General features: G+C 46.2%; 1 protein-coding gene across 2 annotated transcripts; it reads right to left on the bottom strand.

The window, feature by feature from the left end:
- Window positions 1–14347: 14347 nt before the first annotated feature.
- LOC138096568 (liver carboxylesterase-like) lies at window positions 14348–41763 on the bottom strand. 2 transcript variants are annotated; one of them, XM_068992819.1, is made up of 14 exons: window positions 41679–41763; window positions 39024–39231; window positions 35293–35437; window positions 32838–32971; window positions 31339–31492; window positions 29547–29651; window positions 27451–27555; window positions 25084–25122; window positions 22408–22548; window positions 20549–20629; window positions 20125–20272; window positions 15980–16111; window positions 14924–14996; window positions 14348–14659 (listed from the first exon to the last, which is right to left on the bottom strand). In XM_068992819.1, exons 1-14 carry the CDS (start codon window positions 41728–41730, stop codon window positions 14476–14478), a joined length of 1701 nt encoding a protein of 566 aa, XP_068848920.1. In that variant the 5' UTR covers window positions 41731–41763; the 3' UTR covers window positions 14348–14475. The 2 variants fall into 2 exon arrangements, with proteins under 2 accessions (XP_068848920.1, XP_068848921.1); XM_068992820.1 differs by having other exon boundaries at window positions 39024–39228; window positions 41679–41761.
- Between the last annotated feature and the right edge of the window lie 19674 nt (window positions 41764–61437).

The following is a 61437-nucleotide window of genomic DNA, read 5'->3' as shown; positions in this document are numbered from 1 at the left end:
GTTAGTATTCAATTCAACTGCAGAAAACAAATAAACCCAAACACAGTAACAGCTCCAATACCCGAACAAGGTAAGATATTTTTCTGTCACTTAAGAGAAGTCTGAAGAGAGGCCATCCAGACAATGTGGTGGCTCCCAAGTCATCAAGGACCCAGGCTCCTTCTACACTGTTGCTCCACCATCCTTAACATCCCTCCTCACTGGCCAAGGTGGTTGCTTAAGATCCAGCTATTGCATTCAGGTTCCAGCTAGCATAAACAAGGGCAGGACTCTGAAGAAGCTCCTCATTCCTTCAAGGATATATTCTTACAGTTTTATATCCACTTCCACTTACCAGTCATTGGACAAAACTTGGTTACATGGCCACCGCTGGCTGCAAAATAAGCTGGGAAATGTAATCTTAGCGGGACGTTCACCTCCCAGACAATTGTGGGTTCTTATTACAAAGAGGGAGGGGGTGCATAGTGAGGGCAAACCCATTGTCTACCCATCATATCTTGGGTTCTTAAGTTCTGGATTCCTTGTCCAGGTATGTGTGTGTGTGCATGCGGGCGTACGTGCACACATGTGTTAGGAGGAAGGGAGCCAACAGGGGAAAATACCCAACAGTGCACCATTAAGAGCTCAAATTTTAGTGCAAAGCAGAATCACATGAGAAGCTTACTAAACACATAGTCAGTAGGCAGATTCTTCGTCAGAAAACTAGCACTAATCAAAATAGGACAAAATAACAAACTGGTCTTCAACACAAATTAAGATGTCCGATCATCAAAAGATACCACTAAGAAAATGAAAAGGCAAGCCTTTGACTAAGAGGAAAACTTCCTAATATTTATCTGTGACAAGGGACATATGACCAAAACTGTGTGCTGGTCTCAGCCTATCGATAACCAATATTTTGGTTGGACCAGTCCATGTGGTTCTTATGATTGAAGACACCCTTTGGCTACAACCATCAGGAAATTTTGAAAAAAAAAAAAAAATTGAGGTTTAAGACTGTTAAGATCTGGAAATGACACATCACATCTGCGGCCACACAGCAAGGTCAAGGGGAGAGAGAGACTGCATGGGCCTGGGGTTCCTCTTTTATTGGGGTTGAGGATGGGGTGGGGATGTATGTTTTCCTGAACTCACTCCTTATTGATGAATTTAAAGCATAAAAGTGGGAATTTTAAAACATAGGAAGAGAAAAAAAAAGGGTAGCTCCAAAGGTCAGTTGTTGGCATCAACCAAGATCTCTAAAAATAAAGGAACCTTGGTGGGGGAGGCAGCCTGGCTCTTTATCTTGCTGTGTGGCTGGTAATGTGCTGACTCTAAATTGTTGTTTTTGAAGTGGATGCTTCTTTGGAATAGATGCCTCAGTGATCAAAGTGTGTCAGGCACTTGCACTATAAAAAAGAAAATACTGTCGGAGCTTATACTATAAGAATATATAAAAGAATATCTGAAAATTAATAATTATTAATAATGACTTAAAAGATAACCAATTTTTCTAAATGGTCAAAAGACTTAATAGGCACTTCATGAAAAGAGCATAGAAAATGCCAATAAACATGAAAAAATAATTAATATTCTTAGTCCAGGGAAAAGTAAATTCTGGTCACAATGATCCACCACTTCTTACCCACTAAAATGACTACAATTTAAAAGCCTGATAATACCAAGTGTTGACAGAAATGTGAAGCAACTGAAACTCTCATATTCTGCTGGATGGAGTCTTAAAGGTTACAACCATTCTATAAAAGTGTGGCAGCTTCTAATAAAGGCCCAGAAATTCCACTGCGAGGTGTCTACCCAAGAGAAATGAAAGCATACTGTCCACAAAAAGACTTACCTACAAACGCTTATAGCCACTCTCTTCATAATGGCCCCAAACTGGAAACAACCTGAATGTCCAGCAAAGAAGGGATAAGCTAACTGTGGGGCATGCATACAATGGAATGCTCTCAGATATAAAGGAATAGACTATTGATATATGCAATAATATGGTTGAATTTCAAAAACACTGGGCTGGGTAAAAGAAGCCAGAACAAGTATTAACTATAGGATTCTGTTTACATGAAGTTCATGAATAGATGAAACTAATATGGGGCAGAAATCAAACGGTGGTTGTGGGGGGCTGAGACGTGGGTGGGTGAGATGTATTGATTGGAAGGAGGGCTGGGGAATTCTTAGGGTGATGGACATGTTCTATGTCATGTCTGGTGTGTGAGTTACATGGGAATGTTCATTTGTCAAAACCCATCAGACTATGAATTTAACATTTGCACATCTTACTGAATGTAAATGTAATTTAATCTCAAAAACTGTGTGTACAAGTTGGTGGTGTGAATGTATGTGTGTGCGTGTGAATTGTCAGCCCTCATCTCAGAGATTTGGATTCATGGGATCTAGGAAACTGACGTTTTTCAGCTTAGGAACTGGCATTTTAATCACCCCCCTCCTCAGGGTGTCCTGATGCAGGTGGACAGGCCTGATGTGGTTTCTGGAACCGGGGAGGGAGCCATGAAGGCCATGTGGCTCAGATGCGAGTGGCTCCCTGAGTTTTGGAGGACCCCAAGGTGGAGGGTGGAGGAGGGGAGAGGGTCCTGGGTCCACAGTACACAATCCCCTGCAGGGGGACCTCAGATGGGGAGGTGCAAAAATGCTCGTGACCCTGGTACGCAGTGGCTGGGCCCTGGGGGAGCAGGCAGGGCCCCATCACAAAGGCCTGTGGTCAGTGGTGAGGACAACTAGGAGAATGTCCTTGTGGCCTGCTTGGAGCAGCTAGAGATGATGGCCAGTGGAAGAACAACCCAGGGCTAGTGTTACGGAACCAAACTCGGATCTGCTTACCTGCGTGCAATTAGGCCCATCTACTGACACCAGGTTGTGGTGAAGGAACTTGCAGTGTTTATTGCAGGGCACCAAGCAAAGGGTTCAGGGCCGCTAATGCTCGGAAGGCCCAAACTCCCCATGCCTTTCAGGGAAAGGTTTATAAAGACAGGGAGAGGGAGAGGGTTGCTGGCGTGTGGACACTCTTCTGATTGGCTGGTGGTGAGGTAATTGGGAGTCAACATCACCAACCTTCTGGTTCCAGCTGGTCTGGAATCTATGTGCTTGTGGGCAGCACACAGTTAACTTCTCCCACCTGGTGGGGGTTCAGTCGCTGCAAAGCATTGGAAAGGATTTGGCTCAGAATAGTGTCTACTGCCCTTGAGGAGGAACTGAAGATCGTGGACGTTAAGGCTAAACTATCACTTTTGTCTTGCTTGAATGTTTCCCTTTGTTCCTGCATTTTCTCACTTCTCTGATTAAATTTATTCTTTGCAACTTGGGGGAGGCCGAGGAGGCTAAAGTTTTTCTACAACCAAGAGGCAGGTAGAGGACATAGGGAAGGGAGGTCTGTCTCAGAAAAGCCCATTAGGATCCTCATTGGTGACAATTCCCTCTCTTTTTTTGTTCCTCAATCCTGAGAAAGAACAGGTGTGGAATGAGAAAGGAAATAAAGTTTTGGATACAGAGGTTAATCGTAAACTCAGTGGAGAAGCTCAGTTTTAGGGTGGGGGGGAATTCTGTTTCACTAGGGATCAAAGTAATAGTTATCGTTCATTGAGTGCGAAGAGGTTTACATGTATTGATATCTATTCATTTCGTTTCCCCCATATTATAAGTGAAAAAACTGAGATGCCAGGGGAGCCAGGATTTGAACCCCGACAGCCTGGTTCCAGGGCTTACATCCTCACCCTCCATGCTGACTTCCCCTTCCACTGACCCCCACCCCTTGTATCCCTGCTTTCCTGGGCATCAGACAAATTGCTGTAGCCAGAGGTAGAATATGCAGCCTTGAAAGGAGATTGAAGAAAAAGAAATGAAACTGAGGTTGGACTTCTCAAAGGCTTGGTAAGTGGGAAGCCACAGCCCCTTGCAGGGCCAGGAACTCTCGCTCATGAGTAACAAGGCAGGTGTGAAACGCTGGGGAGTGGAGGGGGGCGCTGTGGCACAATCACTTTGCAGGGGGCAGCCGTTACTGAGATGGTCCCCTTGGGGACATGCAGCAACACTGATTTTTAAAGATTCTGATCCTTCTGGTTCACATTCCAGTCAAGTGAAACGTGGGCGGGTGGGATGCAACCCTGGGGCTGCTGATTGCAATGTCTGTTCTTCTCTGCTTCCTGGGTGCCCTGTGGCAGGATGGATGGCAGGCCAGTGGCCTTCAGAAGGTTGGCCTCAGCCTTCTCAGGGTGAGGATATTTAACTCCGTTAGAGCCCACCCTCCCCTGTGTCCTGAGCCTGAACGTTCTGAGGTGGCCAGGGGAGTCCCGCACTGCCCTTGTGTCGGCGTGCACCCTTCCTTCCGGACAGTCAAGAGCTTTATCCCAGAATCTAACCACCCTTCCTCAGGGGCTCCTTTGCCCCATGCCAGTTTTCCCAAAGGCCCTCACGTCTGCCAGAGCTGCCTCTCGCCTTATCCCCCCACGACCCACTCCCTCCCACTCCGTTTACTGGCTGATACACATTTTTGGTTTCATAAATTCCATTTGAGCCATCATGCTGCCCAGTCTCTTATCTCACTCCCTATCTAGCTTCAGCCTGAGCTTGGGCATCTTGTGGGCTTTGCAGCCAGATATGAAAGGAGGAGAGATTTATTTCCTGCCTCCTGCCTCTCCTACCCCACATCTGCCAGTTTAGTTTACAAGCTCTTTTTCGGTGTAAACAACAGACATTCGTTTCCTCACGATCCTGGAGGCCACAAGGTCCAAATCAACGTGTCAGCAGGATTGATCCCGCCTGCCTGCAGCCTCTCTCCTTGGTTTGTGATGGTGGGATTCTAGCTGCATCCTCACAGTCTTCCTTCTGTGTGTGTCTGTGTCCTGACCTTGTCTTGTGAGGTCAGCAGTCACACTGGACGCAGGCCCACCTTCATGACCTCGTGGGAACTTCATTCTCTCTAAAGACAGCCTCCAAATACAATCACATTCTGAGGTGCTGGGGGTTAGATTTGCTTTACTGTCACACATGCTTCTTATTTTTATTAAAAATGTTTTAATATAAATTTTAAAGTTCACACTCCATTTACAGTTATTTTAAAATATTGGCTATAATCCATGTATTGTACAATGTATTTTTAAAATATAATAATGTCTTATTTAATGCAACATATCCTATTATTTCAACAGGTAACAAATGTTAAAATAATTTTTAATGAGATCTTATTTTTTCATACCAAACTCTGAAACCCTATGTGTATTTTATTTATTTATTTTTAAATTTTATTTTAGTTGGAGGATAATTGCTTTACAATGTTGTGTTGGTTTCTGCTATACAACAATGTGTTTCAGCCATAAGCATGCACATATTCCGTCCCTCTTAAGCCTCCCTCCCCCCCACCCCCACATGCTTGTTATAAAACCTCTCTCACCAGTAGGTGATGGCTGGGTCTCACGATGCGCAATGTGGGCGTGTTGCCCTTCCAGACCCCCTTACAGGCTGTGACCATTCTTTGCCTGACACTGGGGCCTCTGCCTTTCCCTAAGATGCTTGGCAGGTTGCATCTCACTCCTGGGCAGACCTGAGGGAAACAAAACCCTTGCTCATAGCAGGACAGTTCAGTGGTATAAGTTCTGCCCCAGAGCACCCTAGTGGGAGAGGTCGAGGATGGAGGGTCCCTGACAATTATCTGTGCTCAGCCCCCTCCTTTCCTGTTCTCACCCTCCTTCCCTCCTTCTCACCTTCAAAAAGTCACCTGCATGAAATTCTTGTCTCCAGCTCTGAATCAGAGAAACCTGAGGGCAGAAGAGGGCCAGTGGTGGGCTGAGAAGAGAGCAGGGCAATGCCCAAGACGGCATGGCAAGGAACCCCTGTACTCCCAGTGCTGAGTTCAAGATGCCAAAGTCCCATTATTACAGCGAGAAAATAAAGTCTTAGCTTTCCAACAAGAGACGCCAGCTTGATAAATTACAGCTCACTCTTACAATGCATGCTGCTGCTGCTGCTGCTAAGTCGCTTCAGTCGTGTCCGACTCTGGGCGACCCCAGAGATGGCAGCCCACCAGGCTCCCCCATCCCTGGGATTCTCCAGGCAAGAACACTGGAGTGGGTTGCCATTTCCTTCTCCAATGCATGAAGGTGAAAAGTGAAAGTGAAGTCGCTCAGTCGTGTCCTACTCCTAGCGACCCCATGGACTGCAGCCTACCAGGCTCCTCTGTCTATGGGATTTTCCAGGCAAGACTACTGGAGTGGGGTGCCATTGCCTTCCCCAGATTCCACCATTATTAGCAGTGCTGTATAGAGCATGGCAAAACGTTGACATTTGTTGAAGCTAAGGGATGGATATTTCATCTTACTATCTTCTTTACTTTTATATGTTTGAAATTTTTCATAATAAAATGCATATAAAAAGATGGATAAAGAAAATGCTGTTGTACTTGGAAATTATTCACTATGTTGTCAAGTGAAAAAAAAAACTGGCTGCAACTACTAATCCAACTATTTAAAATAATATATCTATATGTGCATTTTAAAAATATTAAGAAATTAACCATTAAGAAAATAATATTTTAAAAAGAAATTGAAATGTACCTGCCCAACGACCCAGCAATTCCAATTCTGGGTAGAGAAACACATGTGAGAAAGGAGATGGGAAAACAGCTGAAGTATCTATTATAGGAAAATGGCTTTTACAGTGGTACTATAATCATTCTTTGAAAATTTGGCAGCAGACAAAAAGAATATTACTAGAACACTTAAGTTCAGGTACCCTTCTAAATACTTAGGCATGCTAACATAATTCTCACCCTGTAAAGTAAGTATTGTTGTTAAGCCATTTTATAGATAACAGAAAAATTAAGAAACTTGCCCAAAGTTCACTGGGCCAATGGTGGTTCTGGGATTGGAACCCAGGGAGCGGTCAGCCTGACTGCACAGCCCATGCTCCAAGCCATTATGCTATTCCACCATTCAAGGATGAAATGGTCCTAGAAATATCAACACATTTATCAGACCTAACATTCATTTGAAGTCGCCCACGTGGCAGGCCCTGTTCTTAACAGTTGGCGTGTATTGTCTCATTTTGTCCTCATGACAACTCTTTTAGGAAGGGAGATGAGATACTAACTACTAAAAGCTCCTTTTTCTAAAGGAGACAATCAAAGAACGGAGAGGCTAAGTAATCTTCCCAAGGTTACACAGCTAAGAAGTGGCAGAGACAGGATTCAAACCTATGGAATCAGGTTCCAGAGCCTAAGCTCTCAACCCTTTTGCCCTAAGTCAATAAATCACGACAGGATAAATAAAAGTTCAAACAAATGAAAAAAACCAACAAAATAATGTATTTTCTAGAGGTACATGTGTGAGCACATAAAATAAGGACTCAAATGTGAAATAGAAAGATGCACCCACAGAACTGAATTTACAATATAAAATATATAGATAAAGAATTGGAAAACAAAACAAAACCCAGGTCTCTGCATCTCCACATACACAGAAAATGGTCTGGAATGATACTTACTACCCTGATGAGTGGCCATCTGGGAGGCAAGGGCTGGAGCCAGCTCCAGGAGTGGGGCTGGCTGTCTAAGGGGACTTGAGACCTATCTATAATCTTTTAATTTTTGGCAAGAAGACTATATTCATGTATTATTTGTAATTAAAAATTTAATAATGCCCCCAATAGTCTACACTAAAACGGCAGCAAGCACTGTCTCTGTGTGGTGAGGGTTTTTTTTAGTTCTTTCCTATAATTTATAAATTTTCTACCAAGAAAATATGTGACTTTAGCCATCAAGGTGGGGAGGGAAGTAGTAGTGAAGTCGCTCAGTCGTGTCTGACTCTGTGCGACCCCGTGGACTGTAGCCCAGCAGGCTCCTCCCTCCATGGGATTCTCCAGGCAAGAGTACTGGAGTGGGTTGCCATTTCCTTCTCCAGGGGATATTCCTGACCCAGGGATCGAACCCAGGTCTCCCGCATTGTAGGCAGATGCTTTACCGTCTGAGCCACCAGGGAAGTCCGGAGGAAGGAAGGGAGGGAGCAAAAAGAAACAATTGTAATATTACTGCCCCCAAATGATGCCCCAACTCCTCCTGGATCATCTCTGGTTCATTCTCCTAGGCCCACTGCAGTGGCCTGGTCCCCAGCCCCTTCCCACGGAATGGCTCACTCCCCACGCAGTGCTCTCTGAGCCCCACGGGGGCACAGAATACGTTGTTCTGTTCTGGTTGGCTCTGGGGGCTGGGCAGTGAACTTCTCCAGGGTAGGCCCTCCTGCTGGCCTCTGACCTCCCTGCTGGCTCCTCCACTCCAAGCGCTGGCCCACAGGCGTCAATAAGTGTTGGTGGAACTCACAGTGTTCAGAATCCATCACAAAAGGAGTGGAGAGGATCCTTCAGGCCCACCTTTCTCTCCCACCTGGGACCCCCTGTAAATCGCAAGGGTCTTCTGACCATCCACTCACATACCCTCAAGATGCATTGCCAAGTCCAGCTTTCTTTTCACTCCAAGGGATCTTCCTGACCCAGGGATCGAACCCGCATACCTTATGTCGCCTGCATTGGCAGGCAGATTCTTTACCACTAGCTCCACCTGGGAAGTCTTAAGAGTGGTTTCCTTCATAAACGCCCCTGTTTCAGAGAGAGAGACCTTTAATTCACAAGTTTGCTTGTCTGGCTTATTTCTTATGTGCACACTCTGCCCATTAATGTCTGGAGAAAGCGAGGATTTTTCCATAATAAAGTCCCTGCCCTCGTGGAGTGTGCCTTCTGTTAGGGGAGGCTAGATAATGACAGGTGCTCAGGAAAAAAATAAAGCTGGAAAGGGGAAGGGGTAGGTTTCTGAGGGGGAGGGGGCTGAGATTTTAAAGAAAAGACGGCGGGAGTCCACTGACAGCATCACAGGCACAGATGACCAGAGATGACAAGGGTCCAAGGCAGAACATTTCTGATGGCCCTGAGGTACAGGACTTGGCAAATGGAGCAAGTGGGAGGGAGTCATGTAGGGCCTCATGAGCCAACATAAGGACTTTGGTTTCTACTCCCAGAGAAGTGCTGAGCCATTGGAGGGTTTGGAACAGAGGATGACATGTTCTACCAGGATGAGTCTGGTTGCTGTGTTAAGAACAGACCAAAATCCCAGCTGAATTCTCCTGAAGCCTCTTGAAACACCATTGTTATTGTTATTAAATATTATTCATATTAATAACAGTTGTGGAACATCTGTTGTGGCTTCTGGCCAAGACTGAGCTCTGAACAACCATTTTATCTGGGCCCAGAGGGACAGGGAAGTGGCAGAAGACCGGAAACTGTGTCTTGGGAGTACTCACCATCCTCAAGGTCAGCCAGCATCCTGTCACCATAGCGACAGTGTCGACACTTTCTGACGCTGAGGTCCCTGGGCCTCCTTGCTACTAACAGTCCCTGAAAGGTCCTGCCTTGGGCCTGCTGTATTGCTGTTTCTAATGTCAGAAAATTTGGAAAACAGTGCTTTAATACAAGATGTTCCCAGTATGGGGCATCCTAAATACGTCATTATAGGGGACTGGAATGCAAAAGTAGGAAGTCAAGAAACACCTGGAGTAACAGGCAAATTTGGCCTTGTAGTACAAAATGAGGCAGGGCAAAGGCTAATAGAGTTTTGCCAAGAGAATTCACTGGTCACACCAAACACCCTCTTCCAACAACACAAGAGAAGACTCTACACATGGACATCATCAGATGGTCAACAGCGAAATCAGATTGATTATATTCTTTGCAGCCAAAGATGGAGAAACTCTATACAGTCAACAAAAAACAAGACTGGGAGCTGACTGTGGCTCAGATCATGAACTCCTTATTGCCAAATTCAGACTTAAATTGAAGAAAGTAGAGAAAACCACTAGATCATTCAGGTATGACCTAAATCAAATCCCTTATGATTATACAGTGAAAGTGAGAAATAGATTTAATGGACTAGATCTGATAGACAGAGTGCCTGATGAACTATGGACTGAGGTTTGTGACATTGTACAGGAGACAGGGATCAAGACCATCCCTATGGAAAAGAAATGCAAAAAAGCAAAATGGCTGTCTGAGGAGGCCTTACAAATAGCTGTGAAAAGAAGAGAAGCAAAAAGCAAAGGAGAAAAGGAAAGATATAAGCATCTGAGCGCAGAGTTCCAAAGAATAGCAAGGAGAGATAAGAAAGCCTTCTTCAGCGATCAATGCAAAGAAATAGAGGAAAACAACAGAATGGGGAAGACTAGAGGTCTCTTCAAGAAAATCAGAGATACCAAGGGAACATTTCATGCAAAGATGGGCTCGATAAAGGACAGAAATGGTATGGACCTAACAGAAGCAGAAGATATTAAGAACAGGTGGCAAGAATACACAGAAGAACTGTACAAAAAAGATCTTCCTGACCAAGATAATCATGATGGTGTGATCGCTCACCTAGAGCCAGGCATTCTGGAATGTGAAGTCAAGTGGGCCTTAGAAAGCATCACTACAAACAAAGCTAGTGGAGGTGATGGAATTCCAGTTGAGCTATTTCAAATCCTGAAAGATGATGCTGTGAAAGTGCTGCACTCAATATGCCAGCAAATTTGGAAAACTCAGCAGTGGCCACAGGACTGGAAAAGGTCAGTTTTCATGCCAATCCCAAAGAAAGGCAATGCCAAAGAGTGCTCAAACTACCACACAATTGCACTCTTCTCACATGCTAGTAAAGTAATGCTCAAAATTCTCCAAGCCAGGCTTCAGCAATATGTGAACTGTGAACTTCCAGATGTTCAAGCTGGTTTTAGAAAAGGCAGAGGAACCAGAGATCAAATTGCCAACTTCCGCTGGATCATTGAAAAAGCAAGAGAGTTCCAGAAAAACATCTATTTCTGCTTTATTGACTATGCCAAAGCCTTTGACTGTGTGGATCACAATAAACTGTGGAAAATTCTTCAAGAGATGGGAATACCAGACCACCTGACCTGCCTCTTGAGAAACCTATATGCAGGTCAGGAAGCAACAGTTAGAACTGGACATGGAACAACAGACTGGTTCCAAATAGGAAAAGGAGTACGTCAAGGCTGTATATTGTCACCCTGCTTATTTAACCTTTATGCAGAGTACATCATGAGAAACGCTGGGCTGGAAGAAGCACAAGCTGGAATCAAGATTGCTGGGAGAAATATCAATAACCTCAGATAGGCAGATGACACCACCCTTATGGCAGAAGTGAAGAGGAACTAAAAAGCCTCTTGATGAAAGTGAAAGTGGAGAGTGAAAAAGTTGGCTTAAAGCTCAACATTCAGAAAACAAAGATCATAGCATCTGGTCCCATCACTTCATGGGAAATAGATGGGGAAACAGTGGAAACAGTGTCAGACTTTATTTTTCTGGGCTCCAAAATCACTGCAGATGGTGACTGCAGCCATAAAATTAAAAGATGCTTACTCCTTGGAAGAAAAGTTGTGACCAACCTAGATAGCATATTGAAAAGCAGAGACATTACTTTGCCAACAAAGGTCCGTCTAGTCAAGGCTATGGTTTTTCCAGTGGTCATGTATGGATGTGAGAGTTGGACTGTGAAGAAAGCTGAGTGCTGAAGAATTGATGCTTTTGAACTGTGGTGTTGGAGAAGACTCTTGAGAGTCCCTTGGACTGCAAGGAGATCCAACCAGTCCATTCTGAAGGAGATCAGCCCTGGGATTTCTTTGGAAGGACTGATGCTAAAGCTGAAACTCCAGTACTTTGGCCACCTCATGTGAAGAGTTGACTCATTGGAAAAGACTCTGATGCTGGGAGGGATTGGGGGCAGGAGGAGAAGGGGACAACAGAGGATGAGATGGCTGGATGGCATCACTGACTCGATGGACGTGAGTCTAAGTGAACTCCGGGGGTTGGTGATGGACAGGGAGGCCTGGTGTGCTGCGATTCATGGGGTTGCAAAGAGTCAGACACGACTGAGTGACTGAACTGAATTGAACTGAACTGAAATACGTATAATTATCTCCAATTGTACTACAAAATTCTTGAAAACATCTTCACAGGGTGAATTCAGCCATGCTTGACTATAAATTTACAAATGCATTTCAAATAGGGTTTTTAGAAGCAGGGAAGCTGGGGGCAAAGTCAAGGTCCTAAAAATTCAAACTAAGACCCTAGGGGAAAAAAGGGGGTGGGGAGGGGAGGTCACTACATATACCAGCTCATGCTAACTCCAAACTGTTTACTCAAGGGCTTGTCAGCTGTAAACTTAGAACCACGTTCTAGGATCTGAGCAAAGCAAGTCTGATGGTCTCAACTTTTTGACGCGCTGGTTGGTTGACTCAGTTCAGTCGCTCAATCGTGTCCGACTCTTTGCGACCCCATGAATTGCAGCATGTCAGGCCTCCCTGTTCATCACCAACTCCCGGAGTTCACTCAGACTCACGTCCATCAAGTCGGTGATGCCATCTAGCCATCTCATCCTCTGTCATCCCCTTCTCCTCCTGCCCCCAATCCCTCTCAGCATCAGAGTCTTTTCCAATGAGTCAACTCTTCGCATGAGGTGGCCAAAGTATTGGAGTTTCAGCTTTAGCATCAGTCCTTCCAAAGAAATCCCAGGGCTGATCTCCTTCAGAATGGACTGGTTGGATCTCCTTGCAGTCCAAGGGACTCTCAAGAGTCTTCTCCAACACCACAGTTCAAAAGCATCAATTCTTTGGCGCTCAGCCTTCTTCACAGTCCAACTCTCACATCCATACATGACCACTGGAAAAACCATAGCCTTGACTAGACGGACCTTTGTTGGCAAAGTAATGTCTCTGCTTTTGAATATTCTATCTAGGTTGGTCATAACTTTCCTTCCAAGGAGTAAGCATCTTTTAATTTCATGGCTGTAATCACTATCTGCAGTGATTTTGGAGCCCCCCAAAATAAAGCCTGACAGTGTTTCCACTGTTTCCCCATCTATTTTCCATGAAGTGATGGGACCAGATCCCATGATGTTCGTTTTCTGAATGTTGAGCTTTAAGCCAACTTTTTCACTCTCCTCTTTCACTTTCATCAAGAGTTTCCAATTAGTTAAGACTAAATTGGAATTTCCCATAGCTTGCAATGAATTACCACTAGGTGGCAGCAGACACCCAGTAAAAGTCCAGTCCTTTTTGACTTATAAAGTCCTCACTTGCAAACTCAAAAGACGAGTTCTATGACATTGGAAAGGCGAGTACTTAAAATTCTGGATAACTATAGCTAAATTATGCTACTGATTTAAAAAAAATGTATCCAGCTTTCAACCTAATATTTTCCTTTCCCTCAGCTTCAGTAGGTCTTCCCCAGGGCCCATAGGAGATGGGTTTGCTGCCTTTTCCCAGCGGTTAAGAGATTTCATTTCTTAGGAGAAGTGTCTGAGCAGGGCTTCTAGCCTGCCCTCCTAGGACAGGCTTTCTCTGATCTTACCACCTGTTACCAGTATTTCTCAAAGCTCTCTGATAGAGGTCCAGGGAGAAGGGCCTGCAATGAGCAAACACCTCTGTGGGTCCTTGGTTTCTGAGGATTGTATACTCCCATACTCGCTCACAATTGGCCTTTAACGCTTGATTTTCACTTTAAGTCACTCTACTCACACACACAGTGACTCCATTTTCCACCTGTCAGCAGACAGTCCGCCAGTGTTCATGTCCCATCTCTCCTCCACAGTGCCCATCTTCCTTCAGACTTCAGGGTAATTGCCCTGCAACCTCTTTGAATGAATCAGAAAAAGTCATGAAACTGGGAATAATCCAGATTTTTCTTGCAGAAAGGGTGGCCGTAATTTCTTAGAGATTTCTACATCCCAGGAGAAGCCAGAAGTCACCCCAGGGAAACTGAAAGAGACCGTTTTCAGGTGACACTTCAGGGACTCACTCCAAAGTGGTCACTGCTTGGCCCTGATGTGGTCCAGGTCGCAGAGAGGGTTCATATGAGTTGTTGGAAGAGATGGCCCCAGGGAGGGGCCTGGAAGGATAACACGTAAGTTGAAGAAAGCAGTGTAGACCTGTGGGAGGGCCAGTAAGGGCCAGGCAGCCATGCCACATGTCGCCATGCCCAGTCCCCCTCTTTCCCACTCCAGGACATCCTCAGTCTGTGTCGCCTCCATCTCTACAGGCAGCTCCGCAAGGAGGAGGGGGACACGGCACTCTGGTCTCCCACATCCTCTCACTGGAGTTGTGGATGTCCCAGAGGCATGGAGCAATGCAGCGGCCCCCTCAGCACCTCCCAGGGCCCAGCCCGCTCCACTCTGCACGTCCAGAGGTCAAGCCAGAATGGCCAGAGCACCTTCCTGCCAATGGTGCCCACTGTCTTCATCCTTCTCTCACTGAGGAGGATGACTTTATTTCAGCGCAAGACAAAGACATTGACTTGGTCTCCAAAAGAACATTTATTTCCAAATTGAGGCCACAGAAACAGAAACTCCCCCTCCCGGACCTCTGCCACTCCCACTGGATAATTCCTCAGCCTCCACAATAAGACACCTCTTTGGCACACAAACACTTCTAGAGAAACCCCCGTTTACAGCTCAACATGTTTTGATTGTGGGACCTTCTTTGCTGCCTCCTGGGACAGAAGCTCGTTCCAGAAAGCCACTTTCTCACTTTTCAGCTTCTCAGCTGCCCGAGTGTTGACACCAATCTGAAGGTACCCTTCTTTCTGGTCATACGCTGGCCAGTGGGGAAGCCCCTTCCCATTGGGGTTCCTAGAACAAAATCAAACAGAAATTCCCCAAAGCTGCTGTATGGTCTTAGACCTCTTAGATTATCAGGGACCCCCTGGCTTCATTTCTGCCAAAGGCTCATATGCCTCCAGAGATAGGAGGCTGACCATGTCCTGGGCAACCAATCTATCATGGGGAGCTCTCATCTCAGAGGTCACAGGGCAGGGCGTTTGACCATCACATGTTGGAAGCTCCCCCCACCCAACAGACAAGCCCAACCCCGCTCCATGTCTGCCAGCAGCTCACCCATTCCGAGCAAAGTTGGCCCAGAATTTCATCATCATCTTGCTGAGATTGATCTCTTCTTCTGAGGCACCATCTGTGGGGAGGAGACAAAGCCAGTGCTGCTCAAAGAGTGGTTCATGGGCAGTAGCAGCACTTGAGAAATTGTTAACAGATTCAGAAATGGGGGTCTTACTCCAGACCTACTGAGTCTAAGCCTGCATTCTAAGAAGATCTTGGGAAACACAAGTGGACTTCAAACTTGACAGTTACCGACTGAGGCTGGGCTCAGTGAAGGGCTGCAGTCGATCCATAAGCTGACTGCCTTGTCTTCTGCACCCACCCGACTGCCCTTCCGCCTTCAGTGTTTCAGGGACACACCCCAGGGTTGCTGCTAGAGTAACCCCACTCCCAGGATGCTCTCCTTTGGGTCTTTTCTCGGTGTTCTTGATCCACACACATTTTCACAGAATCTGGAAAATAACCAAGCTGCAAGATCCCGCAAAAGCCACCCAACCAGGAAATGCCCAGAGGCATTGGGTGTAACGAACATTTCTGCGATGTGTCAGACACAATTTGTCTGTAATTGCTAATGGTTAAGGCATTGAAGACATCTGTGACTTTTTTTTTTTAATATTACACACCTAGATATATTATGATATTAAAAAATATGAGTTTTAGACAGATAGATGATTGGATAGGCAGACACACGTTAGTCCTGATTCCAGGTTAATAACAACTCTAACTTCACCCTCACGCACATTCTGATGTGTTCTTGTGAGGGCAGAGTGAGTGGTGGCCTTCTAGCCCTGAGCAGGGCCCTGCGGGTGACCCAGCTCCCGTCTTGCTGATGCCCAGGTCTGGATTCTTCGAGCGACCATGGGTTAGGGCACAAGGATGCGCATTCTCCATCAGGTTCATTAGAGCAAGAGAATGGTTGGGACCTTTGTCCTTCCATCCTGTTATGGTGAATTCAGGAAAGTAAGACCTGCAGAGAAGGAGGAACCTGCCCAAGGTCACCAAATAAACTTGAACCCGGATCTCCTAACTCCAAGTTTATAGTCACCAAAGGGCCATCACCTTGCAAAACTGGAATCCCGAAGACAGAGAAGACTTCATCCCCGTGGTCCCCTATCACTGTCTTGGGTTTCACCTCTGGTGAGAAGCTTGGGCGATACTGAAACTCGTACATGTAGGTCGGGACTCCAGCATCTGGGAAACAAGGATTCATACACGGTTCATTTCAGCAGACGCACACTTGATGGTATCAAGGTCTCCACGGGGCTGTGAGCAATCAGGAAATTGGGGGCATGCCTAGTCCTGAGTGAACAACAACAGTATTAATAGCAGCTGCCCATTGTGAGAACCAACTGTGTGCCAACCTTGTGTGTTCCTACAGGAAGCCCCTGGTTATGAGCACATGAAAAATTTTGGAAAAATTTCATCACTTGCTTAAGGGTGCATAGTTGGGAGAGGTGGAAAAAGATTTGAGCTGGGTATTTATTGAATGAGTAAGTGAAGAGTGAATGAATGAATGTTCAAATCTTGAGTAGCTCCATTCTAAATAAATATAGGGGCACTGGGTCAGTTCATATCAGCCCCTTTTGATCACCCATGCACAAGGACGTCCATACACACACACTTTATTGCATTTCATCGCTAACAGGCTAGTCTTCATCTCCTTTGAGAATACCTGCAGCCTGACAGCTGTCTTCCATTATGTCTATTTTTGAACCTTTCCACTGATTTTCACGTGTATTCCAAGAAGAGTGAAGTAAATTCAATGTGTGAGCCTGAGAGTGCAGATTTAAATACAAACCTATGCAGAGAGGGGAAAGTTTGCTCCCGCGTCTCAGGAAACCTCAGTCTGGCATTTCCTATCCTTTGTGTCCGTCCTCTTATGTGCCTTGCTTCCTGCCTGGCCCAGGAAGTGTGCAGTGGCGGAAGGGAGAAGGGGCTGAGGAAAGGGACAGACCCTCTCTCCTGGCCTCTCTCCTTCCCTCTCCTCTCCTCTCTCTCCACCCCCTCTTGAAGCCCCAAGAAGATGTCAGTTTTCCTGCTGATGCTTCAGGAGAGATGTCCAACTTGCTCCTTCAGGGCTAACTCGTGGGTCCCCTACCTGGGGACTTCTGTGCTTTGCATTGATAGTTATGCCACAGCCAGTGACTCTAATGCGGAAGGGTCAGGCCCCAGGGCAGACTGGTGGGGAGATATCACAGCATTGCCTCCCTTCCTTGGATATACTATCACATTTGGAAAATGCCAAAAAAAAAAAAAGGAAAATGAACAAAACGATCACTTATAATCGCACTGCTCAGAGAAACCTCCGTTAATATTTCAGAACTTATTCCATTTCTGCATATGAAACTATGACACTATTGATAATTATGTGTTATCACATATGACCATAATGATTGCTTCACATCATTAAAATTTCCCCACAAAGTAGTTTAACAATATATGCCATCCCAACAGGAGGATGTAAAACAATTTAATTGCCTCCCTCATCTCCCATCTTTGCACTTTGGTTTAGCAAGAGGTGGTTTTTGGAAGAAGCAATCCTCTGTGGTCCCACAGGCCACTTATTAAACAGTTGCTTCAAGGCTGGGGGCTTCCCTGGTGGTTCAGATGGTAAAGTATCTGTGTGCAATGCTGAAGACCCGGGTTCAATCCCTGGGTGGGAAGATCCCCTGGAGAAGGAAATGGCACCCCACTCCAGTACTCTCGCCTGGAAAACCCCATGGACAGAGGAGCCTGGTAGGCTACAGTCCATGGGGTCGCAAGAGTCGGATACGAGGGTCACTTCACATTACCTTACTTCAGGGTCAAGCAGAGAATGCCGTAAGAAGGGGCTTTAACCTTGGCTCTGCCATTTTAAAGTTTTAGAAAGAACTCATGATCCAACCATAGGGGAAAGAACTTTCATGAATGGGAGAAATTATTTTTGGGAGCATGTTGCCCAAAAGATATATTTGTTTATTTTTTTCTTTTTAAAATTTCTGCCTTAAACTTCTGAGATTTATTAAATTCCTACAACCACAACCCAAGTCTTCAAAAGAATAAGTAGGGCACAGGTTTGAATAATAACATTTAGGAACAATAAGAAAAGCAGAGGGAAGGAAAGAGCTAGCAATAAAAAATACACAAATTTAAACAGTGTGAGGTTCTTTTTTCTTTATTTGGTAAGGAGGGGCTTATGAAATTGGCAGCATTATTTTTATTTTTTAATCTGAGTATCTTAATGAAGGAATTAAGAAATATTCATTCTTATATACTGGAAGGAATTTCACAGTATGTATCAAGAACTTTAAAATGGTCCTACAAGCTAGCCTAGTAATTAAACCTTTAGTAACCAAATCTAAAAAAAAAAAATCATCAGAGATTTGGTTAAAGATATATGCACATAAGGCTGAGCATAATGTTTTACAGCATCAAAGTACGGTCAGCCTGCCTCAATATCCAATAGGACAGGAATACTAAAGTAAATTTTAATGTATTATTCCATGAGATAATGGATGCTTTTTATGAGTTTTCATTGACATTGAGGAAATGCTTACCATATAGGATTCCATGAAAAAAAAACACAATATAAAATTAATATTTAAATTATATGTAAGACATGGGAAGATTAATGAAGAAAATACGTCAAAAATTTATAGCAGATATTTCTATGAACTTTGAAGGCTTCCAAGGTCAGAGCTAGCTTTGACTAGAAATTTGACTATGTGTTTCCGTATTTTCAAAATATTCTACAACTGTAAGATGTTAATTTTTATATTCAGAATAAGTTCTCTTCTGTATAAAAAAAGACTTAAGACAAGTACAAAAAGTTTAAAAAAGGAAAGCATAATGTTGATAAAGCCTGGGAATTCCAAGCAAAAATTACTCTGATGCGGGTCTGACACGTCCTGACACATCCAAGATGACTGGGTCAACAGACAATGAAGCAGAGGAAACCACATGTATGGAGAGACAAGACCACGTCTGTGAAAGAACAGTTCTGACCCCAGGCCGCCCCTGGCTGAAGAGCTTTATCCAGACCCTAGGGAGGAGGAAGGGTAACCAGAACCTATCCATGACTGTGTTGAACTGGGGGGACCTGGTAGGTCAGCTGTAGCTACTTTTTATTATGCGCATAGAGTCCCAAATTCTAAAACCCTTCTAGCATGGTTAGAAAGAGTGATCTGGGTCAGAGACCCACGTCCTGCCTTGCAGACTAGATGACAGATAGCTCCTTGAAAGGGAGGGTCCTGTGAGGACCTCAGCAAGGCACTCCAAAAGGACACCTCCTGTCCATGTGAGTTCCTCCATCCTTGGCCCCATGCCCCTAGGGCCCCCTCACACACAGTCTTGGGATATGCTGAAAGGTCCTGCGATAGACCCCGCACACACTGGCATGGAACAAGGCCAGCTGCAGACATCAACATTCTCCAGCCCACTTGCCCCATACCTCCCTCTGCTCCGTCCTTTGGGTTTTCTTGGTCCCAGACAACATTCCTGATCCGACATGTGGCCTCATGCTATCTCCAGCTCCACAAGTTAACAAACTAGTTTGAAGCTATCTCTGACCTTGGAAGGCTTCTAAGACAAAACCGCCAATATTTGCCCTGTGGCCCCACAGACTACTGTAGTTCAGGTGAGGGACCCCGGGGCAGAGACTGTTGGTGTCTCCCCATGTCCCCTGCTTCTGGGCACACTGGCCAGAGTTCCAGCTCCTGCATCTGGAGCTCTTTGCCTGAGGTCTTCGGCAGCCAGAGACCACTCTGCCCACATGTACAGCAGATCAAAGCACCAGGGAATTAACTGCCCTTGGGAACAGCCTTCAACTGATGACTCATCAAAGCTGGAGGATAAATAGCCCAGCTCTCTTGCCGCTGACTGGGGAAAACCCTGAGCCGTGTCTTCTGCTGGTTTCCCAGCTCCAGGTGTCCATGGCGGACACTCGCTTGGCAGCACAGGGTAGACTGACTTCCTTCTCCATTCCTGTCACTTCTCTACTCCTCTACCAGGGTTACCTGGGGTCACCCCCAGATACACTGCCTGCATTTCAATCCTTTCTCAGAGTCTGCTTCTGGTGGAAACCAAAATAGGACAGTGCCCCGCCCCCGGCTATCTGGAATGGATCTTGAAGTTTCTTATATCTTTCTATGCTGAGGGTTAAGACAGAATACAGTGTGAAGCGGGTGGGGTCAGTGTCTCTCTCCTGTACAATGACGAAGACTCACCTCTGTGGTAACGGGCCGTGTTCACAGATGGGACACCAAACAACCCATCTCCAATCAAGTCCAGGAGCAGGTCTTCCTTTTGGGCAGGGTCTTGTGTCCCTCCTAAATACTTGTCAGTGACCACTGGAGCCAGTTCCTCAGGGATGTTCTGAAATAGATCAAAAGGTATGGTGACCACCAAGCCCTAGTGAACAGCCCTGGCTTCCCCAGACAGCGAGGAAGGCTTGCGTTAATGGTGAACCTCTCAGGCCCCATGCCGCCACTCCCGTCTACCCCTGGTGCTGAGGTGGAAAGGCAGAAAAATAGGAGCTAAACTCCCCCATCCCTAGCTCCAGTCTTCATTTTGCCATTAGCTGCTCTGCAATTGGGAACAACCCCCTGCTCATCTTTGGTGCTCAGCCAGTTTCCGTGATTTGAGTCTTACAAGGATGGGGTAGGACTTCCACACGAGTGACGTGGCCATCTCCTGGTCCATCTTGCCTGCAGAGAGTGGGAAGCCCATGAGCTGTTAAAACAAAGGTTAAGCAGTTGTGAAATCATCAGGAAATAGCAGGAAAAACCAAAGTGACCAACAGACCAAACTAAATGGAGGCTGAAGGTCACTTCATCATGCGTTTGTTGGGCATGGGTTTTGGATGAGTTTTGGACTCAAGTGGACTTTCATATCCAGAGACCAAGGAGGGTAAAGGGGATAATGCAATTGTTATGGGACGCTGTCCTAGTCTGGTGTGTATGTGTGTGTGTTTAGACACACACACACACAAACAGTTGGAGTCCCCAGAGTGGTCAAGACAGAGAGGGAAGATTTCGGCCAGCCCAGTGTTGAAGTGAAGGGCTCTGGGGCAGATGACACGGACCCCACAAATACCCCACCTGTGTCAGATAACTGTAAAAAAAAGAGTGGAAGTCTCAGTAGCTCAGTCATGTCTGACTCTTTGCGACCCCATCAACTGTAGCCCACCAGGCTTCTCTGTTTGTGGAATTCTCCAGGCAAGAATACCAGAGTATGCGTAGCCATTCACTTCTCCAGGCGATCTTCCCGACCCAGGGGCTTTACAGGCAGATTTGCTAGTCACATAACTGAGAAAGCCCCCAATCCTGCCATTATGACTTTTGTCCTTTGGTCTAACCTTGGAAGTCATTCTGAAGAACCGCAGAACTCTGCACATAACAACTCTATTAAAACTCAGCCCTAAGAGACTTGACCAAACTCCAGGACAGCTAAAGGAGGCTTAAGGCCATGTCCCCGGGATGACTGCAGGCCCCCTTCAAGAGCTCTGGGCTGCCAGCAGATTTTACTGTTTGTTTCAGCCAAAGCGCAGTGATAGGGCGGTAGGTCCCTGAACTCCCTCTTAGAGCAGTTACTTTAGAATTCTTGTAACTATAAATCTTTTCTTTGTCCCTTTACATGTAAATCTACCACCCAAAGCTGTTTCCTCAAGGACCTAAGAGCCATCTCTATGAAAAACAAACATCCAGGGGATAATTCTCGCTCTCTCCTCCAGTCCCTGTGAGATGATAAAGGCCTAACTTCAGTGGGGGCCTGATTCTACTTACACCGCTGCCTCCTGTTGTAAAGACAGAGGTTTGTTTCTTCTCCAGATAATGCCAGCTAACAAATCCAAGTAGGTAGTCCAGTCACACGGACGATCCACCCCACCCCACCTCACTCCCACCCACTCCTTAAATAAGCTCCAGGCTTTCATTTCAGGGATTGGGTTCAGTTCACAATGGATCATTTCCCTCTAGCAGGGGTGTAACTGAATCAAATCTGTTACCACTTCACCTAGTGTCTGGCTTTGTTTATCTCTGTCAGAAAACTTTTAGAAGTCAATTTTAACTCGGGGAAGCAGGCTCCTCCCACTCTTTCCAGTGAGATGAGGGAGAGCATGGGTGAGGCGGGGGTAATTTATGGAGAAAGCATGAAAGCAGCAAGCCTGAGGTGAGAGGCTGCAGGTTCCAGACCCCACTCTCCATAACTCCTGAGCCCCTTGCCCTGCCCAGGCCTTGGGTTTTTCATCTGCCCAATGATGATCTCTATCAGCCCTCCTGGAACCGACATTTCAGGATTCATAGATGGGAGGACAATCACAGAGTGTGTGGGGACATGGGTCCCCAGAACTGCACCACCCAGATGACAGTGTGGACCATAAGAAATGGTTTCCATGGACATATCAACTTGTATGAAGGGGACAGCTGGCCTGGTCCCAGAGAGAGGTCTGTGACCACAGACGGGAGGGTGATGTGATGGGAGCCAAGTCTACAAGGCCTGCGCTTTCTCACCAGTGGAATAATCCAGCCAAACTCTTGCTTGTTGATTCCGACGATGTATGGAACGGTGTTGAAGTTCTTTTCAGCCAGCATCTCTTTTGGCATCTTTGGCAGCACCACTCCGTCAACCACGGTGGGCAGGAAAGGATAGGTCTGGGGAAGAGGGCAGAGTATTGTCTGTGCCTCCCCTTCCAGGTCACACCCGCATCCCCGTCTCCACCAGCCGGAGCTCACAACCATTATCACACACCTGAGTCCTAACCAGGAGGGATAACTCTGTGGACCCCAGAGGGTAGAACTCTGACCAGGGGACAGCAGTGGTCAGGTGATGGGGAAAGTTCTTCAGTCAATTTGGTATAAAAATATATAATATGTGCATATATTTGAATTATATATATATGTATATATCTATGTCTCTTTCCAGTCTCATTCAGCTCTCAATATTTGTGGTACTTAAGCTCTAAAAAGTTACTGTGACGGACTTCCCTGGTAGTCCCCCAGTTAAGAGACTGTCTGCCAATGCAGGGGACATGGGGTTCAATCCCTGGTCTGGGAAGATTCCACAGGCCTCGGGGCAACTAAGCCCAGCTGCTGCCGTGTGCCTCGAGCCTGTGCTCCACAACAAGAGAAGCCCCAGCAATGAGAAGCCTGCACACCACAGCTAGAGTAGACCCCGACGCTGCAACTAGAGCAGAGCCCGTGCAGGGGTGAAGACACAGCACAGCCGAAAATAAACGAACAATAAAAAAATGAGCTGGGAAGAAACCAACAGCCACCGAGGACTCAGTGGTTCCCTGGGTGATGCGGCTGTAAATCCCTTGGCCATCAGCCTCAACAGTGCCGCCCACTACGCTTTTTTAAAAAAATCCGCCTTCATCTCATAAAGTCACAAACATAGCTTGTTTCCCATGGCTTCGTCACATGCCACAGATGTTACTTTAGCATATTCCTAACCAGCTCACCGAACTGATCGACAAATAGTCTTTTCCTTATTCTGGATGCTCTGCGTTGTCGATCCATTAACACTGAATTCTTGACCAGCAGCACTGTCATCCATGCCTGAAGGCCGTTTGTCTAATACTCGTATTTCTCACAAGTCAGACACATCGTAGGCTGCCTGCACTTTGGCCCACCAGACAGCCCTTCTGTCTGTGCTCGGGGATTATTTTAAACAGCAACACTGACAGCACAAAACTCAAGAACGCAAAAGCTGGCACTAACTAGGACCACGAAAAGATACATTACTGGATTTAGAGATGAAACAAAAAGACAAAAAATGTAGCTCCTTGTCTGATCTCTGTGAAGAAAAGGGAACCCTCCTACACTGGGAATATAAATTTGTCCAGCCACCATGGAGAACGGTATGGAGGTTCCTTAAAAAGCTAAAAATATCATTATTATATGACCCTGCAATCCCAATCCCAGGCATATATCCAGAGAAAACTCTAATTCAAAAAGACACATGCATCTCAATGTTCACAACAGCCCTATTTACAGTAGGCAAGAAATGAAAGCAATCTAAATGTCCATCGACAGATAAATGGGTAAAGAACATGTGATGGAATATTGCTCAGCCATGAAAAAGGATGAAACAATGCCATCTGCAGTAACATGGATGGCCCCAGAGATTACCATACTAGGTGAAGTAAGTCAGAAAGAGCAGGACTAATGCTGTATGATATCACTTATATGTGGAATCTAAAATATGACACAAATGAACTTATCTACAAAACAAAACAGACTCACAGAAAGCAGACTATGGTTACCAAAGGGGAAAAGGGGTCGAGCAGGGATGAATTAGGAGTTTGGGGTTAGCAGATACAAATTTCTCTATGTAAAACAGATAAGCAACAAGACCCTTCAGGGGGAGCCATATTCGATATCCTGCAATAAACCGTAATGGAAAATAATATTACAAAGATTGTGTATATATATGTAAAACTGAATCATTTCACTATATACCAGAAACCAGCCCAACACTGCAAATCAACTATACTTTAAAAAAAAAAAAGACTTTGTTGAGTGACTAAGTCTCATTTGATCCTCTCTACACCTTTTAAGGTGAGACTCCCCAGGGAGTCTGCAGAGAGGCCAGGACTTAGATGCCACAGAAGTAATGCCATCAGAACCTGGTGAAGGGAAGCGTTCGAAGGTGGGAGGAGACTAGGGAGATGGGAGGCTGCTGCTGGAGTTTCCCACAGGGCTGGGAGGAGGGTGGTGTCCTGAGGACTGAATTTCGTGGCTCCTTTCCCCACATCCCTGCAAACAGTGCGACTTGCACAGTCCGTCAACCTGAAACCCCCCAGGAGACGATCCAGGCTCCTCGTGAAGGCTCCTCAAGAGCTCCTTACCCAGTCATCTCCACTCCTCACAGTGGAGGTTTCTCGCTCACCTTCTCCCAACAGGGCATTTTAGGGATGTAAACAAGACCAGGGGCTGGCTGGGGACAGGGACACAGAGTTGATGATGGAGAGCACTGGCCTGGGGGTCGGGGTACTGGGTTCTGGTCTGATGACTGGTCTCCTCCTGGGGCCACCCAGACAGTACTCTATCTCTCTCCGGGGTCAGCAGGGTAAACACAAGGAGCTGCTATGGCTTTGCATGGGAGAATTCCTGTCATTCATATGTAAGTGGAACTTAAGGGTGTCAAGACTTCAAACCCATAATTAAGAAGCCAAAGGTCCTTACCTTTGTTGGGTCTCCCAAGAAATCAAGAGTGAAAAAGTTCTGTGAAGACAAAGACAGAGGTTGTGGTGAGGAGGCTTCCTGGGAGGAAAGCTGACCTCTGTGAGCTGTGCCAAAAGGTACCAAGTGCTCCCTCCTGGCGCCACCCTGGCTGGGCTGAGAGGAAGCGGGCAGGACACCCTCCCCCAGGCACCAGCACAGTGAGCAGGGTGGGGTGGGCGAGGGGGCGCTGCAGGGCACTGCTGCTGGTGCCTGCCCTGCCCTCCACCCATTTCCCCTTCTTCTTCCTCCAGGCAACAGAACCCCGATTTTCTGTTGGGGGACCCCCTGTTCCCGCTCTCACTCCATGATTCCAGGCATCTGTATGTGGCCTCAGGTGCACCAAATCCCTGAATACAGGGACTACTTCAGGGGTGGACATGTGCCCACATTAGTTCAATAGAGTTTACCCAAAACTTTTACTGGAGTTATTGGGAAAGGGGGTTTCTAGGCAGATAGGATATGAGACTAGAGCATGGTTGTTTAACTTCCCTAGGGGCCAGAGCTGCCTAAGAGTGAAGCCAACACAGGAAGGGAAAAGCTGAAGGATAGAGACAGAGTCTTAATCGCATCATACGTGCATCCAGATCCAGCCACGCCTGAAACCATCACCTCCTGGGCTTGTCAGGAAGTTACCGAAAGATTCTGTCCCAGCATACTCCTCTCTCTCCTCAAAGCACTGTGAGATGAGCTTCCTCACCTTGCATTAGAAAATCCTGACTCATACAAACCCACTGAAAATGCTCCTTGCTGTAAGTTTATCAGGATTGTACTGACTTTATTGTTATACTGTAGCTAACAGGCCTGACCAGCATGTATGAGGTCACCAAAAATGGTCTCTCCATTACGTGTTGTAGCCCTGCAATCCAGGTGCGTGTGTCATGCGTGTGTGTGTCTATGTGTGTGTATTAGGGTGAGAAGGTAATCATGGAAACACTTCCACATGATCTCAGAAAACTCAGGAGGATTATAGAGGCTCCGGGTTTTACCAAAGTTACCAATTCTCCCTGTATAAACTGGACCTCTTGGGCCACATTGAGAGGTGCTGAAATAAATTTACATCCTTTCAGGCATTAGAAAGCAGTTGTGTTTTCATTCTTTGAACATATAGGTCACATCATGTGAGCCTGAGAAGCCAGGATCTAAGTCCCAAGGCCACACTGGAAAGGGCTCAGAGTCCAGTGTCAGAGACTTGTTGCTGGGGGTTCAGGAATACCCTCCAGAGTCCAGACAGAGAGCCCAGGTGCTCAGGTTACTCTGGGCTTTCTTTCAAACCCTCCCCGACAGAAAGGATAGTTCCTATTGGCCCAGGTGCTATATTTCTGGGTGTCCATCCTGCTGCGGCTTCTCTGTGATGACACGCTGCCGCAGACATCCATCAAGCCTCACAGGTCACCTTCTCTGTGAAGCATCCTTGCTTAGTATAACAAATACTTCCCCTCTCTGTCTTCCTACCACACAGACCCCACAAAGTACGTGGGTGTGTTTCTCCCTGGAAAGTTCCTTGTGAGCAGGGATTATATGTCCGATCCACGTTTGCATCACCCTCGCTGTTACCACCCCTCCCCGCCACACACACACACTTCACATAGACACATGGATGGATGAAGTGGTCAGTACGCGGAGTACTGGTGAGTCAGATGGACAAGTGGATACATGGAGATGGGTGATGGGTGGATCACTGATTTGGAGGGATGGATGATGGAGTGACAATATTGGTGTGGTGCATGGATAATTAATAATAGATGAATGAAAAGTTTTGAATGGATTTGTGGACTGGATAGAGGAATAATAAGACAGATGAGTAAATGGATGGATGGTTGGATAGATTAATGGGTTGATGTATAGTTTTCCTAGAATAACAACTGAGGCAGAGTCTTAAAAAATCTAGAAAAGTGGCCCACCATTGGCTTAAAAATGAAATGGTTTCTAAGCTAACTAAGATAAAAAGTGATAATCTTTCCAAAAATATTTGGTTTTCATATTTCTGTCCCTAAAGTTCAGGATGGTAGTTACCTCTGAAATATATGATATTTAATTTTTAAAAATATATCTAAAAATGAGAATAGAAAAAAAAGTTTTGATAGATCTAGAGGATTATTAACTGTTCGTTATGTTCTTTTTTTGACTTTGCTAAAGTTTGAGATATTCCATAATAATAAAGACAAACAGTTCCCCATTCAGATCCAGAGGCTGACACTGCTCCTGGGAGGTGAGAAACTGTCCCAGGTAATTTTTCTAGGGCAAGAGGACTGAAGCTGAAATGGTGAAGCCTGGAGTCAGGTTTCCAGGTTCAGGGGCTTGTTTTTCCAAGAGAATGGATGCACTTACCATCTTCTGTGTTACCTCCAAGAGCTCGTCCTCCGTCTTCTGGCGCAGGCAGTGAACAAGGACAGCCGAGGTGATGGTTTTACACCCAGCAAAGGCAGCAATTTGCTGTAGAGATCACAGATGACAGTAGAATTCAAGAGCCATGCCTTTCCCTCCATCAGTACCGAGGTGTTCTGTCCCAGCCTCAGTTTCTAAAGGCAGCCCGTGGTAGCAGAAAACACCCCAGACCAGGACTTCCCTGGTAGCCCAGGGGTTAAGAATCTGCCTGCCAGTGCAGGGGATCCGGGTTTGATCCCTGGTCTGGGAGGATTCCATCTGCTGCGGGGCAACTAAAGCCCCGCACCACAACCACTGAAGCCCCTGCACCCCACACCCCATGCTCCGTAACAAGAGAACCCACCACAGTGAGAAGCCTGTGCACCACAACGAGAGAAAGCCTGCACACAGCAACAAACACCCAGCACAGTCAGAAATAAATACATGATTTTAAAAAATAATAATAAAATTAAAGTTTAAAACACTAAAAAAAAAAAAAAAAGAAAGAAAGAAAGAAAAAGAAGAAGAAGAAAGAAAAAGAAAATGCTCCAGATCAGTTTGTGTGGGTCCTGGGTCCCAGGCATGCCAATGATACAGCCTCTGCTCTGTTACTTTATGTCTGTTAAAATGGGCACAGTATCCTTGAAACTGAAGAGAGGTATCATGGAATGGAGCTTAAAAATGTGGAATCCACAATCCCACTGTCTAATTTCAAATCTTGGCTCATCCAAGTAACAGCCATGTGGCCTCAGGCCAGTCACTGGCAAAGTAAGCTGGGGGGAAGACGCAGCAGAGAAGTCAGGTGCCAGGATGGTGGGGCACTGGAGAGTGTGCACGGCTGCCTGGAGACGGGTCCAGGGTCTGACATGCAATCAGGGCTCAGGAGATGTTTGCTAAATAAATGAAATGACCGTAAGGAGTGGACAGAGTGGGGAGAGAGAGAGAGGGAGGGAGGGCAAGAATCAGAATCTTCGATTCCGTCACTGTCTCAGATTCCTCCCTTTAAGTGTGGCTGCTGGCCCCACCCCTCCAGCAAACCAGCCCGGCCAAAACGCTCTACATCACTGACTCTAAGGCACACTCCTCAGCAGGGCCTTCGTGTTGCTCACCCTTCCCTGTCTTCCTAACATTCTCCAAATAAAGGCAAAGTCCCCACTAGGTCCTATGTAGCGTGGCCCTGCCAATGGCCCCATCCTCAGCTCTTTCCAGGTCCTGTTTGCACTTTCTGCCCTGGCCACATCAGCCTTCCTCACTCTCTCACTTGAGGTACCTCCTCCTGCCACAGGACACTTGCTCAGGATGTTCCCTCTTCCTAGATATTCTTTTCTTACCAAGTAATTTACTGCTTATCCTTCTCATCTCAACTCGCTGATCATTAGTTTTTGCCAGGAGCCTTTCCTGATAACTTCTCCCAACACACTGGACTAAGTGCTCCTTTTGGATTCTTTTGACATCAGGTGCCTCTTCTCTATTGCTCTAGTCACGGTGGACATTTTACAAGTTTTGCAGCTGTATAATTATGACTATCTCCTAAATTATAATAGAAGCTTCAAGAGGTTGCCAGATGTCAGACTACATCAAAACTACTTGTTGAGTGATGGAATGAATGAATGCTCCAGGAACCGACCCCAGTCACAAGCCCCCAGGGAAAATCCACTCCAGGCTCACATGAGGCCAATGAGTTCAGCAGACTCAGACACTGAGGGAGGCAACACAGATGACAGGCCGCTGCCCGCTGTGCAGCCGCTCACCACACCTGGCGCACTTTGGGACGCGTGTTCAGCGCAAAGTGCACCGGGGCTGGCAGTCCAGAGTCACGAGCCCGAGCCCAGCTCTGCCCTCATCACTGGCTGACCCTGGCAAGTGCTTCTGCTCTCTGCCCCAGTTTGATTAGCAGGAGAACTGGGAGGTGGGGCGGGGTGTGTCCTCGCCCTTCCTGGTCAGCCACCCTCACTTCTATGACTCTTTGAGGATGTCAGCCAGACCCTGTGATAAGAAAGGGCCCTGACAACTTCAGCAGAGCAGAGCACGGTGTAGGGACAGTCCAGTGTGAGACCTACCTTAGCTTCAGCCTTAGAGTCCTTCTTGACCAGGCCAGGAATAAGGGCAACACCACTCTCTGAGATGGCCCGGTGGAAAAGATTCTTGGCCAGAGGAGATAAAACCTGGGAGGAGAGTGGCAAGAAAGGGAGTTTATGCTCACAGGGAGTGGGGTCTTCAAGAGCTATACCCACCCATAGCCCTGTCCTGGGCTGTTCCCATGGAGACCATGGGGCTCGGTGGACATGACAGGTCCTTCTTTGACCTGACTGACCTTGTTCCCTAGACTGACCAGAGGGTCCAGCTTCTCCAAGAAAACCTCCACTAGAGGGAACCGGGTGTGCAGAGTGAGGCATGCACCGATCACAACAAAGTATCTGAAAGGCAGCTGGAAATTTCTAGTGTCGATTTAAACACACAGTTCTGATTTCCCATTTCCATTACTCAGGATTTATTTTAAGGAAAATGATCTGGAGGCAAACAAAAATCTCTAAGTTGTTCATGTTATTTATAACGTTAAAAAGTGGAAATAACACAAGGTTTTAATATATGACATTGGGTAAATAAGGTATTTTTCATTCTTACAAGGAAATACTAATGACTATACACACAAAACATAAATAATAATTAACGGTTAGGGAAACATATATGCTATAATGTAAAGGAAGCTTTTTTGTTTAAAAATTCATAGATATAGATAGATGATAGATAGGGGGATTCATGGAAAAAGGGCTGTTCTGGTGGCTCAAATGGTAAAGAATCTGCCTGCAGGGCAAGAGACCTGGGTTCAGTCCCTGGATTGGGAAGATCCCCTGGAGGAGGGCATGGCAACCACTCCGGTATTCTTGCCTGGAGAATTCCATGGACAGAGGAGCCTGGTGGGCTACAGTGCACGGGGTTGCAAAGAGTTGGACACAACCGAGCGACTAAGCACAGGACAGCACAACAGCATGGAAAAAAGACTAGAAAAATGAAGCTGTCCATGGTGAGAATCACTGGCTAATGGGATTGCGGATGAATTTTTATTGGGGGGGGTTATCTATGATTTTCTTTTTTCTCCATTTTATAAAATATAAAAAATTCTCTCTGAATATTCAACTATGATCCCACATGTTTTAAAAATATAGTACTAGTGCTCAAACGTGAGGGAGCTGGAGTGTTTCCCACGGCTCCCAGCACCCTCTAATCTGGCGTTCCGGCTTTGCTTCCCTCGCTGTCTCCCCCATTCCCATTCCCCACACCGCGCTCCCGGGTCCTGTCTGCGTCCCTTGTTCCTGTCCCATCCCCCATCCCTCCCCTTCTTCTCCTTCTCCCCAGCCCAGCTCCATCCCTCAGCCCCAGAGACTGCCGCCCTCCCTCCTGGGCATGGACAAGCCACCAGGGCCCTCAGAGGGGGCCTCCAGTGCTCATGACTCCTGAACTGTAGGCCTGGCTTCAGGTCAGACAAGGACACTCAGACCAACCTCAAGTTGGCTCCTCTGATTAATCATTTACACACACCCCTAATCTCAAGAGAAGTGAGGCGACTCCTAACGTTAAAATGATTAAGAAGGAGAGGATGAGCTCAACAGACACAGGACAGGAAGAGAGTGTCTGTCGCAGCTGTGGCTGCAGCTACGGCCCCGGAGGCTGAGCTGAGCCCTGAGCTTCCTGGGGGCCAAGGGGAGTCTGGCCTTTAACTCTTCACCATCTGATGCTGCACAGAGTCGGGTCAGCCTTGAATGCAGGTCTTAGAAGTAAAGGTCCCAGGACTAGATGGGCTGGTCTGCAAGGGGTCCCAACAGCAGCCACATCAGGGCCAGGAAGACTTACAAGAACAGACACACTTTCCGCTCCTGCTGACTCTCCAAAGATGGTCACAGAGCCTGGATCCCCTCCAAAGTTGGCAATGTTCTCCTGGACCCACTGCAGCGCGGCCACCTGGTCCAAGTGGCCCCAGTTCCCCCGGCTGTGCTCGTCCCCTGTGCTGTGAGTGAGAGGACAGGGTGGGGTTGGGAGCAGAGATGTCCCGGCAGGGCCCTGGGGACCAGAGATGGGGCTAGGGGTCCAGGGGAGCCTTCTGGAAAGGACTGGGCTTCCACAGCCCTGACACGGGGTCTTCACTCTCCTGCTGTCCTGCTCTGCTACAGGGCTCTGCAGAGCCATCCCGCATCTACTGACTGAGCATCTGCTACGGTCGGGGTGCAACCCTGGCTCAGGTGGCAGAGGAGAGGCCGGGGGAGAGGAAGTGGGGTGAGTACGTGCAGTTACACTGTCACTGGGAGCAGACACGGGCCGTGGGGGAAGAGCTGAGGGGTCTCCGTGAAGGGGACACATCCTGGGACACGACTCCCCTGGGACAACCCTCCGCCGGCCCACAGGTCTTTTCAGGGAGGTGACCACCCCTCCCCCGGGCCACCCTCGAGCATCTCAGGGTAAGAGGTCCTGGCACCAGTACATTCGGGAAAAGCTCAGTAACTGCCTGCTGGAAACCTGTTCCTGTCCTCAGAGAATCCACGCAGGAGACTCAAGCCTTCACTCATGCATGTGCCAAATTCCCGGAAGGAAATGGGGTAAGTGGGCCCAAGGCTCCTCCCAGTAGATGTCCCCTGGAGTCAGATGCTCCTTACAACCTCCCAGCTCCAGGCACCCGCTCCTTCACCTACTAGACTTCCTGGAGCTCCCACATGAATCTGCTCCTTCCTTTTTAAAAAACAATTAATGTATTTATTTTAATTGGAGGCTAATTACTTTACAATATTGTGATGGGTTCTGCCATACACTGACATGAATCAGCCATGGGTGTACATGTGTCCCCCATCCTGAACCCCCCTCCCACTTCCCTCCCCATCCCATCCATCCCTCTGGGTTGTCCCAGTGCACCGGCCCTGAGTGCCCTGCTTCATGCATTGAGCTTGGACCGGTCATCTATTTCACATATGGTAATATACATTTACTTCCCCAGGAGGAAAGATGTGTGAGCCTCTAAGTGCTGTGCTGCATGGTGACCGTCATCTTGAAGATACTGCAACATGTCAGGCAGCAGAGTGAAAAGGGATAAGCAGTTCAGATGAGATGACAGCTGGGTTGGGCTTGGTAGGAGTAATAGGAGTGTGTCAGCGAGATTGGGTGTTTTATGTGTAAGAGCTCAGAAGTGAGTGCACCAGGGTGGCTGGGGAACGAGAAGGTAGGTGGAGCCCAGTTAGGGGGGCACTCAGATGTCTTAGCAGGAAGCCTAGCAAGGAGCCCCTTGAGGGCGTGCATGACCAGAGTGGGGTCCTAGCACCCCCACCCTGGGGGCAGTGTGCCACCAGGAGAGTCCAAGGTCTTACCTGAAGAAGCCCCAGATGCCCAGGCGGTACTGAATGGTCACCACCACCACATTTTCATGGGCAGAGAGGGCCAGCCCGTCATAGGTTGACGCTCCTCCCATCAGCAGAGCTCCTCCGTGGATCCACACCATCACCTGGAGGGGGGGATGCAACCACAGGGTTACAGGAAGCAGAGCTGGGGAAGACCTCAGAGGCAGGCTTGGTCACCTACCCATTCTCCAGCTGCGGCCCAGGCCAGCACCCCACTCAGGGCACCCTGGCTGCCCCTGCCTGTCTCCCCTGCCCCAGTGCCACCTGCACTCACTGCTCTTCATGCTGAGAACATCATCATGGGAACAGCCAAGGCTCGAGCATCATCTCCTCCCCAGCACTCCCGCCACCCTCACTCCTGGAACCCTCACTCAGCTCAGAACACTCAGCATGCAGAAGCCCTTGGCTAGAAGCTTGTTTCAGCTTCATCTTAGTTACCTTCTGAGTGGCGAATTCAGCTTCTCAAGTGAATGAATGATCATGTTAAGAAGCCTATGCCCTGGGTGGCACCTCATCTTAATATACCTTCCGGCTGCCTCCTTCTGCTCCCCAAATCTCATCCATCCTCCAAAGCCCAGCCTAAAAACCACCTCCTCCAAGAATTCTTGAGCCATTTGATGAATATGATCTGAAAACCTACTAGGTGCCAAGGACTGTGGTAAGAATTGAGGCCATTCATAATGTACGTCCCCAAATTTAAGGAGTTCACATAGCAAGAAAGTGAGAATAGCTAAAGTAATATTATAATGATTTTGTTATCAAAAATTTTGAAGAACTCATACATGAACTATGTACCAAGTATTATTTTAAGCATTTAAAAATAACCCATCCATGAACGAGGGACTACTATTATCCCATTCCATGGACAGGAAAATGAGGGCACTTAACCACTCTGAGGTCACGCAGCTACCAGGCAGTGGAGGCAGGACTTGAACCCAAGCAGTCTGGTTGCAGAGTCCACATGTTGAGCCACCCAGCACCCAGCAGCCAATGGCCGTGCTGCAGTAGGTTGGCTGTTGGGGCTGGAGGAATTCCTTCCCTTCAACTGTAACTAATGCATCAGGAAGTTGCCTCGTGTGCTGTGTCAGACACTGCCATAAATCTTCATATTCATCACTGAAAACTCATGTGTGATTATCCCTGATTTGAGGAAACAGAGCCAGGTCTCTCAGGCAGCAAAAGACAGAACTAGTATTTACACCCAGACTCTGCAGTTCCAGAGCCTGTGTCCACACTAGAGGTTCTCCAGCCTCAGGTTCCCGGAGCCCCTGCTCCTCCAACACCTCCGATCCTTGACTGCCTCCTGGTGGAGGGACTGAGTTTGCAGTCATCTCTTGAGTCCAGACTGAGCCAGGGGCTGGTCAGCAGCGATTTGCTGAAGAATCTAGTCCAGCTCGGTGCACATCCTCAAAGGCGGGGGCTGTGTGGTCATAGTTTTACGTTCCTCTTTTCTCTTAACCCCCACTTCTAGCTACGTGGGGGAGCACTAAGTATGTAACAGGCAAATGAATGAATGCCTGACTGACCAATGTCCCCACCTCTTCAAGCTTCTAGTCCCAAGTTCAGACACCCTCCTCCACATCTGGGCACCATGCCAAGGATGTTCCTGGGAGATGGCTGGGTGTGCGTGGCCACCCCAGTCTCTACCCCCGATGACCCCTCCTTTTCTAGCAGACCAGCCCCACCCTCTAGCCTGAGTCTGGAAGGCTGCCCTGTCTCTGGGCTCCATTTATTCTGGAAATGCTGACTCACTGAATCACTAGCCTGGGCCAAAGACAATTAGGAAGTGAAATTAACTACAAGAAAATCTTGATAGTTGGCAAAGGAAAGGGCAACCTTGTTGCTCCAGGCTCTACCCCCCAAGCTGTAACCCAGAAAGCTGTCAGAGAAAGCCTCTGTGTGCTGAGGAAAGGCCACACACAGGCTCTGTGCTAGCGCGTGTCAGAGCGCTCCCGGCTGTTCCAGGAGCCCCATACTCCAGTCCTGCCAACCCGACTCTGTGACCGCGCTTTCCCCTCACTGGACCTCAGTTTCTCTGTCTGTAAAGGAAGGGTTGATTTGTTGGCTTATCTCCAAGATTCCTTCCAGCTCTAACTTTATGGAAATGATGTTTTACCCTCTCTGGGTATCAGATTCCTAATCTAGCAATTAAGAGTCATCCTTCTTGTCCATCTGTTAGCATGAGAGGCCCTGGAAAAATGAAATGTGCATTACAGATGTGCAGCAATCTCTGCCAGGGGCCCTACTCTGGCCGAGGGGAAACAGAGGTGTGGGCCACCTGCGCTCCCTGATGTCAGGTTTGGCTGTGGTGCACAAGAAAGCCCTGGGGCCCCAGAAGACCCTTGGCCCAAGACGCCCCCACCCAACACTGCCTTCATCCCCTTCCAGTCTACCCCAGCCTTGCCCAGTGGTTCCCGTCGCTTACCGGCAGCCTGCTTCTCTTCGTCAAGTCAGCAGGGGTGTATATGTTTAGGTAAAGACAGTCTTCAGAAAATTTAGGCTTAACGCTCTCCATTCCATTGCTAAGGAGGTCTGAGGCCATTTCCTCAAACATTGCGTTTTGGGAGCACCTGGGAGGGGCAAGGAAAGAGAAGAACTCCTGATGTTCAATCAGAGCTGACCAAGGAGATGTCTCCTGTAGTGAGGCCAGGTCTTGGACTGGGAGAATTAAGCCTGTAAACAGAGCTGTCTTACCAGATTCCAGACACTGGAATGGGTAGGAGGCTCCCTGGGGGGTCAGAATAGGGGGCTCTAGGGCTCACCAAGGTCTCTGGGGAGAGTGACTAATGAGAAGGCCTGGCACCTCCCCCTTTCAGGAGACTTTGGAATGCATTGTGTCAAGAAGATGCTGCTTATGAGCCTGGAAGTGGATCGTTTCCTGCATTCCCTGCTTGCAGTTGTCTCTCTGCTGCATAGCGAGTGCAGGGTGCTCATGCTCCTCTACAGGTCAAGCAGGAGTTCCAGTTCACGGGAGACTTCCAAAAATGGTGAGAAGCCACTCTGTTGGCAGTCATTCAGGCATGCAACAGGTCAAGGGCTAAAGATTTGTGGTGCAACATTAGGAGAGCTTGGTTCTCGTTCTGCCTCTGCCACTTGCATGCCGGGTGACCGTGGGCAAGTTCCTTCTCTGTTCTGGGTCCCAGTCTGCCATGTCTAAGTGAGGGGAATGATTTCTATATGGGTCTTGCAGCGCTGACATGCTAAGATTCTGTCAGCTCATCTTGTCAAGTGTTATGCATTGCCCAAATAATGGATCTGAAAGATCCAACAGTGGTAACAGGCAATACTTAATATTTAAAAGACACTTGCTACTTGTAAGGAAAGCTATGACCAACCTAGACTGCATATTAAAAAGCAGAGACATCACTTTGCCCACAAAGGTCCGTACAGTCAAAGCTATGGCTTTTCCAGTAGTCGTGTATAGATGTGAGAATTGGTCCATGAAGAAGGCTGAAGGCTAAGGAATTGATGCTTTTGAATTGTGGCGCTGGAGAAGACTCTTGAAAGTCCCTTGGACTGCAAGGAGATCCAACCAGTCAATCCTAAAGGAAATCAACCCTGAATATTCATTGGAATGACTGTTGCTGATGCTGAAACTCCAATACTTTGGCCACGTGATACTAAGAGTTAACTTGTTGGAAAAGATCTTGATGCTGGGAAAGATTGAAGGCAAGAGGAAAAGGGGGTGGCAGAGGATGAGGTGGTTAGATAGCATCACTGACTCAAGGGAGATGAATTTGAGTCCAGGAGATAGTGGAGGACAGAGGAGCCTGATGGGCTACAGTCCATGGGGTTGCAAAGATTCAGACATAACTTATGGACTGAACAACCACAAAATCTTCAGGTCAGGGGCTTCCCTGGTGGCTCAGTGGTAAAGAATCTGCCTGCCAGTGCAGGAGACACAGGTTCGATCCCTGATCCGGGAAGATCCCACATGCCACGGGGCAACTCAGCTTGTGAGCCACAACTACTAAGTCTGTGCTCTAGAGCCTGGGAGCCTCAACTGCTGAAGCCTGCGCGCCCTGGAGCTGGTGCTCGGCCAGAGACACCGTTGCAATGAGAAGCCCACGCACTGCAACTAGAGAGTAGCTCCTGCCGTCTGCAACTAGACAAAGCCCGCACAGCATCAAAGACCCAGCACAGCCAAAAATAAACAATAAAATAAATAAAATTATTTTAAAAAATCTTCAGCTCAGACCCATGATATGGGTTCTATTATTATCCCCATTTCACAGTTGAGAAAACTGAGGCACAGAGAGGTTATAGAACCTGCTGAAGGTCACACAGCCATGAAGAGTCAGACTATGCACTGCTTATGTTTCCAAGGACTTTATAAGCCACATTTCCAGATTTGCGGAAAGCAGGCATGGTGGCCCCCAGTCCTGAGGTGCTTGGATGACATAGCTGTCAAGTGACTGTCAGAGCCCCATAGAGACCCTCCTGATTTCCATCCTGGGGGAGCTGTCCCCAGATCACCAAGGCAAGGGGATACAGTATTCATAAAAGGATACAGTAAAAAAGTAATGGGAAAGAGAGTTCAACATCACTAGTATTGAGATAAATGCAGAATAGACTCTAAAATTATATAAATAATTATGATGCTAATAATTATTATTATTTTGCCTACTCAATAGCCAAAAGATTTTTTAATAATCTCAAGCATTGGCTAGGGTCTGGTGAATGAAAGTTCCCATATATTAATGGAAAGAGTGTAGCTGGGACATTTCTGGAAGGAAGTTTAACCAAAGATGATACTCTTTTACTCAGAAATGTCATTTCTTGGGATTCAGCCCCAATTACTGTGAATGTGCATACCGGTTTGGCTATAGGATGTTCATCACAGTGCTAATTATATTATCAAAAATATCAAGGAGAACTTAATGGTCCCAAAAAAGAGACTGGGTAAATAAACTATAACTCAATACCCAATGTAATATAATGTCAGGCTGTGGTATGCAATGACATATAACCATGTTTATGATACAAACGAGCAAAGCAGACATCCAGAGTATCTGTATCGGGCTTCCCTGGTGGTCCATGGCTAAGAGTCTGCTTTGTAATGCAGGGACACGGGATCTGGGAAGCTCTCACATGCTGCGGGACAGTGAAGCCCGTGTGCCATGACTGAGTCCGAGCCCTACAGCCCATGCTTCACAACAAGAGAAGCCACTGCAAAGAGAAGCCCATGCATCTCAACTAGAGAGTAGCCCCTGTTCCTTGCAACTAGGGAAAGCCCACGTGCAGCAACAAAGACCTAGCGCAGCCAATAATAACTTAATAAACAAAATTTTTTAAATTATTAAAAAAACAATAAAGTATCTGTATTGTGTGATATGATACTGTGATCTAATAAGAAATATATCTTTGGTCTTCCCATTTCCTGCAAGGAGTTCCTAAAACCCTAGGAATTTCCTAAGTGAAGAAAGTGACAAACGCATCATTTGCTGTGTTAATGAGGTGGTTCTGGACCTCACCTAAGGGTGGACACTAGCGGCAAGAAGCAGATCCTGGAAATCCCCAGAGATCCAAGCATGTAGATGTCCTAGGCGTTCTGGGGCATGACTTTGACTTCTTTGCCCAACGTGGACACCGTGACTAGGACACACCGAACATTGCTCTCCTCCTTACTAGGCAGCAGTCACACCTGGGAGTTAGGAACTGGCGATACCCCAAAGACTCCCCACCCACACACCTCCTGGCCCACCTCACTCCCCAGCTGCATCGAAGATCAAGATAGAAGAATAAACAGAATCATTACTTCTGACCTGCCCACACCACTGCTCAACTCCTGGTTTTATTCCAAAGCACTTAGCCCATTCTTACATATTATATAATCTTTACCTTGCATATTGCTCAGGATCTGTTTTTCCCTGCTACAAAGGCAAGCTGCATGAGGGTGGGATCTTTCTTTGGGTCACTGACGGGTCCCAGGAGACTAGAACACGCCTGACACACAGGAGGTGCTCCAGAAGTATTGGTTGAATAAAAGGCTCTACAGTACTGTGAGAATTCTGGAATGCTGGTGAGGATCCACACTATCTTGGGGATTTCAGAATAAAGTATGAGCCCCTCAGAGGATCGCCTTGGCTCCTTCCTGAATCCCTTTGAGACTAACATCCCCACTGAAAGGTGCCAAAAGCCACGCCCCCGGCTTACATGGGAGGGTGAGAGGTGGTATTCTTCACGAAGCTCCATGGTTCTGCAGGCTGCGGCGGAGCAAACCTCAAGGATCCAAGAGGAGGCTTGGCAAAAGGAATTCCCAGGAAAACGCCCACAGGCTGTGCAAATCCTTTTAAGCTGACATGTTTTCCCAGGACTCTGCCCTGAGCGGTGTCCACAACAGGCGGTGAGGGTGGCAGCCCTGCTGGACATTGAGAGGAAGTGAGGACACGTCAGTGGTGAAGGTTTGAACTGGATTCTGGGTGGACTTTGTTACCTTTGCCACGTGATCTTGAATGTCCTCTCAACTCTCTAAGCCTCTGCTTCTTATGTGAGGAGAGTGAAGCTAACTGTTCTTCCTAACTCACAGGGTTATCAGAGAGAGCGAGACTGGGGGTCACATCCTGTCCGTCCCATTCCCATGGAGCAGACAGTTCCTTCTCACTGAGCTCAAATGCGTCTCCCGCAGTTGCCACGTCAGGCCTGGTCCTCCCTGCTTGTGGACATCCTGCACCTTCATGAGGCAGGTGGCCTTCGTGTTGACCCCTGTTCATACTCATCTCTCAAGTCCTCTCTTGTCCGTCCTCAACAGCTGCAGTTTGTTTAAGCATCCTAACAGGAAATGATTTCCAGCCTCTCACCCTCCCAATTGTTCCCCTTTAGATACAGATAAAACAACAACCTCTCCCCCAAAGCATGTGGCCAGAACAGAGAAGAATAACCCAGATCTGGTCTTATAAACACATCTGATGATAGCCTTCAAGAGACGTGAAGTGGACAGATGCCCGACTGGCAAAGGTGATAAAGTGGATGATGTGCTGTGAGGCATAGGCAACAATGGTGGCAGCAGCGGTTACCCCTTGAGGTACATGTAAGGATGTGTATTGGGTACGTTGTGCCACGTGGACATTCCAATGACAAAAGCCTCGCTAGGGAAACGTTAATATGTCCGTTTTACAAAAGAGGTAACTGAAGAAATGGAGGGCACCAGTATGGATTTTTAAAAGATGGAAATAGACTGACTCTACCCAGATAAACCAGCAGAAAGGGGGTAATCAGCTTCTAGAGTGCTTCTTACTCTGCTCTCCCCTCGGTTCCAGGCCTCTCACAGTGTCACAGCACCAGGAAGAGGATTAAACCCAGTGTAGACTGGACAGTCAGAGCACTGGCTCTGGTCTCAGGAGACAGGGATAGAATTCAGAGCATGATTTTCCAGCTGACCTTGGATACATACCTTTCCCTATCTGAGCCTCAGTTTTTCCATCTATAAAATGGTACAGATGCATTCCGAGGTCCCTTGCTGCACCCTGGTATTAACCATGTCTTCTATGCTATGTATTCTGATGCTTTGACACCCGGAGCCTTGCTGATACTGGGGGAACTGCCCCTCCCAGAGTTAGCCAATCCCTGGAGATAGGAATGAACTTTCTCTTCCAGCCTGCCAGAGGCTGAACCCCAACCACCTTCTTTATCAGGCCCCCCACAATGGCCACTATCAGCCTGCCCTAATCACGCCAGGGCAAAGTACCTAACAGTTGTGGGCACTCCCTAAGCCCTAGAGTGTGGCAGGGATTGGCTAGTTCCCTTATCCTATCCAGCCCAACCCACCCAACCAAGATAAAGTTCTTGCCCTGATTCCTCCCTTCTTCCTCTGCCCCTGACACACCTCATCTTTGAGCCCACCAGGTGATGTCACGGCCCCTCCTCTGGGACACTGGGAAAAGCATCTCTTAGATGGCAATTGGCTCCTGACCCATGGGCTTTACCACATCTCAGAGTGTCTATTAATACACTGTAAGTTATAACAACTCTTTTACTTATGAATCATTGTTTTTTCACTTTTTCCAGTTGCAGACACTCTTTAGAAACAATCCATTTCACAGTTACAACAGCGCAATGATGTAGATACAGTTCTCACCCCCATTTTAGAAGTGCAAAACTGAGACACAGAAAAGAAACATCCCTTGTCTAAGAGTACACAGCTACTGAGCGCTGCCTTGGATGGGAACCTGCACACTGACTCCAGAGTGCACATTAATACTCCGTTAACCCACTTTTGGAGAAGGCAACGGCAATCCACTCCAGTACTCTTGCCTGGAAAATCCCATGGACAGAGGAGCCTGGTAGGCTGCAGTCCATGGGGTCTGGACAAGACTCAGCGACTTCACTTTCACTTTTCACTTTTATGCATTGGAGAAGGAAATGGCAACCCACTCCAGTGCTCTTGCCTGGAGAATCCCATGGACGGAGGAGCCTGGTTGGCTACTGTTCATGGGGTCGCAAAGAGTCAGACACGACTGAGCGACTTCACTATCTATCTATCTATCAGAGTCCTGACAGAGCGCGCTGCTGCGGGACCCGGCAGCTGCGGGACCCGGCAGCTGCGGGACCCGGCAGCTGCGGGACCCGGCAGCTGCGGGACCCGGCAGCTGCGGGACCCGGCAGCTGCGGGACCCGGCAGCTGCGGGACCCGGCAGCTGCGGGACCCGGCAGCTGCGGGACCCGGCAGCTGCGGGACCCGGCAGCTGCGGGACCCGGCAGCTGCGGGACCCGGCAGCCTGTCACTGCTTTGCCCCGTATGCCTCTCCTCCACCTGGTCCCCCACAAGGATTCTCAAAGACCGCCCGCTATTTGCACTTCAGAACGACTCACCCCAAGCCGTGGAAATGGCGAGGGAGGTTAGGACCAGAGCGACGAGCCCCATCGTGGCAGGACAGCAAGCTCTGCGTCCTCGGGTCTCTGTGCCTTATACGTCCGCCCAGTTCCCGCCTCCTCCAGCTTCCCACCCCGCCAGCCCCGCCCCCACCGCCCAAGAGCCTGAAGAGGAGACAACAGAAAAGCTCTCCCCGCTCCCTAAGATGCAGGGCTGAAGTTTCCGCGGCCAAGCCCGTCCAGGCCCCGCCCTCCTAGAATGACTTTTGTCAAAAGAGCTTGCATACAGATAACCACTGACTTGTTCAACCCCTAGTTTCACAAGTGTTTCTCCCTTCCTGGATTCTAACCTTCATGCACGGTGAGCTACCCATAGCAGGCATAAGCAAGCAGAGGTCTGTAGACAAGGGCACACTTTGGTGGAACAAAAGACTGGTTCCAAATGGGGAAAGGAGTACCTCAAGTCTGTATATTGTCATTGCTTATTTAACTTCTATGCAGAGAACATCATGAGAAATGCTGGGCTGGATGAAGCACAAGCTGGAATCAAGATTGCTGGGAGAAACATCAATGAGCTCAGATATGCAGATGACACCACCCTTATGGCAGAAAATGAAGAGGAACTAAAAAGCCTCTTGATGAAGTGAAAGAGGAGAGTGAAAAAGTTGGCTTAAAACTCAACATTCAGAAAACGAAGATCATGGCATCTGGTCCCATCATTTCATGGCAAATAGATGGGGAAACAATGGAAACAGTGAGAGACTTTATTTTCTTGGGCTCCATAATCACTGCAGCCATGAAATTAAAAGATGCTTGCTCCTTAGAAGAAAAGCTATGACCAACCTAGACAGAATATTAAAAAGCAGAGGTATTACTTTGCCAACAAAGGTCCATCTAGTCAAGGCTATGGTTTTTCCAGTGGTCATGTATGGATGTGAGAGTTGGGCTATAAAGAGAGCTGGGCGCCGAAGAACTGATGCTTTTGAACTGTGGTGTTGGAGAAGACTCTTGAGAGACAGTTGGACTGCAAGGAGATCCAGTCAATCAATCCTAAAGGAAATCAGTCCTGAATATTCATTGGAAGGACTGATGCTGAAGCTGAAACTCCAAAACTTTGGCCACTTCATGCGAAGAACTGACTCATTGGAAAAGACCCTGATGCTGGGAAAGATTGAGGGCAGGAGAAGGGGATGACAGAGGATGAGATTGTTGGATGGCATCACCGACCTGATGGACATGAGTTTGAATAAGCTCTGGGAGTTGGTGATGGACAGGGAAGCTTGGCATGCTGCAGTCCATGGGGTCACAGAGAGTCAGACACGCCTGAGCGACTGAACTGACTGAATTGATGCTTTGGTCTGTGGTCCTCAGAACAACTCAAAAGCTTTCAGAGTGACTCCTAGCCCTGCAGCTGTCCAGTTGGAGAACATATGGCAAATCTCTTAGCTTCCCCAGGTTTCTGTTTCATAGAATTCCATGCTTTCCACTTTGGAAGCATCTTAAATTTCATCCTGTTTCCCTTTTGATACCTGGATTAACTTTACAGTGTTCCTGACAATTAACTCAGCCTCCTTTTGCACACCTCCAGGGTCTGGGTCTCACTACGTCTCCAGGCAGGGATCTTTGGACAGAATGTTCTTATGGTAAAGGAACACTGTCTCTTCATAGTCCCTGACTCTAACCATCCATCTTTCCATCTATTCATTATATCCTTTATTCATTCATTCTGCAAACATCTATCAAATATTTGGCTCTATGCTGGGAAGGATGGATACAAAGTTACATTTAAGACATGTTCTAGTGCCCAGAGGAGTTCACCATGTCATAGATAAAACAGATGGGGGAAGCTATGGGTGGCTTGCCATGCAATGTGAAAACACCATATATAGGGATACATGCTATATATAAAAAGTGCTCTGGATATACCTGGGAGAGTGTCATCTCCCTGATGGGGTTGCGAAGAAGATGCTCAAAATCTGTTTCATAGAATCATTAAATGTCCAACAAAAGAGAATTCTCCAAATATGCTCTGAGGTTGATATTTAGCTGGCTAAAACAATACTATCCATTCTCTCAAACTAGTGATGCACACTTCTACATATGGACAAGAGAATACAGTCATGATCCATTGTTAAGGGGAAAATATAAGTTATAAAATAGTTGGGGTTGCTTTGGGACACAGCTTGGCAGTTTATTAAAAATTAAACTTAGGGACTCCCTGGTGGTTTGGTGGTTAAGAATCAGAGTGCCAATGCAGGGGACACAGGCTTGATCCTTGGTCTGGGAAGATCCTACATGCCGTGGAGCAACTAAGCCCACACACCACAACTCCCGAGCCCATGTGCTGCAGCTGCTGAAACCTGCACGTCCTAGAGCCCGTGATCCGCAACAAGAGAAGCCACTGCATTGAGAAGCCTGTGCACTGCAATGAAGCGTAGCCCCATTTGCTGCACCCAAAGAAAGTCCTCGCACAGCAACGAAGACCCAGTGCAGCCAAAAATAAATAAATATATAAATTAAAATAAAGAAATAAAAATTAAACCTAGAGTTACCATATTTCACAGCAATTTCACTCCTAGGCTTGTACCCAAGATAACCCAAGATAATTGATAATATGTTTATACAAAAACTTGCACACGAATAGCAATGTTTTTGTGTTTGAGCACCGTTGCACTCATCTCACACACTAGTAAAGTAAGGCTCAAAATTCTCCAAGCCAGGCTTCAGCAATACGTGAACCGTGAACTTCCAGATGTTCAAGCTGATTTTAGAAAAGGCAGAGGAACCAGAGATCAAATTGCCAACTTCCGCTGGATCATGGAAAAAGCAAGAGAGTTCCAGAAAGGCATCTATTTCTGCTTTATTGACTATGCCAAAGCCTTCGACTGTGTGGATCACAATAAACTGTGGAAAATTCTGAAAGAGATGGGAATACCGGACCACCTGACCTGCCTCCTGAGAAACCTATATGCAGGTTAGGAAGCAACAGTTAGAACTGGACATGGAACAACAGACTGGTTCCAAATAGGAAAAGGAGTACGTCAAGGCTGTATATTGTCACCCTGCTTATTTAACTTCTATGCAGAGTACATCATGAGAAACGCTGGGCTGGAAGAAGCACAAGCTGGAACCAAGATTGCCGGGAGAAATATCAATCACCTCAGATATGCAGATGACACCACCCTTATGGCAGAAAGTGAAGAGGAACTAAAAAGCCTCTTGATCCGGTCCCATCACTTCATGGGAAATAGATGGAGAAACAGTGGAAATAGTGTCAGACTTTATTTTTCTGGGCTCCAAAATCACTGCAGATGGTGATTGCAGTCATGAAATTAAAAGACGCTTGCTTCTTGGAAGGAAAGTTATGACCAACATAGATAGCATATTAAAAAGCAGAGACATTACTTTGCCAACAAAGGTCCGTCTAGTCACGGCTATGGTTTTTCCAGTGGTCACGTATGGATGTGAGAGTTGGACTGTGAAGAAAGCTGAGCGCCGAAGAATTGATGCTTTTGAACTGTGGTGTTGGAGAAGACTCTTGAGAGTCCCTTGGACTGCAAGGAGATCCAACCAGTCCATCCTAAAGGAGACCAGTCCTGGGCGTTCATCGGAAGGACTGATGCTGAGGCTAAAACTCCAATACTTTGGCCACCTGATGCGAAGAGTTGACTCATTGGAAAAGATCCTGATGCTGGGAAGGATTGGGAGCAAGAGGAGAAGGGGACGACAGAGGATGAGACAGCTGGATGGCATCACTCACTTGATGGACATGGGTCTGAGTAAACTCCAGGAGTTGGTGATGGACAGGGAGGCCTGGCGTGCTGCGATTCATGGGGTCTCAAAGAGTTGGACACGACTTAGCAACTGAGCTGAACTGAGCAGCTTTAGTCAAAAGAGTTGAAAGTGGAAACAACCAAAATGTCCATCAACTGATGAATGGACAGTGAATGATTATGATCTATAATATAATCTATCCACACAGTGGAATATTATCTGGGCATAAAAAGGAACACAGTATGGATACTTGCTACAGTGTGGACGAACCTTAAAAACATCATGCTAATGGAGAAAGCCAGCTACAGGAGGCCAGATGTTGTATGATTTTATTTATGAGATGTTCATAATAAGCAAATCCACAGAAACAAAGTAGATTAGAGGTTTCTACAGGCTGGGGATGAGGGGAATAAGGAATGACTCCTAATGGGTATGAGGTTTCTTTTAAGAGTGCTGACAATTTTCTGGGATTGGATAGTGGTGATGGTTAAACAACTTTGTGAATATACAATACCACTAAATTGTGCACTTTAAAAATGTGAATTTTATGGTACTTGAATTATATTTCAAGAAAGTAGTTATTTTAAAAATCCCATCAAGTATAGTATCCTATGTTAAAAAACAAAGCTCCACTTCATAAATTTGAAGATATAATTGCCTTTTCAAATGATTCACACACAAAGCAGAAATCCATCTAGCAAGCAGAAAAGTTCTGAAAGGTAGAGAGGAATGGGCAAGGAAACCATAAACAAATGAAAAATGATGACGTTGGGCAGTGTCACTTTCTTCGAGGGGACAAAAGGGTCTATGAGGCATATTACCTCACTGGTGCTGGCCAGAAAATTCCAGACTGACTGGTTAAGATTACATTCCTGGGGAAGGTTGAAACTCCAAATTAGGTAAGGTACTAAATCTTCATCTGCTGATGAGGGCTTAGCACAAGTGATTGCATTTGAGGCCTGTTTTGTTTTTGTTTTTAACAATTCCCCTCTTTTGATCAAACACTTAGTTTAACTGAGAGATGTGATCAAGATCTAAGGCATCTAGGCACGATCTAAGCACCACTCTTGGCTACAGGTCACAGCTTCTGTGGGTCCTTTGTGTGGTGTCCAGAGCTCAACATTTTTTTTTTGTTTAATCCCCATGACAGTCATAGGTCATGGCTTCAAGTTCATGATACTTATCTGGTGATTCTCTTTCCTTCTTTTCCAACATTCCACTCTTAGGGAGATCATTTGCTTGGTCGTTAGCAGCTGGGAACATGTATTTAAAGCTTTTGAGAGAATACAGTGCACTCATGGAAATGATTATGATTGCAATAAGCACAATAACTCTCAATGTTTGGAGTGCACTCAGTGCAGGAGACACAGAGAAGCAGATCCGATCCCTGGGTGGGGAAAATCTCCTGCAGGAGGAAATGGCAACCCACTCCAGTATTCTTACCTGGGAAATCCCATGGACAGAGGAGCCCACAGGCTACAGTCTATGGAGTCACAAAGAATCAGACATAACTAAGTGACCGAGTGTGTGCATGTGTGCGCACGCACACCCACACAACACACAGTAGAGCCATGGTTCCCAAGACCTAAACCAAAGTCAAATCTGTCCAAGACAGAATCACTGAAGGAGTCAGCTTTTTAAGCCTAGTGGCTTGCTCAGTGATCTTACGTAATTGATCATGTGTAACTAAGTTACTTCCCCAGAAATGTTAATCCAAGTGCAGCAGGTGGTATTGGTCAAAGCACAGATATCTCCTTGCTCAGTTAACAGATGATCAGGGGAAAAAGACACATGTATCCCATTGTTCACTGCAGCACTATTTACAATACCTAGAACATGGAAGCAACCTAGATGTCCATCAACAGATGAATGGATAAAGAATTTGTGGTTCATATACACAATGGAATATTACTCAGTCATAAACAGGAATGCATTTGAGTCAGTTCTAATGAGGTGGATGAACCTAGAACCTATTATACAGACTGAAGTAAGTCAGAAAGAGAAAGATAAATATCATATTCTAACGCATATATACGGAATCTAGAAAAATGGTACTGAAGAATATTTACAGAGTAGCAATGGAGAAACAGACACAGAGAATAGATTTATGGACACGGGGAGAGGGTGAGAGGGTGAGAGAGCAAGAGTAACACGGAAACTTACGTTACCATATGTAAAATAGATTGCTGTTTAAAAAATGGGGAATTTGCCCTATGGCTCAGGAAACTCAAACAGGGGTTCTGTATCAACCTAGAGGGGTGGGATGGAGTGGGAGATGGGAAGGAAGTTTAAAAGGGAGGGGATATATGTATAGCTATGGCTGATTCATGTTGAGGTTTGATAGTAAACAACAAAATTCTGTAAAGCAATTATCCTTCAGTAATAAATAAATAAATAAATAAGATCAAGGGCTATCCTGTTATCAAAAACAACTTTGGCTAGAGAGTCTAAGGCGTTTTCCTGGGCAGCTCTTTCTTTAGCAGCAGATTCTGTAATACTTTCAACAGTAAAGGAGAGGTTTCTGATCATAGCCTCATTTACATTTACTCCTAACCATCTACATTTACACATTCCTTCAAGGGAAGGAAGCCTTGAACACTGAACGCCTCCTGGTAATTCCCATTTGAATCTTTGGCTCAAGACTGGGAAGGCGACAGCCGTGGAGGCTAGTGAAAGGGTCTGTAGACCACCCAGGCAGTTTTGCCCTTTCCTCATGTACAGTTTTTTTGTGGACAGCCCGGACACAAGGTTTCCCAAGTTTGGGGTTGTTAACAGAGACAAAGAAATGGATCAGGGTGACCCTGGCATCATGGACAGACAAGAGTTTTTTTTAAATGATAGATCCAGCAGTCTGAAAATGTACTCCCTTTAGCAATGGTCTTGGAAATATGGATGATGGCATCATCTTTCCAGGCCATCGCCAGAGTAGAGGGAAGAAAGAGAAGAAAAAGAAAGGTTTCATGTTTAAAGTATTAAGTTTCTTTTAAATTAATTTCTGTTGCCATATAGTTGATTTTTGCCATGTGGTAGCTCTAGCTGTCCAGCAAAGTGAGTCAGCTATGTTGCTGATGTTCAGTGCATTTCCTCCTTAGGGGAGCTTCCTGACCCAGGGATCAAGCCGGCATCTCCTGCATTGCAGGCAGATCCTTTATAACTGTGTCTCCTGGGAAGCCTGCAGTATCTATTGTTTGGGTAAATTCCTTTCTTTTTTAGGTTCCTGAGACTGCCAGGAAGTTATTTTCCTTACTCACCTGGTAAGGTTGCTGGGAAACCTGTAAGCAAGGTAACAGGTCAACTTTTTCAAGCAGCTCCTTAAAGTTGTCTGGTCATATTTGAGCCTTTATACAACTTTTAAATATGACATTCTCAGCTTCAACGGCTGGGTCAAGAAGTTCCCCTGGAGAAGGAAACAGCAACCCACTCCAATTTTCTTGCTTGGAAAATTTCATGGCCAGAGGAGCCTGGTGGGCTACAGTCCATGGGGTCGCAAAGAGTTGGACATGACTGAGAAATTGAGCTCATGACAAATACTAGTCAAAGCTTTGGTAACATGTCCAATATTATTGTGTTCTAAGGAGAACAGATTCTTATTGAACTTACTCAAATAAACTATATTGCCATGAAAAGAATACTCAAGAGTTTCTGAATTTTGAAGGGGTTAGGTAGGGAGAAAAAGTAAATATTTCATCTTTGTTCGCAAAGGTATAATTGATTAACTTGTCGATCACTTCAAGAGAAAGAAAGCAGGTTTCCTTAAATCTGGAAGAACAAAACATAAGCGAACCAGCAACATTTCAAACAAAAAGTCATCAAAAATTATAATGATCTTTATCAATTCATTTAGTCCTACATAATTAATTCTTGTTGATGTTTTGTTAGCAATTTTATGAATTTAATTTTTCCTTAGAGTTCTGAAAATTCTTACCCAGTTTGGTGGTATGATCCAAAGTAATTGCAATCGGTATTCTAGAGCACTTGTGAGATTCTGTTTTATGAATTTCTCTGAAGATGAAACATTTTGTTGGAATACTTTTGCAAAAGCATCCAGGTAAAACAAGAACTATCTGTAAACTACAAAAGACTTCAAATAACCGTGGTTAAAGATCTCATTAGATTTCATCAAAATGTGATTGATATGGGAATCTTGTTATTTCTGGGAAACACACAACATTTTAAGATAATAACTGGAATTACTAAAGCATTTCAGATTTTTAGGAATTTCATGCAATTTTTAGAACACATAATACATACTAACATAAATACAACACTAAAAAGCTTACTGTTACTTCTTTTCTGACGATGCTTCCCATGTAACTTAATATATCAAATAAATCTAATTGATATATTTTCATACGAGAGAGAATAAATTTTTGAAGGTGTTCCAGGAACCCTTCAAAAGATCCCAAAGTTAGTTTAGGTCAAAAGATTTCACTGAGAATCTGATTTTGGGGATGTTTGTAAAAAATACCAAAAGGTTTAAAAACAGTCAAATAGAATCACAGGTCACTGTGAAACAATACTTAGTTATCTACTAAACCAAAGTGACAAAGACTTCTCAAGCAAATATGGAAGGTTATATATTCTGAGCAAAACTTGCCTCATTTACTACTGAGAGGACTAGTTTTACTTACATAATCAAAGACAACATACAACACAAGTGACTGTTTTAACAAGTCTCAAGATGTTTGTTTTCTAGGCAGATCATTTTAAAAGGTAAAGAAAAACCTTTCGCTATCTGACCAATAGTTCAATAAAACTTTTTCCCTTTAACAGTGAAAAAGCCAACTTTTAATTTGTGCCAGCTTACTATTGATATTGGGAAAGGTCCCCAGTGGCTCAGGGGTAAAGAATCCACCTGAAATGTAGGAGAGGCAGTAGGAGCCGTGGGTTCAATCCCTGGGTTAGGAAGATGCCCTGGAGAAGGAAATGGCAGCCCACTCTAGTATTCCTGTCTGAGAATCCAATGGACAGAGGAGCCTGGCAGACTACAGTCCATGGGGTCGCAGACTCGGACACAACTGGACAACTGAGCACACACTTTTGATATGAAAACTCATTCAACTTATTTTAAAATGTAAAACTACATTTAATATATTTTTTAGAAACATAATTTTTATAGTAAAAGTTTCAATGTGGCACAAGATGTTTACTAACATACCCAACAAACTTAAACTAGCTTTTATTTACTAAAGATTATTTTAGATCATATGAACTTGAGAAACATCTGGGCTAGTTTCTACCATATTTCTGAGAGTTTGACCTATATAAGCACTTAATTTTTCTTAAAGTAATTAAATAAAGCCTGTTTTACAAGTTGATTTTAGAAATACCAGCTAAAGGTAGAAAATACACACACATCTACAGCACACATATTTATACATACAAACATACAGAGAGAGAGAGACTTTACAGTTTCATTTATGACTTGTAGCCAGGCCAGCACAGTAAGAGGCGGCAGTACCTCCCTTATGCTCATATGCTTTCACGATGTCGTTTAGCAAGCCTGCTTTTCTCCAGGCCAGACCAATATTGACATTAGAGAGAGCTGAGCAACCAGCAGCTATAAGACGCAAGATAATCCCCCAAAGGCTCATGGGTTCTTGGCTAAGGGAATAGGTTATAGCTGAAATGAAGCTTCTGGAGACCCAAATTCTAGAAAGGATGCTCATTTGCACTCATTCTGGCCACAATGGCAGGCCAGTGAGGGGAAGCCCTGTGTTACAGATGAGGACTTTGTAACAAAATTGGGATCAGCCTTCAGAGAAGATTGCTTCTATGAAGCTTGATTTCTTCCCTTACTTTTATCTGAGAAAGAATCAGGGGTCATATGAGCACCCTAAAAAGGGAATCTCTATTTCTATCCACGTGGAACAATCCAAGTGGTCTACCTAAGCAAAAAACAAGGCTGTTTCTAATCACTTACCATACCACACACACACACACAAACACAAACTTACACTCACACTGAAACTCATAAATGTATATGCCTGTTGAGGAATAACCATCCAGCCTTTTGCCCTGGCCATTTGGCTTTTCCATTCTGGGAACACAACCCTAGCTGTTAGCCCAGGAAGACTGTGGGATGCTGTCTTAACAAAACATAAAAAGAGGGGATGAATTATTCTCCTCATCTCATGGTTCAATCACATATCTACTTGTGACACCCACAATTTCAAAAAGAGAGGCAGCCACTCCCAGACCTTGCTCTGAATGGCTACAGTTGTGGATGCCCATACCTGGCTCATGATGACTCTGCAGAAATGGGTAAGGCTGAAGCCTATCAAACCTGAAGCCAAACCTCAGTTTCGCTTAACGTGTATAATCTTGTGGCATCACAGTCGCCACAAGCAACACAGCTCTTAGGTGTCAGTGGTGGTTGATTGGGATGATCACCTTTCCTCTGGGTAACTCCCCAAGGTTTCCATGTGAAACTGGATGATCTGGTAAGTAAAATCCTGGGAACTGACCTTTACTCGTAAGCAGCTGGGCAGGTCTTAGGAGAGAAGACAAAACCTTTCCATCTCTATCAATTTATTCAAAAGATATACAGAGAGCACATACTAAAAGAGGCGCTGGACAAGTATGAGCTTGTATCGTTCGGATCCTTTACTGGCCTTTGTTCGGCTAATCATGGGATTAATCAGACAAAGCCTCCATGATTCAGAATGCAGCACAGGGAAATCAGAAGCCTGGGAACTCCACTGGAGGGCATTCGGGATCTGTTCTGGAAAGCGAGTGGTGAGAGACAGGAGTGCCTGTGGGCGAGGTGATCTCTCATGCACCGCTCATTCTGAATCGACATTCTATGAATCTAGAATTATATGACATTTTCCACTGCAGCCTAGACATGTGTAGTGTTTTGGAACCTCAGCTGTTCTTGTAATAACATCATGCTTTTTTGCTGTATCAGTATACCATCTGTATTATTATTATCATGAGATCCTGTGTGCATGCTCAGGATCACATGTCTGACTTTCTTCAACCCTGTGGACTGCAGCCCTCCAGGCTCCTCTCTCCATGAAATTTTCCAGGCAAGGGTATTGGAGTGGGTAGCCATGCCCTCCTCCAGCAGAACTTCTCCATCCAGGGACTGAACTTGCGCCCCCTGCAAGTTCATAGATATATATTCATCCATATATATATATGAATGCCCAAATCTGTCCATGACTTCTGATCATACTGGGCATTAAGAGGTGAGCAGGATTTGGAGAACAGAGAAGAGAGGACATTAGCCGCAGTGCAAGGTGGATTTGGAGGCTTCTTGGGGGTGGGCAGCAGGGGCTGAAAGGTGAATAAAGGACAGAGACCAATTTTTTTTTACTCTGATAAGTACCAAGTTAAGGAGAGCTGGGTTTCACCCCAGATGATGGGGATGACAAGATAACAAGGGTGTTTCTGAAAGTAGAATCTGGCAGAAGCATGTAAGCCATTGGAGTGGCCAAGAGCGTTACCCTGAAAAGGAACCTTCCAAACACTCACTGAGATGGTAGAAGGTGAGCTCTCCTTCCCAAAGATGGCTAAGTTCTCAGCAGGTGAAAGTTTTTCCTTAGGGGCTCCCACAGACCTCAGCGAGAATAATGACAGAAGAATCTCCAAATCGCTAGATGCCAACAAGTTTTGTGAAATTCCAGGGTCGATTGTCGTGAGCTCTTGGCTCTCACTCTGAAAGGTCACAGGAGCCATGGGAAGTTGTAACCCACTGAGATTCCCCTGAACCACTGTCTTGTTCTGTGCTTACTTGCCCTTCTAGGAAGCAGGTCAGGAGCACAGTGGGGACTGGGCACAAGTGTGCGGTGTGGGCGGAGGTTGAATCAGTCCATGGTTCCCCCAACATATCACCCAGGTTTCAAGTACCCTTCAAGCTACACATATATACAAAATGTCACTCCAAAGTACAATAAGAATGAACATCAAGATGTGCAAATTAAAACTATACATATCAAACTGTACCTATCCAATTGGCAAGGAATCACCTCACGACAGTTTTAGTGGTTGTGCCAAGTATTGGCAAGAAAAACAGGAAGTTTCACAACTGATGTAGGAGATAAATTAATACAGCATTTCTTGGGGCAATTTGGCAAAATCTATCCCCCCGGAGAAGGAAATGGCAATACACTCCAGTGCTCTTGCCTGGAGAATCCCATGGACAGAGAGGAGCATGGTGGGCTACAGTCCACGGGGTTGCAAAGAGTCGAACACGACTGAAGCAGTTGAACACATCCAAATACTCACAAAGGATATCCGGGTTGCCCTAGCTATTCTCTGCTGCTGCTGTGACGCTTCAGTCATGTCTGACTCTGTGCGACCCCACAGACGGCAGCTATCTCTACTGAGGAATAATTCTGAATGTGCTCAAAGATGTCTGTATCAGATTGTTCACCTCAGTGATACTGATAGGAGTAAAAAGTATGAAATAATCTATGACCAACAAAGTAAATGGTTAAATTATTAAGTGTTTCTACTGTGGGATGCTACATAGCAGTCAAAAATGTAGTAACATATATGATATTGTTTTTAAGTGTTTATTAAAAACGCAGTTTGGCACTTGCTATTAAAGAAGAAGGATCAAAACTTGCATTTATGGGGACTTCCCTGGTTGTGCAGTGGTTAAGAATTCGCCTTGCCATGCAGGGGATGCAGGTTCGATCCCTGGTTGGGGAACTAAGATACCACATGCCTCAGAGCAACTAAGCCCACAGGCCACAACTACTGAACCTGAACACTCTTAAGCCTGCCTGCCACAACTAGAGTCCATAGACGGTAGCAAAAGATCCCACACGACACGACTAAGCCTCGACACAGCCAAATAAATAAATATTTAAAAAATCTGTTTTAAAAACCCATGCATTTATTTCCACTCCCTTCCAAGTTTTTCTAAAAGGAGAGCAAAATAACATTTATTAAGGTACAAGCAGCTGTGTCCAAACAAAACAGAAGAGGAGTTGATGGCAAGAGTATTTTAGAAGCTGAAAGATGATAGCACAATGATTACTACTTTCAGAGCAGAGAGAGGGAGAGTCGATGTGTGGGGAAGAGGGAACCCCCAACAGATGGATGCAGAATGGAGGCAATAGACAGCCCTCTGGCTTAGAGGTGCCAGGTAGCTGTTAAAGTGGGGGTGCAGATATCCCCAACTTCTGTGCAGCTCTCCCCTCCAAGATCCACCCAGGCCCCAGTTCCCCATGTGGGCTCTGCTTCTGCCATTCCTAGAACTGGACTGCATCTGGGAATCCAATCACCTGGTCACAACAGGGCATCAGAAGGACCCTGGAAGCCTCAGCATAGTGTTATTTCTGTCCAGAGATCTGAGTGTCAAAAGGAAAAGTCTCCTGAAGTTCCAGGAAGTGACTGCAGTAACAGTGACCCTTGATGAAGACAATGCCTGATCACCTACCTAGGGGTCATGGTGGTGGACAAAGTGGTCCCATCCTTATATTATTAGCTGATCATCAGTGGTATGCTTTTCCCACGGAGTAACTTATTTTCAGGAAAACGGTTTTCTAAGGGAGTGGCCAGCATGGTGGAGTGGAAAGACCCTGAGCTCACCTCCTCCAACAGGCACTCCAACTAGGGTAACAATGAGAACGGCCTGAAGGCTAGCAGGAAAGGTTTTCCACAACTAAGATACAAAGAAGGAAACAACAGTACAAGAGGACGGATGCAGAGGACCCACACCCCCTGCGCAGGTGACCCACACACGGGAGGATAGGCACAGTGGCAGGGGTTCTCCCCGAGGAGCGAGGAGTCTGAGTCCTGCCGGCATCAGGGCCCCCGCCCTGGGGAGCCTACACCAGGAAGACCAGCCCCCAGGATCTCTGGCTTTGAAGGCCAGCATGTAGGGGAACTGGAGGCCTTGGGAATGGTGCACACAAAATACCACATACTCTTAGATCCAGCAAGGACCCAGTCATTTGAAAGGAGCCTAGGTCTCATCCACTTGTTGATCTTGGAGAGCCTCCTGAAGAGGCAGGAGACAACTGGGACACGCCCCGAGGAAAAACAGTGCAGCGGCAGCCACTTATGGGCGCCCGTTTTACCACTAGGGCACCACGGCTCGCAAGTGCCGCTTGGGAGCCCTCCCTCTAGTCCGTTACACTGACTCTTCCCTGTCCCCCAGTTAGTGGCACAAGTCCCAGAACCCCCCAGGCTGAGCAGTCAGCCACTCTGGGACACAGCCCTGCCCATCAGCAGGCCCGGAACCAGCCTCACCCACCAACAGGTCAGCACCAGCTGTAAAACCACCCAACCTCAGCAGCCAGCCATACTGGCACATGGCCCTGCCATGAATGGGCTGAAACCAGCCCTGGGACCTCCCCCCAATTCAGGATCCCCTGGCAGCCACCTGGGCCAGGGACCAGCCCCACCTACTGTGGGCCCACAGTAGTCTGCCCTGCCGAAATAGGAGGACTCTGGCAATCCACACAGGCGGCACCACTAGAGCCTATAGTTTTGGTGTCCTGAGGGAGTGTGCTGCTGGCTCCTGCAGGACAACCGCTGCATGAGGCCACTTCTCCAAGACTGGGAAATGTAACTGACCTGTCTAATACAAAAAAATAAAAACAGAGCTAGGCAAAAGGAGGCAAAAGGAAAATATGTTACAAGGAAGGAGTAAGATAAAACCCCAGAAGAACTGGAGATAAGCAATCTACTCCATAAAGGGTTCACGGTAATGAATATGAAGAGCCTCAACAAACTCAAGAAGAATGGATGAACACAGTGAGAAGCACAACAAAGAGTTAGAAAGCATAAAAGAAAATAGAGCTGAAGAATACAACAACTGAAATTAAAAAGACGCCAGAAGGAACCATCAGCAGAATAGGTGACATGAAGGAACAAATCAGTGAACTGCAGGACCGAGTAGTGGGGATCCCCAAAGTGTAAAAGGAAAAAAAAGGATAAAAAAAATTACCTCTGGGACAATATCAAGTATACTTTCATTTGCAGGATAGGGAAAGAGAAGAGAGAGAGAAAGCGGCAGAAATTTTATTTGAAGAAATGATAGCTGAAAACTTCTGTAATATGGGAAAGGAAACAGAAATCCAGAGTCAGGAAGGACAGAGTGTCCCAAGAGGTCCACACCAAGACAAAATGTCAAAATGTCAAAAGTTAAAGAGAGACTATTAAAAGCACCAAGGTTAGACCAACTAGTTATGCCTAATGAAATTCTCATAAAGCATCAGCTGACTCTTCAGCAGAAACTATACATGTCAGGAGGCAGTGGCATTATATATTTGAAATCATGAAAGGAAAAATCCTACCATCAAGAATACTCTACCTAACAAGGATATCATTCAGGTTTGAAAATAAGATAAAGAGTTTAAGCTAAAAGAAGGCTTCCCTGGTGACCCAGTGGTAAAGAATCCACCTGGGGAGGGAAAATGGGATTTTCTCTGGAGAAGGAAATGACAACCCACTCCAGTATTCATGCTGGGGAAATCCCATGGACAGAGGAGACTGGCAAGCTACAGTCCATGGGGTCACAAAAGAGTCAGACATGACTTAGAGATTAAACCACAAAAGCTAAGAGTTCGACACCAGAAAACCAGCTTTACAATAAATGCTAACGGGACTTCTCTAAGAATGAAAGACCACAGCTAGAGATAGGAAATTTATAGAAGAAAATATCTCACTGGTAACCAATGGTAGTAGATCAGCTCCTCTACAGCAAAGGGCCACATCAAGATGGGCTGGCTGGGCAGTCATCGTGTTCCCCAAACCCCACCCCAGTATGGTGACCCACAAGCAGGAGGGATCTCACAAGCATACTACTTATCCCTGAGGAGCGAGGGCTCTGTGCCCACTAGCCCTTGGGACCTGAACTGGAGAGACAGCTCCCAGGATGCCTGATTTTAAAAACCAACAGGGCTCCTGTTCAGGAGAACTATGGGGCCTATAGGGAATGGAGAGTTCTCTCTTAGAGAGATCATACTCAAACTCACTTGCCTGGAATCTAGCACAAAAGCAGTCGCTTGAAAGATGCCTAGACCATTTGTGAAGAAGATTTATTTGGTAATCCTCAAGCATCTGCTGGAGGGGCAGGAACATGTTGGGATGCTCTCTGGGGACACAGGCACTGGTGGGCACCCCTTTTGCTCCTCCTTCTACCTTGCTAGCATAAGCTTGGCAGACACGTTTTCTGCACCCTGCCTCTGACCTGCTAGCTCCAGGGGGGACGTCCGGCACCTGAGACTTTCCCTTGGCCCCACCAAAGCTGAGTAAGCAAGTGCCTCACCCCTGTACCACTTCTGCAGCCCCACCAAAGCCAGTTGGGTGGGTGCCTACAGTCTCGCCAAACCTGGCTGGGCAAGAACCCTGCCCTTGCATTGCTCCTGTGACCCTCCCCCAAAGCCGGCAGACACACGCAAGCCATAATGGGGACACCCACTGAGTGGTTCACTCTGGTGGCAAAGAGTTTTATATTCCTGGTTCCCAGGGGTCTGAAAAATCAGAAAGTTCTTGACACCCTCAAAAACTGGCACCTAGCAAGAAAAAAACAGGCTGCTTAGAAACAGACTCACAGACTTAGAGAATGAACTTATGGTGGTCAGGGAGGAAGGATGTGGGGAAGGGATAGTTAGGGAGCTTGGGATCGACATGTACACATTGCTATATTTAAAATGGATACCAATAAGGACCTACTGCACAGCACAGGGAAGTCTGCTCAATGCTATGTGACAGCCTGGATGGGAAAGCGGTTAGGGGGAGGGAAACATGGATATGTGTGGCTGAGTCCCTTGGCTGTCTGCCTGAGACTATTACCACATTGTTGCTGCTGCTGCTGCTGCTGCTAAGTTGCTTCAGTCGTGTCCGACTCTGTGCGACCCCAGAGATGACAGCTCACCAGGCTCCCCCGTCCCTGGGATTCTCCAGGCAAGAACACTGGAGTGGGTTGCCGTCTCCTTCTCCAATGCATGAAAATGAAAAGTGAAAGTGAAGTCGCTCAGTCGTGTCCGACTCTTCACGACCCCATGGACTGCAGCCTACCAGGCTCCTCCGTCCATGGGATTTTCCAGGCAAGAGTACTGGAGTGGGGTGCCATTGCCTTCTCCGATTACAACATTGTTAACTGACTATATTCCAATATAAAATAGAACGTTAAAAGAGAACTCTAAACCACACACACACACACAAAATCAGGCTGCTTAGATAATCACAAATGACTAAAAGACAACCCAAGCTACGTCAGGTTAAATGCTGTTTTATCTCCTACTCAAGTCTGTTACTTCAAGACTGGGAGAGATAGCTATTTTGCCTAATATCAATGCATAGGACCAAATACAGAGAGCAAAACGAAATGAGGAGATAGAGGAATATTTTCCAAATAAAAGAACAAGATTAAAACCCCAGGAAAACCTTAATGAAATACAAATGGGCAGTTTACCCAGCAGAAGTCTAAGGGTAGTGGTCACGAGGATGCTCACTGAATTTGGGAGAGGAAAGGACGAACACAGCAGAATTTCGGCAAAGAGGAAACACGAGGAGGTACCGAACAAATCACGGGCCTGCAGAATACAAGAACTGAACCAGAAAACATACTGGAGGGGTTCAACAGCAGGCTGGAAGAAGCATCAAAGAGAATCAGTGACTTGGAAGACAGGGCAGTGGGGCTTACTCAAAGACAGCAGCAAAGAGGAAAATAAGAACTTTAAAAAATGAAGATAACTTAAGGGACCTATAGGACCACATCAAGCAGAATACCATTCACATTATAGGGATTCAAGAGACGCAAGAAGAGAAAAGAGAGTCACTTCAGATCTAGCCTGAAGAAGAAAATGGCAACCCGCTCCAGCATTCTTGCCTGGAGAATCCCGTGGACAGAAGAGCCTGGCGAGCCCCAGCACGTGGGGTTACGAAGAGCTGGACACGACCGAGCAACTAACCCTTCACTGCAGATCTAAAGAGGCACACAAACTGAAAGTAAGGGGCTGGGTGATCTCTGAATTTTTTGTTTTCCCCGCGCATATAAAAGTTGTGTTTACACCCTCTAACAGTCTATTAGGACTTCCCAAGTGGCTCAGATGGTGAAGAGTCTGCCTACAATTTGGGAGACCTGGGTTCGATCCCTGGGTTGGGAAGATCCTCTGGAGAAGGAAATGGCAACCCACTGCAGTATTCTTGCCTGGAAAACCTCATGGACGGAGAAGCCTGGTAGGCTTCACTCCATGGGGTCGCAAAGAGTCGGACATGACTAAGCGACTTCACTTTCTTTCTTTCATAATAGTTTATTAAGCATTCAATAGCATTATGTTTAAAAAAAAATCAATGCTCATACCTTAATTTAAAAATACATTTTTTGCTAAGAAAAAAAAGTGCTAACCATCATCTGAGCCTTCAGCAAGTCATAGTCTTTTTAGTGGTAGAGGGTCTTACCTTGATGTTGATCGCTGCTGACTGATCAGGGTGTTGCTGCTGAATGTTGGGGTGACTGTGGCAATTTTTAAAGATAACAGTGAAGTCTGTGCATTGATTGGCTCTTCATTTCATAAATGATTTCTCTGTAGCATGCAATGCTGTTTGATGGCATTTTACCTACAGTAGGGCTCCTTTCAAAATTGGAGTCAAATTCTCCCAAATCCTGCTGTTGCTTTACCAATGAAGTTTATGTAAATCCTAAATATTTATTGTTATTTTAATAATAAAGTTACATCTAGCTATTTTAATTAGATCTGATAAACAGAGTGCCTGATGAACTATGGACAGAGGTTCGTGACATTGTACAGAAGACAGGGAGCAAGACCATCCCCAAGAAAAAGAAATGCAAAAAAGCAAAATGGCTGTCTGAAGAGGTCTTACAAATAGCTGTGAAAAGAGGAGAGGTGAAAAGCAAAGGAGAAAAGGAAAGTTCCAAAGAATAGCAAGAAGACATAATAAAGCCTTCCTCAACGATCAATGCAAAGAAATAGAGGAAAACAACAGAATGGGAAAGACTAGAGATCTCTTCAAGAAAATTAGAGATACCAAGGGAACATTTTATGCAAAGATGGGCTCGATAAAGGACAGAAATGGTATGGACCTAACAGAAGCAGAAGATATTAAGAAGAGGTGGCAAGAATACACAGAAGAACTGTACAAAAAAGATCTTCATGATGCAGATAATTGAAAAAAAGTGAAGGTGTGATCACTCACACTCACCTAGAGCTGGACATCCTGGAATATGAAGTCAAGCGGGCTTTAGGAAGCATCACTACGAACAAAGTGGTGATGGAATTCCAGCTGAGCTATTTCAAATCCTAAAAGATGATCCTGTGAAAGTGCTGCACTCAATATGCCAGCAAATTTGGAAAACTCAGCAGTGGCCACAGGACTGGAAAAGGTCAGTTTTCATTCCAATCCCAAAGAACGGCAATGTCAAAGAGTGCTCAGACTACTGCACAATTGCACTCATCTCGTACACTAGTAAAGTAATGCTCAAAATTCTCCAAGCCAGGCTTCAGCAATATGTGAACTGTGAACTTCCAGATGTTCAAGCTGGTTTTAGAAAAGGCAGAGGAACCAGAGATCAAAATGCCAACATCTGCTGGATCATTGAAAAAGCAAGAGAGCTCCAGAAAAACATCTATTTCTGCTTTATTGACTATGCCAAAGCCTTCGACTGTGTGGATCACAATAAACTGTGGAAAATTCTTCAAGAGATGGGAATACCAGACCACCTGACCTGCCTCTTGAGAAACCTATATGCAGCTCAGGAAGCAACGGTTAGAACTGGACATGGAACAACAGACTGGTTCCAAACAATAAAAGGAGTATATCAAGGCTGTATATTGTCACTCTGCTTATTTAACTTATATGCAGAGTACATCATGAGAAACACTGGGCTGGAGGAAGCACAAACTGGAATCAAGATTGCCAGGAGAAATATCAATAACCTCAGATATGCAGATGACACCACCCTTAAGGCAGAAAGTGAAGAACTAAAGAGCTTCTTGATGAAAGTGAAAGAGGAGAGTGAAAATGTTGGCTTAAAGCTCAACATTCAGAAAACTAA

Source organism: Capricornis sumatraensis, chromosome 20 (genome assembly GCF_032405125.1).
Source record: "Capricornis sumatraensis isolate serow.1 chromosome 20, serow.2, whole genome shotgun sequence".
Taxonomy (NCBI): domain Eukaryota; kingdom Metazoa; phylum Chordata; class Mammalia; order Artiodactyla; family Bovidae; genus Capricornis; species Capricornis sumatraensis.
This window is presented reverse-complemented; position numbering and strand designations above follow the sequence as displayed.

Bases quoted from the DNA above. Each gene is read 5' to 3' on its own strand.
- LOC138096568 (XM_068992819.1), bottom strand. From the start codon at position 41,730: ATGGGGCTCGTCGCTCTGGTCCTAACCTCCCTCGCCATTTCCACGGCT. The intron at 20,273-20,548 runs GTAAGACTCAAA...GATCTATTTCAG, and splicing joins GGAAGTCCTACCCCATCCTT to AACATCCCTGAGGAACTGGC. The intron at 14,997-15,979 runs GTGATGGCCCTT...TCCTCCCCACAG, and splicing joins CGGGATTCCAGTTTTGCAAG to ATGGTGCCTCAGAAGAAGAG.